This window comes from Ruditapes philippinarum, unplaced genomic scaffold (genome assembly GCF_026571515.1).
Source record: "Ruditapes philippinarum isolate M1 unplaced genomic scaffold, ASM2657151v2 ctg4211_1_1_1_1, whole genome shotgun sequence".
NCBI lineage: Eukaryota > Metazoa > Mollusca > Bivalvia > Venerida > Veneridae > Ruditapes > Ruditapes philippinarum.
This window is the reverse complement of record NW_026866931.1, coordinates 140,030-212,118: the sequence shown is the minus strand read 5'-3', so window position 1 is coordinate 212,118 and position 72,089 is coordinate 140,030. Positions and strand designations below refer to the sequence as shown.

Sequence of the window (72,089 nt, the reverse complement as noted above, 5' to 3'; positions counted from 1 at the left end):
ATGCACACGGTATTTTTAATGTATGTCATATATCATTGAATAATGCTTTGCAACTGGTTATCTGCCTGTGTTAAGATTTTGAAATATTTGGAATTGTGTTTTTGGCCACACCGAACTTCGAAATTGCTTATTTTAGGCCACCTGTCCCCATAGGGAAATTTTCATATCTATAATTGTGTTGGAATTGACAAAACTATGCCCATATACTTTCATGCTGTATTTTTAGTAACTGGTAGGATTTACTTAGTTGTAATTGCGTTAATCAAATTCACTGGGTGTATTATTATATCCACTGACATAATTGGATTTTTATTTTCAAATCTAAGACTAAAATGACCATACAGCTTAGACGATTAACTACGCGTTTGCATAAAATAATTGTTGCATTTTGTTCTTTATGGTATATTTCTCGATTCAAATCTTACTACTTCACAATAATACTTAAAAGATACACATTAATAGTAAGAATATTGATAACTTTTTACGCAGCGTTTGTGTAGCCATTGAACGTATGACGTCATCTGTTAAGTACGTCGTTTTTGCACTTTAGGCTGATCATGAAATAAACAATTTTTGACAAAATTATCCGTTGAATTTGGTGTGATTTCATCGGTGAGACGTCATATGGACTTCGGCTACAGTTCAAGGCTTCAATTTTTATGCCTTTACAATAAAATAAACAACAATGTTACTAAATTTGTATTTTATTTGTTTAATACAACAGGGAAAGCGTCTTTTTCCTAAATCGCAGAAACATCAAGTCGAATGTTCGTCTAAGCCTGTATCTTTAATCATTTAATCTGTACCTGTTACTTCTTTAGCGAGTGTTTCTTTTTTGCTTACTTAACTGTTTTCTAACAAGAATCCTTTGAATTGTAAATACTTATTCCACAATGTCTGCTGCATAATTTAGCAAAGGATAATTTTTTTGACCACCGTGTTATAAATTCATATACTACAGAGATCTTTGATATGTTTTTTTGTTATGATTTCAAGAATATGATACCTTACAAAATGAATGAAATGCACTTATTTAGCATTGGACTGTACAAAATAAATGCTAATCTATTCTCAATGGCGTTTAACTACTTAAATTAATTAATTTATTTTCATACAATGTAGGATTTCGGCTGTAGTACACATTTGGCAGTCTAGGCGACATCAATGATTCATTTTCCAAACCTTTTACGGGAGCAAACGGTCTTCTTTGACTCATATACACTTTTTATTATTGCTAAATCAATTTTTAAATTGACCTTGTTAAAACATATATTAAAAATTCCAATAATGGCAAAAGAATTGTGAATATTTATTTTTCTTCGCATTTCTGTTATGCTTATTTAACTTTTGATTTGTTTGACAAAAATATTCGATAAAGATTTAAATAAAATGTATCTTTGTTGGTAAGAAAATAAAATCAACGATAAAACGGTATCATTTTCATACTATTTATGATTATATTGAACATATAAATGATATTTAATATGTTTTAAAATATCACAGACGGATGCACAGTTGATTGCCTTACACGAACAATTATTTTGTTGAAGAGATGATCACATCAACTGTATATGGCTATTACTGTTGTTTATTAAGCAATAGTTCAAGGCTTCACAATAAAATAATTGATCATGTTGTATGTATTAACAAGAATAATATATGCTTACAGATCATTTGTATTTTCATATACTGGTATAATATGTCACTCATTAAATTTATATATAATAAACATGTCTTATAATGTACTTGATCATTAAGTAAATGCGCGGGTTTCTTTGTTATATCTTAAAAGATAATCATTAGATTTTTGTACGTAGAAACTTAATTGCTATTTATTAGAAAAGGGCATTTCTATTTAGTAAAGGCGATATTGGAATTGAGTAATCAGTTAGATTTTGACCTTGTATGCCATATTTGACATATGACTGAATCATACACCATTCATAGTGTACAGTTCTCTAACAGAACTAACATTCTCTTCGGATTCAAATATAATAGAAACACTCTCAAATATTTTGATTAAAGTCATAATGTCGCGGATTCTGAATTCTATGTTATAACCTCAAAAGTGCACAATTCCTGACTCATTGTCCAATGTAAGATGGCGAAACTTTCTTTTCTATTTTAGGTTTTAACAGTAAATAAAATTCACTGATAACAAAAATTTATGTCTGTTTCATTATAATATTGAATTTTTATTTCTTATATAACATAATTTTTACAGACTGTCACATCGTAATTTAAAATCATTAAGCATATCATGAATAATCTCAAATAGTCTTTTGAGAGAAAGGCAAGCATTACTTATTATCACATGTTTAGTATATTTCAAAATCGATAAGTCAGTTGATATTGTCACATAGTCACATAATATTTTGTTTTGTAAGGTTAATTATAATTTGAAAAAAAAACAACAACAAAAAAAACCCCTCCAACACGGGGTGATTCCCAAGTTTAGTTTAGGATACCTGGATTTCTATTTTTTTGTTTATTATGACACCAGTTCACGTACTGGTGAGTTCTACGAAGCGATTTCAAGAGGGTTAAATAAGTTAAGGCTCATATTACAATCAATTTGAAAATAAATTTTAAAAATAACTTTTATAATAAATTATAACCGATGAACTAAACCATTCTTCCCAGTAAAAGAAAATCATGTATAAAAACAATATGTTTTGGGATTAGACTGATTAATTGATTATCAATTGTTAGACTGATTAATTGATTGATCAATTGAGTATTGGGTTTATTTTATGTTTATGGCATTCAAAATGTCAGATAGAATAAGGTATTACGTAATTTTCTTTAAGGTGGATATTCTGACTTATTCGGATACATAGAAGTCATAATTATAAGGGCTCAATCAAATCAATCGGGCAGAAATCTAAGTCGTATCTGATTTATATTTCCTATGAATGACTGGAAATTTGCCAAAAGAATGACAACTATTAGATTCAGATGTCTTATGAGAATTAAAATCTAATGAATCAATTTAAGTTCTTGTCATTTAGCGATGTCTCAATGGAAAACTCACAAAAAACTTTTAAATTCATTTGCAAAAAGTCCTGAAAATGTATTTCTTACGAAATAGTTCAGATTGAATCTTATAATTGTACTGTTCACTTCATTTGATTCTCTGAATACAAAGATAGATTAAGAGAAATATTGTGATTCAAGCGAAATCAAAAAGGCATTTAATGATAATCACATTTGATGAAATGAAAAATAAATCTCAAGTAACACGGTAACGACAGGCATGATTTATCATAAAATATCAGCGTACGATATAAAATGTTCTAAGCTTTGGTATTTCAATGCAATCCATAAAATTCCAAAGAATGGCCAAAATCCAAAATAATTTCTTTAATCGCAAGTAATACATTTTCTTCTTTGTATTAATGAAAATGCAATTTCAAAGAATTACAAGTTAATCTTGCATTGTAAATGGTCTTTAAACAAATGCCAGCTGTTTTTCAAGGTGATAACATAAACTCCAATCTCCAAATTTAAGCATATTGTTGTCGTAATATTAAGTAAATTTAAGTTATCATGTGTTTCATTGTCTATTTATTAATTAATTGTATTTGGATTTCTAAATACTTTTCCTCATTAACAAGATGTTTTAAGTTTACGTATACCTGACTATCAAGTTTCATAACTGAAACTTGTTACAAAAGGTTTACAAGAAAAGCATTGATGCAAAGCATCAAAGGGCGTCCAAGCAAGAAATGCAGCAAGTGCAGATGAACTAGTAGATATATGATGACAAGATATTCTTATAAACTTTTCAATGGTTCATTGGTTTTTACCAGAATTGTATATCACTTATGAATGAACGGACGAAAGACATTGTTCATTATTTATAACTTTGATTGGCATGCTAGAAATTAGAATATTACTTGTTATTTCTTTATGATCGTGGTTATTAATAGCAACGGATATACATGTATACAATCATTTATAATCCATATGTGTAACGCATGATCAACACCACACTGTCCCTTATTATGTAATCGCTATTAGCGAAGACCCCCTCTTAAGGTATCTGTTCACACTTAGTAACAATATGACACTTGTTATATTACCATGTTGATCATGTTGAGCATAATTGTTTATTATACAATAATTGTAATATCTATTTTAATAAAAAAAAATACAGATTTTATAATTATTGTTTTCTTTTCTTTTTTTTTGTGTTTTATGCGCTATTTTAATACTGAGTTTTTACGTTTACTACTATTTTAAGAATTCAATTGTCATATTGACCGACGATTATAAGTCAAAACTTAACTGGAAAAAAGTAAATTATGGTTAATCTTTCAATATATAATAGTGTTTATTCTTAAACCATATACATGCACATTTGTATTTTTCTTTATCTTTCAATATATAATAGTGTTTATTCTTAAACCATATACATGCACATTTGTATTTTTCTTTATAATTTTTTAAATTATCAATCAATTGAATAATTCATAAAATCTGATTTGTCACTTTGAATAATTCCTCGGCATCTTTATTAAACACGAATAACAAATTAAATAAAAGGTTTCAAAGTTGATAGTGTCATATTAATGCCATAAAAATGTACATTTTTTCTCAATTATTGTACATATTTATTGTTTTTATCTCATATAGATAAAATAAAACATGCGATTTGTGTTGTTGGTTTTTTTTCGAATTGTATGTTTATGTATAATAATAATCAATAAATTTGAGAGTTGATCTGTGTTTCTTAAGTATTGTAACCAAACTAAGTGACAAACATTCATTTTGAAAAAAAAAGCTTATTTATCTGTAAAATATTTGTTCTGTTCTGTAACGATATCAAACATCTACTCTAAAACCGGGAGAGACCGGACAATAAACGTGTGGTACTATTCGCCGGTCACTAGTAAATCCCGGTCAAAATAGACCAGGAGAGATCGGGAATTACCGATATGAGTACATCCCTCTATAAATAAATTTTTGGAATATTTAGGTCATCAACTCATCATTCTATTTACAGCTTTCGGAATAACATACCATGATAACCCACTGTGTACTATAAAATGATAAATAAAACTACCCGAACAGCGCGATTTATTGACGGAAAAGGTTATTTCATTTGAAAATATTTGCATTGCGAAATTCTCCATTTCGCTATTCATTGTACATATCGCGACTAATTAATAATCAAGCACCCTCATACCGATCGGAATGATCGGCTTTTATTATGAACAACTATAAAAGGCTCGAGAAGTTGCTGTCGCCCTTTCTCATTCCAACAAGTGCGGTATTCATGTTTCAATATGTCAATCCTAATCGAAAACACTGACTTTAACGATCATTAATTTAGATAGATAAGATGTTAGTAATATTTATGATAAAGTAATGTTTTTAAATAAAAACTATCGGTTTAAATCATCAACGCAAATTTGATAATTACTCCTATTAACATACAAGCATTATTACAGCAAGAATGGTGTCCGACAATCACTGATTGGTTATGTGCGTTTTGTTTACAAATACAACATCAATGATTGATTTATATGCGAGTAGGCAAAGAATGGCAATATTACGCCATTTGCAAAAGCAATATATTGATATCAATATTTGTTTAGCCAAAATAAATAAGATCTTTGTCATTTTTATGAGACGTTATGAGACAAAATCAGACATTTAGATAAGAATGTTTGTATGAAATATGCTGATTTTGTCACCTCAATCTATGAAAGTTTAACATCGCAATGATAGTAAATATAGTGTATATCTAAACAAAATGTCTTTTGGTCTCTTCTATCCATCAGAAATTATTAAAAAAGAAAGAAAACAGAAATATATTTTATTACTTTCTATAAACACACATATGATTATCATATAGCATGACAACTATTTCATTAGTATGGTTTGAATTTCGACGTACACTGGATGATCATTCAAACAACACCTATTCAAAGTCTCAAAACGCACATAAATTCAAATAGATTGCATATCTGTCAACTTAATTCAATAAACTTACTACATTTATCTGAAAATCAAATATATCTGTTCAAAGTTAAGACTTTTATATCTTTACATAAATTATTACACTTTCAAAGACAATTTTAAAAAGGGGTCTAATATTTAATTTCATCAGAAGTGCGAAAAATACTTTTTAGAAACATTCTTACTAATTTGTTTAGTGAAAAAGAATATGAAGCGTTAATAAGTTGCTCGACAAACAACAGTACAAGCTAAAATTCTTTTATATTAACTTTTCAATAAAATATATTTTGTTTCGTATGGAATGCCGTCTATTGTTCATCAATCTGTCTTGTAAGTAACAAATAAAGTATGAATCTTACAAAATTTTGGCAGTTATTCCATTTTTATGTCAACATAGATATCTTACATTTAAAACGTGCCCTGTTGGTCTCATGTCCGTTGGTCGGCCTTGTGTTGCTGATTTTTAAGGAAAGAGGTGCTTTCTTAGAATGCCGCTTTCCTCGTCTCGTTGTTCTTTGTTTTCCAAATTTATTGCTTCTTTGTGTTTAATTATCTATAAGTTAGAGTTATCTCTCGAATAAGTGTGAAGTAGAAACAATATAAGATTCTCTATTCCTTGTGCATTATTGGAATTATACATCTTAATGAGTTTCATTCAAAAGTTAATTTAGCAATTTGAAAAAAGGTGTATTCCAATAAAAAAGCCGTTAGTCCCAGTGGAAGATTTTGAAAATGAATCGTGAATGTCGCTTGGTCTGGCACACGTACTTTTGCCGCAATTCTAAGCCATATCAAATTAAATTGATTGATTTAAATAGTTAAGCACCCTTGAGAATTTATTATCATATATCTCATTCGGTCCAATGCTGAATTAAAATATCTCATTAATTCTTTCAAGATATGTTTTGAGAAATCTTGACGAAAACAAATCAAAGATCTCTTTAGCACGTGACTTTATACAAAGTGGCCAAAAACAGAAACTTATGTTTAGATTATGCAGCAGTCATGTTTGCATAAATATTTATAATTCTAGAAAAGGTAAACCAAAACAGCAACATTCACAGATCAAAAAGCAATATTTGGAGGTAATGCAATACATCAATATAATATTTACACACGTTATTCGTTATGTACACGTTATATACACGTATATCGACAACTATTGTAACTAAAAATAAGAATACAAAATAAGAATACTCTTGAATTAATTGCCTTGATGAATCTACATTCATGAGTTTGATATGCATTATATTTAGCATGACGTTTAACAAATTGATCTATAAAGTCATTAAAATTTTTGCGCATATATCATTAAACAAATAATTTAATACATTAGTGGCGGAATCAACGTGAAGGCTAATTGATAAATGGTAGTAACATTCAACACTTAAGATTCGCATTCACTTGGCCCAAACCCGAATAAAATAATTGCTAAATGTTAAGTGTTTTTATATCTATACATGTATATGTTTTCCTTTTTCCTAATGTGGTAAGGTCTATTTATCTGTTTATAAACTGTGCATTTTGTATAATATTGCGTACGTTTAAGAACCCAAGTGTGTTGTCCAGAGTTTATAAGCACCTTATAATTCTATTTAATTTTTGCTACAGATTAATGTCGATAACAATTTTTCTCAATTTCTCATTCAAAATGATTTAACACTTCCTTTTGTAGAAATATACAACGTCTATTTCTGTGAACACTTCCCTTTCCAGAAATACAAAAAAACTAAGTATTTCTGTGATATCTTTGAACAGTTTTTCTTGCCTCCAGATGTTCAGTATTATCGCAGTGTGATAATGTATTGCATATTTTATGGCGTTTCAATATCTATTACATTTTTGTCGCTCAGCCTTAATGTTTCTTAAAACAATGTACTGTTAAATAACATATATATATATACATTAACAGCGACACATTTTGATTGATTATACAGCCTTGAAAAGTAATGCAAATGAAATTGGAATATCATACTAAATGAAAACCTTATAAAGCATCTTATTTGGTAAGTTAAGTTAGCCTATACAGCCTTCTCAATATAAAGTTTTGCAGAATTGTGTTTTGTTTTTCGGACTGCTGACAAGACAGTCAACATATGAAACATTTGTATACATTTTCATACTTTGTTCTATTAAAGCCTGTATGTCGGTTGTGATCATTCAATATTTGAACAATAACAGACGCAATACCTACAAAATACTGATAATTTCCTTTTCAAATATCCAATGGATTATAACGGTATTAATCTTAAGAATTAGTTCTATAAAGATACATCGCATATAACATGAACATTGGTGCCATACATATGTTCAGCTAATGTCTTCTTTTATGCAGATTAAAAAGCTGAATAATGTTTGCAAATAGAAACGGGGAATGGCATTTATACTTCACATATATATTACAAATATCAAACACTTCAAAATAGGCTATTTATTACATAAGCAATAAATATAATGGTTTCAAACAAATATGATACATTTTTAATAATAATCAGTCCTGATCAGATGTAAAGATACAATGAGTGCACAGTACAAAATATCGTATATCATCATTGTTTGAACTGCATAAAAGCAGTTGAATTTACTCTTGATTTTGCTTCTGAACTCGTAGATGGCAATACGTACATAATTGAATTTTGCAAATGCTATGATAAATGACGCTTCAGAAAATGTGTCTTAAAAACTAATTTCTTAGAACTCTAATTTCTGTTTTGAAATATAAAATGCTGACCTTAGATATTCGGGCTACCTGTGATATAGAATTGTCTACACACATTGAATAATGTATGTTATTTATAGCAGAAATATTGCACTAATTATTATTATCATGTCTAGGTAGAAATGTTAATTTTCACCCATTTTCAGACTTGTGTTCATCAAAGTTAAGAAAATGGTCAAATGAATCAATAATTGTTACATGAAACTTTATAATAGACAAAATTTAACACCCTCCGGTGTACATGTGTGTTTTGTTAGTCAATTTTACAATTATATAATTTTTCGCTTCGGTTTGAGATATATTTCATACTCACGAAAAACTACACCTTTTATTTTCTACAAACAACAACAACAACATTTTTAAAACTGACTGTTTAAAAGAGTACAGAAAACCAAGGTAATTCTTATGTTATTGCCAAATCAAGGTAACTGACTATTTGGTTTCGTTAGTTAAACATTGTTTTATAAAAGGCATATTATGTGCGCATACAATGCTTACAGGCTGAATGATTATTACTGACTTTAAATGATTAACTGCAAGAATATTACAATAAACATATTTTGTCTAGATTAGACTCGTTTGTGTAACAGTTAATCCGAGATTTCATATTTGGTGTCCATTTGTAAATTTTGATAGCAAATTTGTCATTCAGCTTTGTTTCTTACGTTTTCATTGTCCATGTCTCCTCTTGACTATGAGTTCAAGGTGCTTCACTTTGTCCTATATAGTGATTGAAAGTAATTTCTTTTTTCAATTAATATAACCATGCCCTTTTCGTAAGTTTTAATTTCATTAACAAATTGTGTAAATTCGTTCGAAAACAAATCAAATTTATAGGTACAGTCCACAAATACAAATGCTAATTCAAATATATTGGTTTGTTCATAGAAGATGCATGCCATTTAATTTTTCACCTGTCCGTCCGTCTGTCTCTCTGTATGTCCAGAGCAATTTGCATCCTGTCATAACTCAGAAAGTACAAAAGGTATGCCAATGACACTTCGTATGGATATAGGCCTTTATATTTCAATTTTTCATCCGTCTGACCGTTTGTATGCCATTCAGGATCCTGCCAATGTGGATAGAGAACAATATAGATTAGATTATGCATGCCATTTTCACAAATATTAGTGTTGTATGCAGGGAATCAGGCGACATTATACCAGTATGGGACAGTCTTTTTTTGCTTCAAAAATATCTTTAGAATAATTTTACATATATATACTTTATGTAAATAAATTTTTAATGTAAAATATGAATAGATACCTTTCATAGAAACGTTCTCATTATTTTATAAGGGAAATGTGTAACATTTTTTCTAATTGGTGCACAGACGCCTTTAAATCCAAACAAATTATATATTTGTCAATTCTAGCACATAACAGCACACATATTGATCATATACATGTATAAAACCGCAATATACGCCGTTTGAAAAAAGAAACAAAATCATATTTTGACGTATATATCACAAGTTAAAAAAGGTATATTCCAACATTTTCACACAATCCTTTTACCATCGACGCAGTACATATAACTAGTATTCTTTATGCTCATTGTCAATTTTGTGCTTCCTCATAATATGCGAGAAAAAAAGTATATTAATTTAAAGTGATATATTAGCCGCAAAGAAACCACTGCTGATTTTTATAATAAAGCTTAAATCATATTATATATTATTTCAAAAATAAAAGTTATCATTTAAGTTTCATTTTCGGACAAATTATATTTTTGCAGTCTAAAACAACAGTTGATGACTATTGACAAATATGTATAAACATAGACAAAACTTCAGCATATTGTATCCAGAACTAGTTTCAATATTGAACTAGGTAATGTGTTTTGTAGAATATTTTCAAATTAAAAAGAGCTATCAATTGCACAATATTGATTCATTGGATTTTGAATTCTCACAAGACATCCCATATTTCAAATGATATCAAAAATCTGACATGTTTGATGAATTAAATATTTTTGTAGTGAGAAAAGGGACATCAGTATAATAGGGCCTAAAATACAGTAATTTTATCTCTTTTAATAAGTCACTCATTATTGTAAATGTATTGGAAGATATATCTCATTAAAGCACTTTTTTACTTTTTATGATAGTGTATTTTTAAGTTTTCTTGTGGTTAAGATGACTGCAAGGTAATAAAAATATTAGTTTTTAAAGTGCAAGCAAAATTACAATACAATTTTCGAGAATTACTTATACTTGAATAGAAATAAAACATCATTATTTTTCAAACTTTCTGACACTGCAAAACACTCCAATACAGCACACTGCAATATCAAATTGAAAAAAAGAGCTATTCTAATAAGTTTGATTAGAAAAAACATGTTTCTGTGATATTTGTTCATCTTTTTTATATTGAATCACTTAAAAGGTTTCCATAAGGTAATTTTTCAATGTGCAATTGGATAAAAAGAGGTTATTTCTTATTCACTTAGGCAAACGGAAACTATAGTAAATGATTCCAGACAGGTTTAAGTAGAACTTAATTATCTGATTTTCTTTGATCTTAAATTGAAAACCTCATCTATATGTTTTGCAAACAGTGCTCTCTTTTATAGATATATATCAATTAAGATCAAAGGGGTTAACGCCTAACGATTATCCAATGTCCCTGTATTACAATTAATTACAAATATTAAATACTTTGAAACTGAAATATGACTTAAGTGATGGTCGCCAAATAACTGTAACGTTACGAATTATAATTCTCCATGCCAACGCCTGTCCACACAACTGGGACGTAACTCAATACCTGACACAAAACAGAATGATAACAATCCAACATCTTGTCTACAGACTTGTTTGAATAATTTCTTTTTCAATAGTAACTCCGTGTTTTTGTTTAAAAATAAAAGATTTCATTATATAAATAATGAAATTTATTACAAAAAAAAATACTGACGTTCGTAAACTCTTCTTCCCTTAATATATTTTTGTTTCAAATATTTAATTGAATTGGAATCAATCTCAGACTGTCGAGTAAAACAAATAGTTGTTAATTAACAATATATTTTATGATAATAAAATGTGGTGTCATAACGAAAACATTCAAATTATTGTATTTTTATTTACATTTAACAAGCCATGTTGTCTTGATCTGTTTCAATATATTGTTTTAAGTTTACTTATAAATGGTATCAATACATAATTCATAAATATATACAAAAAGTAGTTCCATGTAACACTAGAATACATTAGGTAGACATATCCAAATTATGGAAATTAATAGACTATTTTGCACAGCTTTCTCAATTGTGATGCTTTATGGTTATTGAAATTTCCATCTGCACTCTTCCCATTACTTAACATATCATTTTTAATCACCGCACTATAGGCTATCATTCAAAGTTATATGGTCATTTTTGGTCCAGACAAACTGTTCATATTAACTTGATGTAATATGTCATTGTCTTATCATAATGGAAAAATTATTTCAATTGCCCAAGGGTGTATTTTGATTGTTTGCACTAGTGGTGAATCATCTTGTTAAAGAATGGATTGTCTAGGAACAGTGCCTAAATGGCACTATTACCCTATTACACATCTAGTATCTAATCAAAGCACAGAAGGCGCTGAATTTGTTTGGGTCTCAGAATGTAAGAAAGGTACAGGTTGTGAGATTATATGTATAGTGCCACCAATGCTTTCCAGCGTTTTAACTGTAGTAAATTGGCTATAAGACTAATTGCAACACTGATATTCAATCCAATGCTTATTTGACTTAAACAATTTGAAAAAAAAATGAGTTGCCTTTACTGGGATTTGAATTCCAGACCTCTCGCTTCCTAAGCGAGCGCGAAAACCCTTCAGCCACGGTGAATTTATATGTGAACGGCCTGAAGAAAACCATATTATTCTAAATTAGGGCTTGTAACAACTTTAACTGTTGTTTAACACAAATGTAAATAATCCTGGAGCTTACTATAAGCATGTTTATTTATAAAGAATCAAAGGGCTGCAAGTTCTGTGGAATTTTCTGATCTTTGCAATCGAAATCGTACTGTATATCTGTATGTATTTTCCTGTATAAGTTTATTTTTATGTATTATAATTCATTTTGCAAGGCACCAGAGTTTGATACAAGTATATACGGAATTCTGCATAACTAGAGTTGCGTCAAAAAATCATTTATGTTCATTTTTTACGACAGCCACACTTTATCCTTGCATATCATGGCTACTTCCTTAACAAAGACACTTAAAAAAGAATTTAAAAAAAACAGTTTCCTCGACTGGGATTTGAACTCCAGACCTCTCACTCACTAAGCAAGCGCGTTGTTACCCCTGCACCATGGAGAAGTTATCCACACAATGTCTGAATTACATCAAGTCATTCTAAATTTAGAACTTCCATTGCATTTCGGGTTGGTAATCCTTATTAATTTCGAGGTATTTTGTTCAGGATAAACCTGTTGTTTAAAATTGAAGTAAATGATTTAGCAAAAATCTTCTCGCCCAAACAGTCCGACATGTAGAATCTATATATTCCACTACTCGGTTTGTGTAGTATTCGGTAATCGACATCGCTAAAAATAGTATTTTCATTGATGAAATCATATTCATCCGCGTAATTTGTAATTGTGCATTTATTGACAATTCTATAAGCCAACGCTATTTTTAAACTTTGAATGCGTTGTAATTTGTTGGATACTTGTAACAAAATAAAAATATTTCTTTCTTTTAAATCGCTAGTTTTAAGCTGTTTTGAGAACTACTTGTTGTTAGGTTTGTCGTAAACTTCTGTGTCAGAGATTGAATGTCCGCTTTGTATTTACTTATTTTCGATCAGAAAATACAATAAAACAATATTAGAAATCTTCGACCATTCGGGAATTATTTTGCTTGAAAATAAATGAGCCTGTCTTTGACCATCTTTACGCAGTGATCTCCCCTGAATTTTTCGGCGTTAGTGTACATAGAAAGGGAAGTAACCGCTTCAAAAATGTGGAGTACTTTCGGCATTTGCAATTAACAGCATTAAACTCTGAAATTTCGCTACCATTATTTGTTTGGTCTGACGACCCGAACAAATAAAAACGTTTATACGGCTTGAGAGAAGAGACATTGATGGGTAATAAAATGTAAAACATTTCAAGAAACTTGAAAGCAATTCAATTTTATACATAAATTTCAAATAAAAGATTAAACCCCTTCAGGGGAAGTCCTTTTTTTCTTCAGCAAGAAATTTTACACTCATGGCTCAGTACTAGTTGGTTCCAGGAACGAATCGAAATTGTAGATATAAGCTTAAAGCTTCCTACACAATCAAACTAAAACTGTTTCTAAAACCAACAATCAGGTATAAGAATGACCATAAGTACTCGTAGTCTAAGTAGTTACTTTAATGTCAGTATCAAATGTACAAACAGATTTAATATGATATTCCCAAAGATAAATTATAAATTGGAATATAGAATCTTGTTCCATTTTAACTGACAGCAAATGTATGATGGTTATTGAATAATTTATTGTCAATTAAAAGAAAATATAACTGTGATATTTCAATAAAATACTTTCATAAGAACATCTGATTTTGTGCAAAAAAAGTTCAGAGATATTCAGGTATTTCATTGTCGTCACTTGATCTTTCCAAAATTAAAGCATTCGATACACTGCATTAAGTATTGATAACATAAAGCTACGATACAGAGTTGAGATCCTGTCCATATTAGTTTTGTTCATGTGATAGACCAAACATATATTAATGGGTTTTTGGGTGGCCGAAATTGAACAAAGGCGTCGCAAGTGTCAAATGTCAAATAAAAGGATAGAGCATTACATTACTTAACATTGCAATCTTTTAATGAATTATTCATGTTTGTTTGACAGAATAATATGTCCACGTACTCTAACACACTGTTTAAGGAATCTAAACTTAATAATTATACTCTATTGATCTAAAAATCTGCAAACGTGTAAATAATCTGAAAGGATATGGTTATACAATCTTTTAATAAATGAAATACGAGAAGTATTCAAATATGAAACCAAGTAAAGTCGCCGTTGGGCTCCATCATCCTATGTATTTGCCTGACCTATCTCTTTGTGAGTTCGTTTTGTTTCCAAACTAAAGACATACCTTTCAGGCCGAACATTTGCCAAGCGCAAACATCTCGGATCTGCAATATTCCAGTGTCTTCATAGTATACATAAAAACCTTCAAAGATTGAAGCTTTGTATATCTGTAACAGATGAATTCTCTGAAGGAACAATATAAAAATGATGTGAAACCTATGAAGAATAAAATTTTAAGTGCTTAGATGCTTTCATATTTGAACACTCCACGTAACTGACATTATTGGTGGGTATCTGATTTGATATCTTAACAAAGTGCTAAAGGCTTTATATTTCCTTTTTCTTTTGTTAATGGTCAGTTATTATTTAACTTTTGTTGTACAACCGTACTCATACAATTTATTTCTTATGTTTTCTTTTGCATTACATTTTTATTTTGGTTTTCTTGGTTATAAACAGTCTAAATTTACAAAACGTTTTCTTCTTGATTAGTATTAATTACTTTTATTTAAACATGAAACATGTTATCTTTATGCGTATATCTTATGTTTGACTTAGTAACGAATCTTCTTCATTTTTGTAATCAATTACTTTTTACCTAAACTTCAATATTTCAAACATTTTCAAAACCCGTCATATTTATAGTAACTAATCTTATGTCAGGAAAAGGCCTTTATAAGCATTTTATGCTTTCGGATCTGATCCTTTTTCAGCATTGTATTGTATTATTTCACCATTGTATGTAAATGTTGTATGTGTAAAATGTTCAAATAAAATATGTTTAAACTAAACATGTTATCTTAAAGTAAATATAAGCGTTAAAGCTGGAGACTATTGTCGAGCGTAGTTCTTCACTACAAAAAGACATTTCACAAAACATGTTGTATAATTTTTCAATACAAAATAATATACTGTTTGATGATCCCATTTTAGTTTGTTTATGTCCTTCGTTTCATACAATTTAATTTTAGGATTATACGCTTCTCTTCATGGAATGACAAAAACGTTCGAATTGAAATTTTCATGTTAAGAATTGTATGCACACCTTTGCCGATTTGTGTTAATTAAATAGTTCACTATGTTTACTTTTACATTTAAATTCCGTATTTGCCATTGATAGAGGACCGTACCATCATTTAACTACAATCGTTTATAAACAATCACACTGAGTCGGCAACGGTTTCAATCTTTCATTAAGGTTTACATTTTTCTATTTTTAAACCTTTCTTAAGATTTTCTTCTTTAGATAGCATTTATCAATTATAATAATATAATTTATCATTTATAAAGTTTCTTTTTAGAAAGCGAATTGATATCAGTTTCCGCTGTATAGATTTGCAAAGAAATTTCGAAATATAAGTTTTTCTCTAAAATTCTTGCTTTTTATATAACATAACTAATCATGCACCGCATTTATCATCATTGCTTACCAAGATATATATCCAATGCGACAAAAAGAAATGACGTATTATTTGATAGGCAAATGCGTTAATTCTGTACATACATTTTGCATATTTCTCATTTGGACTATTAGCTTATTTGTTTGCACTAAAGAAGCAATCCAAACAGTTTTTACTGATTGAAATATCAGCAATCTTGGGGTTGCAATTTTCCTGTCACAAACAGAGAAATCATTCAAAGAAATTCTTATGGTAAATGTTGGGAGTTAAAGGTCAGAGGGAGATTATTGATATATGTATGGTAAATATCATGCGTGCTGCATCATTCTTAAATATTTAATGAGGGAAGAAAAATGTATGCTTTTCTAATATATTTGATATATGTAAGAAAATACTAATTGAAATATTTAACAATTTCAAATTGCAATGAAGGAATTTACATGTAGGTCTTTAGACAAACACCTAATGTCGTGTTAAAGAATGTTTAAAAAGACACCCCACCCCTTAAAAAGATAAACGAAAGTGATGTACATGAAAATTGAACAATGAATTAAATAAACATAATTTTCTTATTTTAATGATGTATTTTCGAAGAAACATTTATCATTGAATAGATAAAACGTGTTTGTATCTTGAATGCAATGATTATTCTGACAACGTATACATATTAACCTTGCTTTTTGAAAAAGATTACATAAAAAGACTGAAGACGTTACTAAAAATTACGCAATAATATTTTCTGTTAAGTAGATAAACGCAATGACGTTTTTAATTAATTTTAGAAAATATGATTCTGTTGTCAGAGGTCAACCGTTTTGCAACATGATTCTGTTTCTGATTAATAATGCATGTATTTCTTTTATACGAGTTTGCTTAGTATTCATCTCGCAGACATAAGCGAATATGTTTAGGGACCAGGATTCAACAGGAAAAATTATACCACTAAGATGATACATTAAATGTAAATGGAATAAGACACTTATTATAATATCATGGTAGTGTTTATATTTACTTGTCAAGAATTGTTTCTAGCTGATGATAAACAGGTTCAGTCATGTTTCTTCCAGCTATTTTTTGTTTTTTATCAAACCCCTCAATTTGGGAAACACTGATGTTTAAAATCATAAATCATACACTGACATTATAACAAGAATATAGATATAATTGCATGTATGATAAATAACACTTAACGGACATGCAATGCGACTCTTTCAATAAATATTTAGAAGTAATCTTCAGTTTTTAAAGTAACATTACGTCTTATTGCTGATTGCTTTTTACCCTGTCATAGCCATATTTATATACATGGGATAAAAATGTATTTCCTTTACAGAATCGATCATGGTTTTGGATTGAATTTAGGCAAAAAGTAAAATTTAATGTTGTTTTGTGTATAACATAGGTAAAAAACAAAAATACTGTTTCATGTTTTCATAATTTCATTGGTATCTACCTTACTTTAAATTCACTCAACAACGACGTAATTGACATTTATGTGGTAAAAGATTGCCTTCCGAGCGATGTGTTGAATCTTTACAGAATTTTTTATTATGTCGAATCGAGCTTAACTTAAACTCCATAAAAAAATCAAAGTTGATTCTAGTTATTTCTATATTCATTACAATTTGTATGTTATAAAAAGGCTGAAGTACACAAATGTTATACAATTATGTAAAATTACACAAATTTACTTTTAGTGAAAAAAAAAACGTAACATTATTCAATGTAAATCCAGGAACAAGTATAAATAAACGACAAAGGTTTATGTTGTTATTGTACTACATGACAGTTTCATGATTATTACTTTCAACTTTTACTTTTATGTAGATACTTCAGAAACGTATCTGTTATACATATATGTCTGCTTTATTATATATCATTTCCCCAATACGTGATGCAAAACATTTAAACTAACATAAATATACCCTCATGTGCCACGTTAGAAGTAAATTTGGAAAATGCACTTTGCACAATTTGTAGGAAAATCGATCAATTCTGGTGTAAGGTGTTTTTAATAATTCTGGCAGACTTAACAGTAACAAATAAACATACATGAACAGCATGTCGTTTCTATAATATGATTATCATAATTGCTAGAAAATGTTAGGTGTCATATGATAAATATTAAAGTAAACTTAGAGGTAAAGTAAATAATATTAAACTTAAAAGTCATCGCTAGACATAACTAAAACTTCTGGAAAAGAGTGATACTGCGGGAAAACAGACCTTATCGCATTTCGTGTTTATACAATTAACACCAGAACTACACCAGTTGCTCTGTATATTATTTAAATTTTCTTTACATTGACATCATCTACGGAATACTTGATATTTTACTGTGTAAAATTTGAATACCTGATGGCATAACAGACCGATATAATTCATAATGAATAGATAAAAATATGACTTACTATGAATAATTGACCATAATTTTAAATTTGACCTTATTCTTGCCATGATTCAATTTTTTTCAAAGTTCTAAATTCAAAGAATATTGATGTCAGATTCAAATGTTTGCAAAACATTTATTCATACTTCTAGACAGATATTTATATTTATTTTAAAATCTTTTTATAAATAACCCTCTGGAATCGGAAATAGCGCTGCTCATGGATAGAGACTTATATGTACGTTATACTTTTCATAGAAACAAAGACGCATAATTATTGTATAATTAGCATAATGAAATGTCTAGTAGTTATCTTCAACTATAATAAAAAGATTTCTCTTGAATTGCCAATGATTCCACTGTATGGTTACATCTTGAAATAAAGTTAAAAAGAAAAAATGATGTTTTTAAAAGTTGGCTTTGTAGCATTGTACATTTTGCCTTTACACATCAATATCCTTCTGTCTTAATTATTCCTTGTGGTATCTTTTAGAACAAAAAGTTGAATTTGGAAAACATCTTGAATCCATTTAACTTTTTAAACTAGGAAAGCCTGGGAAAAAATGTTGGTAAAATGAATCGTCTAGAGGACTGTTTAAAGTTATAGAAACTTCAGTTCAGGGTATAAATCCCTCGTTGTAAAGATTTTTTTTTCTGTTTCATTCGCTTAAATGAGCGATACGTCCCATGTGAGCCTTATGCCTATCATAATAAGTTCGTTATCATACGTAATAATAATGTTTGTTTGTTTGTTTTTTGGGTTTTACGTCGCACCGACACAGTATAGGTCATTTGGCGACGTTTCAGCTTTACTGGTGAAGGAAGACCTCAGGTGCCCTTCCTTGCATTATTTCAGGCATGAACGGGCACCTGGGTAGAACCACCGACGTTCCGTAAGCTAGCTGGATAGCTTCCTCACATGAAAGAATCCAAAGTCCCTGTCGGGATTCGAACCCACAGCGATGAGGGGCAAATGGTTTGAAGTCAAAGACCTTAACCACTCGGCCACGGACGCCCCATAATAATATTGTAATAATATCATAATAACAAGTGATACTTTAACTGTACACATTTTAATATTACCGTCTACAGTAACTGTGATTGAACTTATTTCGTTGTATGCTTATTTTTTTATTCTAGTGTGTACTTATTCTACGATACATAATCATATGCTTATGACTTGTATAGTATTTTACAAAAATGCTAATATGTTCATAAATTAATGTATATAAGGAGTAATGTTGTCTTAATACTGAAATAATTTTATTAAAATAGGTTTGTAAGTTATTAAATAGTTTCAAAAGTTTAGTCATAATTCATCTTTTATTTCTATAAGGTGAGTTAAAATTGACATTATACCCATTCTAGTGTCAGTAAACTGGTTAAAATCAAAATTACTTGACAATTTACCATTATTGTATTCAATACTACATGACCAAAGGAAATTTCTATAAATATCGTTTAAATGTATCGGTAAAGTTCAATAAAAAAAGAGACGGTCGGTCTTTTTAATTGTATAGGGTGTTTTTATGTTGTAATAAACAGGTTTTATTTTCAATTATTAGTCATAATAGTCAATCCAGTCATAATAGTCAATCTTTTGCACCTTATTACTAATTCTACTTGACACGACAACGAAATAAATAAGCCTACTATCACTTTAAAAATTGTTGCGATTGTTATTGTTATAGAAAATAGTTCGTTTTTGTATATAGCATTTGGAGCCAAAATGAAATTATAAACATCACAATGATCATTTGATACATTACTTGGTAATGTACTGAGACAAGAAATATGATTCTTTGCTAATATCTGTTTATTCATGAGTTGTTTCCTGCATTGTATTCTGGTATTGTCCAGACTTCATTCCCAAGGACGCATATGTAAAATGCAGCTTATTTTCCTGTATAATCGTCCGATTATTAAACAACTTGTCTGCCTGATGATGAAGCTATACATTCTATGGTAAAGATACAAAAAGTTATCAATGGTGTTAAACTAAAGCACTCTTTCAAGATATACCTCTCTCAGTTATGAATGAAATTTACATATATTTTTGTATTATTTGCTTTTGGTTAAATATTTATCAGGAACGTGGCCAAGAACGGCCATTGTTTAACACTGCTAAAGTTTTTTTTTTTAAAGTCCACAATCAAATTACATGAAGAAAGGTTATCTGTTCTGGTCATTTGGCGGAAAATTATCTGAAAAAGCAGAACTAAAACACGGACATCTTCCTTTCTTTGCTCTCTTATTTCCTTTCCTCTCTCACTCATTGTTTCTGATAGTTTATGTTTATTGCCATTTAATATGTATATTTAACACACTTCTTCCAACCAACTACATACTCATATGTTTGTATAATTTTTTTTGATTAAAATATACTCATCGTACAAACATGTCCATGCACATACATGCATTATCACACCGCCGATATTTAGCAAATAAATACTAGGATAAGACCGATTTAAACATCAGAGTTTGATTCTGATCCTTTTTCATACTTTTTATGTGTTTAAAGTTTTATTTGTACAATTAAAATATGTAATTGTGTTTGAACAAAGGACAAAACAGTAAAATTTTTAAATAGATTAATCTCTTTTATTTGTTTTGTATAACAAGAAGGAAATTAAAATCGCACTTTCACATTCCTTTTGTCCGTAACGTAATACTGAACCATCTTACAAGATTGTACAAGTTTTGTTTGTTTCATTTTACGCCTTTTCCCAACAGTATTTCAGTTATATAGACGGGTAATTTCCTAATTAACGTTACACCAGTACTAGACTACCTTTCTCCGCGCTAAACTACCAAAGTATCTCCCGGGGATCGAACCAATGCCAGAGAGGTAACTGGTTTGGAAGTCACCGACTCTAACCCCTCGACCACGGAGGCGGTTAGATTGTACAAGAAATTCATTTCTGCTGAAACCGATTATTTGGAAAAATATCAACCAAAACAACATTAAAGTAATTTAATAATCCGTCACGTAGAAATGCCCATTTGGCTGGCTAAAGCGGAAATAGATAATCTATGATTTCCTTCAGAAGTTTATTTAATTGGCTGTCGTAATTGGTCGCTATTGATTGCAATAAAGCAATTTTAGAGCAAAGATGTAATGATGATCAATATTTAACCCGGCTTGGAGAATGATTTTGTGTCGATAAAGCATATCTTTGAGGATTTTATAAATAAATGGTTGACAAAAGCGGTTACGAACAAAATATTCAACGGCTCCATAATCAAAGTGACTGTTATGTTATATGCGATTGCCGAGAATACTCGCAAAAAATCAGAAATCATTAAATTTGATAACATAGAACTAATTAAAAGTTAAACTAGTAAGGAAATGTGACCCATGATCCGGCGTCATATTTAACGTTATAAGATGTTATTTTAATAGTTTTCTTTTTTAATATATTCACTTCCATTTAGGATACACTTGATATCTTGTCATCCACTTAAAACCAATGGTGTACCAGTTAATCCTGTATCTTTTCGTATATGTTTTCCAAAGCCTAAAATTTCTGCGATGCTTGAACTGTTTGAAGTCAGTCTTCATTTACAACGAATTTGTAATATCTTTATTAAATGCTTTATGATTTATTGACTGTGTTCGTCTCGTGTTTTTGCAACTTTCTTTTCAATTTATACTTTACATGAAGTTATTCGTGTTAGGTATTTAATGTGAATAAATTCTTATCCGGTTGACTTTACACGTGGTTTTGGTATCATTTAAAAGCAGATGCTTTGAAGTATAGTATAGTTTACACAAACACAAGAATCACGAGCTAAATAAAAAAATACTTCATATTACATTTTAAATTGACCCATCTTCGTAATGCATTTCTATTTTGTGTTCCATGTGTAAAACTAATAGAAATTATTACAACATCTTTACACATATAAAGTTATGTCATTTAGAATTAATAACAAAACTAACCTTGTAACTCTCATTGCAATTTTGCAGGCTTTTCAATGCTTAATTTCAGGCAATCAACTAGGTTATCATAATGAAAGCCATATTGGTTTAAGGTTTGAAATAACGCTGTAATCCGAAAAGCAATTAATTCCTCATTTAACTCACCGTGAATCTACAAAAGAAACTGAAGCCATGTTTTTTTCTATGACAGCCGTTACAAATTGAATCATTGTTGTTACGCAAAGAACATTCCCGAAGGAATAAATTTTTCTAACAACTTAATACTTTTGCAAGTGTTAAACTCCATACCGGTACAAGAGTTCATCAAACAAAATGAAATGTTTAAAACCCACGGGAAATTTCTGTATTAAACTCTTTACCAATATATGTATGTAAAATCCATCAAATGATAGGCGTCTCCCTATTACAGTGATTGTGAAAAAAGTTTTAAATTCATCCTTGCATAATTAACAATGTATTGATAATCACCATTAAAGGAAATAAACATGTAATATAATTAAAAATGCAGTTACTTCTTTTATAAAATTGTACAAATTCTGGCCAAAATTATAGTTGTCGGCGCAGTATGACCATATGTATCCGTTTTACCCCTTGTAAATGGATGGTAGTAAAGGATTTGAGAATAAAGGTCAACAAGGAGAACAACGTTTACGAAACACAGTCGCCACGATGTCACTTTAAAGTCACCTGTACCAATTTTCCAACACCTCTATGTTTAGTAACGTTTACAGACTTTTCTATCCGCTATTTTGCAGTAAAAAACATTTAAAAAAACCGATAACATGCAACAAAAATATATGATTTGATACAAAGAATTTAACATTTTTTTATTTTGAAATATTTAATTTCACATCTTAAAAATCTTTCAAATGAAAGTATGATGACCCTCTAAAATAGCAATTTGGTTTAACAAATTGTTTAAACCCAATTGCTATTTTGTATTGCGATAATGTTATGCGAGACACATCAATGTTTTGGCATACATATGCATAAGTTAGGCTAACGTAACTGTTAATAAATCTCCCTTTTCACCTTTCTTTATAAAATGTACATTTTATGGAAAATATCTGACATAAACAATATCAGGACAGCTTCATAAGGCTTAAAACATGATATTGAACAAACAGCAAATCAATCGTATTTTGTTTTGAGTATAAAATAGAAAAAAACAGAATCCCTGAAGAAAGCCCAACACGACAAAATTGAAAATGTTGCAGGCTCGGTTTGATTGAGCCTGTTCATGGACGGTACTTGAAATTGCAAGTTACCGTCCACGCCCCCTAGCACCGGCTTAAGCAGAATTCAACATTTAAATATGAAATAGTAAAATTTTGAATTTAGAATCATCCGCAGATGTGTTCATACGGCAGTTATCAAGGAAAATTCAATGTGACACTTCCGTGCCATTCCATGAAAAGCGGCGTATGGTCCTCAAGTAATAAAAAGCGTGTGCCCTAAACGAGAAAACAATGGGTGGAACTAATTAAAATTGAATTTTGAAAGGAGATCAGAGGTTATGAAGCCTGCATATCACAGATAAGAAGGCAAAAGACAAATTTAAAAAGCAGGCAACATATCCTAAAGGTGATTCAACATTATTCAAGTAGGAATATTGGAACCCCCCAACTAGAAAATGCCGAAAAATTTAAACTAAAAATACCACTAGCACAACAATAATGTCGTGCTGGAAATCTTCAAGGATCGAAAATATAACATCATTGATTAAATGTATGGGGAGACATTTTACAGCCGCCACACGGCACAACTAACACGGATGTGACCATAAAATAGATAAAAACAGAATCCCTAAAGAAAGCCCAACACGACAAAATTGAAAATGTTGCAGGCTCGGTATGATTGAGCCTGTTCATGGACGGTACTGAAAAGTGCAAGTTACCGTCCACGCCCCATAGCACCGGCTTAAGCAGAATTCAACATTTAAACATGAAATAGTAAAATTTTGAATTTAGAAACATCCGCAGTTGTGTTCATACGGCGATTATCATAGAACCTTCAATGTGACACTTCCGTGCCATTCCATGAAAAGCGGCGTATGGTCCTCAAGTAATAAAAAGCGTGTGACCTAAACGAGAAAACAATGGGCGGAACTAATAAAAATTGAATTTTGAAAGGAGATCAGAGGTTATGAAGCCTGCATATCACAGATAAGACGTCAAAAGACAAATTTAAAAAGCAGGCAACATATCCTAAGGGTGATTTTACATTTTTCAAGTAGGAATATTGGAACAACCCAACTAGAAAATGCCAAAAAATTAAACTAAAAATACCACTAGCACAACAATAATGTCGTGATGGACGATCTTAAAGGATTGAAAATATAACATCATTGATTAAATGTATGTATAAAGTTAACAGTTTGTTGTAAGTCTCACTATTAAATGAAAATTCAGTTAAATACTTTTATTTTTTCTCTAAAATCACATTTCCTAGTATATTAACTTTCAAAACTCCAAAATTATGAGTCCTTTAAAGTATCTTATTTTATTCCAAACACTAACATCAGCAGAAAATCTTGATATATGTTTGTGATAAAATATCAAAATTTCCATAAAGTTACATTCTGAAAACAACGTATAAGGAATATCAAATGCGAAAGAATATAAAATTGAGAACATTTAAGTTAATTTGAGTCTGAGCTGACCACCCACTATTTACACTTTGATGGGCATAGTATTCTTTCAATATCAATTAACATAATTTTTTTTTATAATTCCCTATTTTTCTTAAAAGAAATTTGTAAATGGTTATCATTATTATTTCAATGATATATTTATACGTATTTTGTTATCATGTTTACGTTAAGGACACACGCTTTCTATTTTTGGGGACGTCGCCTTTCATAGAATGGCACGGAAGTGTCACATTGAATGTTCCTCGATAACCGCCGTATGAACACATCTGCGGATGTTTCTAAATTCAAAATTCTGCCATTTCATGTTTAAATGTTGAATTCTTCTTTAGCTAGTGCTAAGGGGCGTGGACGGTAGTTTACACTTGACAGTACCGTCTATGAACAAGCTCAATCAACTCGCCGTCTGCAACATTTTTAATTTTGATGTTTTGGACTTTCCTTAGGGATTCTATTTGCCATACATTTTCTGTTTGTTCTTTCTGTAATATTGTAAATTGGAATTTTTACAACAAGAATATGCCTTGATTAAAAATGTTCACTAGTCACTAAAAATCTACAAAAGGTTTCTATGATTTTCTGTTAGAATTAAGTAAACATCTATCGCGCATTATTTTAAGACAAAAGATCTATGGCAGATCTTGGAGTATTTCGGTTCATCTCTTATGGTTCCCTTGTTGTAACTGGAGGGTGTATATTTTCAGATGATATCTCCCACGAACAATACAAAATGACAATTGTGGTTTATTCCAAGATTGAGTGAATGCAATCTCAAACGGAAAAAAACTAAGAAGCGTTTTGTTCTTTTTGTTTTCTTCTCTTCTTATGCACTCTATAAAAGGATAAAAGCTTATGATTCAAAAATACTTTCGTATTTTTTTTTGGAAATTCACCAAGCTTCAAAGATTCAAATTTTGAATCAATATTTATGAACAATACATGGCTTAAAGACTGTCGAGGAAAATCTATTGATACGAGTATATACATGTTAATTGGTCGAAATGTAACAAGTATCATGTCAATCTGTCGATTTATCGTTTTAATGCAAACAAATTAGGTGAAATAGTGTTTAAACGTAGCTAGATTTTAGAAAAAAAAACCGTTGCTTTCAAATTTATTGTATATCTAATGTCTTTAGATATCCCAAATATCGCACGCTTCTTAAAAATCTATTTATACGTCTATATTTCTATTTCACGTATTATTGATAAAACAAATACATCCTCCTGAATGCCGACTTTAATTGTTGATCTTTGTTTTCGTATTTTATTAATTTTAAGCAAAACAAAATATAAGTAATCATATCATTTAACATATATTGCAATTCATCTTATCATCGACAAAATTAATAATTGAATATTCATAATTGTATAAGGTTAGTTAATGACACGTGTAAATAGCTACATAGCGATTAACAAAAAGTAACTGTTCTACTTATTATATTATATTTAAATATATTTCTAATGAGATATATCTTGTAATCCATTTTCTCATTTATGTCTCATTAATGTCGAACAGTATGCTAAACCAAAGGAAGATGATATATATGAATCTGTTTAAAAAGCTCAAATAAAATATATGTGGTCTAATGATTCAGGACCGATGGGTGATAGGCTGAATTGTACCTCCATGTAAAAATGCAATGTTAATCAAAACAGCAGAAGCACAGAATACGTAATTTTGATATATACCAATAACTTTTTTTAATTGAAGTAAATTAGTTGTAGTAAATTTGCAGCAATCACCGATTTGGATAATTTTGTTGAAGATTTAGGTATGATGTATTTGATAATGTGTGAGATACCTCACAGTTTTTTTTAAGTCTTACCCATTTATGCAAATTGGGCATGAAACCTATCGTTGAGGTATGATAGAGTGAAATGTTCAAAGCTTTGAAAAACAGGTGTTGTATTATTATCGATTTAGTTGATATTTAGATATTTTTGTTCCATTCGAAAAATGTTAAAAATTACAATGTCCTTTACAAAATGTTGAAATCGAATAGAACTACAGATATTTCAAAGTTTGTGCGCGCTTTACATAAATATACACAAACGTTAAAGTTATACCTACGTATCATATAAGTGATACATACATATAATGTAAAATATACATCATATAATCAGTAAGAGGATGTATAAATGACTAAACGCATTCAAATTTGTATTGTCATTGAAAAGCATGTAAACACTTGACATGCAATCATTTCATGTTCTGTGAACATTAACTGTAGGCCAAATAGTAATTATCTCCTTAAATGACAGGACCATTATTGATAAATAAAACACAATATAACATATTTCTCCTTCAAGACAGACGCATTACATTAGTTATTGTAATCTAATCAGTGTTGGAAAAGATTCGAGAAACAGGTATCCGCTCTGTAAATGGTGTCAATTATGGCCACTCAAACATAAAGTGTATCCGAAACATATTATATTGTCAGAGAGCTGTGATTTATAGTAAATAATTAAGACCTTAAAACGGAGTAACTAGTAATTGCAGTAATTTTACTTTGTCTGTTTAATAATTAAGAACATGCACCATTCAAATTAATATAATGTTTGTTAACAAACGTGATATTGATGATTGAAAGACACAATCGATAAAGTTTTTATAGAATATATATATACATGTAAATGCAACTTTTTTTTACCCCAATATCTTATCTCGTGCAAATTGAAAGAAATATTTAATAAGGTTTTAACTTGTCGCATTCAATTACATTATTCGGTGATGAAATTTAAAACAATACTAACTGACTGAATGACACTAATCGTAATAATGATGCTCTTTGCTGTCGTTATGCAAAAGTGAAAGTCATTTGAAATTTCATAATTTTTTCTAGTTTTTCTTTTAATTACCATATTTGGTTTTTTAATATTTCTACCGACAGCCGTGTATTTGTTTTACATATGTCTAAGCCTTCAGGAAGCATAAAGTTTGACATTAAAATTCATTACAAATAAAACTATATGTACATACTAATATGGAAAGTATATTATTAGTTTCTAAATTAATTTATATTCAAGACAACATAGACCAGGTTGTTTGTAAAAAAGAAACATTTTGGGATACACGGTTACTTAAATGAACAAAAATAACTAAAGTTTTTTAATGCTAATTAGATATAAATGGTATTGACAATTCCCAGTTTATGTCTGTCTTCTTATCATTAATACGTTTAACAAAAACCAATATCAGATATTGCATGTTACATTCACATCTATCCTTTTAACAGTTTTTATGTTTTATCTTAAGGAAACATATCTAATTGTATTAAATATCTGTTAGCATGATCTGTTTTTTAAATACATTAATTCTAGAAGTATACATTTTGAGCTAAGGGAAATCCACAAAATACCACCGTCACAATAGCCACCGTCACCACCACCACCAATAGCAACAGCAAAATATTGATAATGGTAAAATAATAATATTAATACCCACGCCCTACCCTCCACCCCCGTCTCCCTAAAAAATAAATAAACCAAAATAAATAAATAAACAACAAAAACAAAACTATTATTATCATCATCAACAACAAAAAAACAACAGCAGCCACAAAACAACAATAACAAATAAACTTTACAAAACAAAACAGTTTGCACTGACCCTTACTGTGTGTGTTTTTTTTAAATGTAACACATACAGAATTACAAGTGTTTTGGTGTACCCGCACTCTGATTTAATTTGTTATAACATGTACCACATTGGAAAATGATATATTCACATGCAATGATTTATGGTGCTACAAAAACTTTGACTTTTTCACAAAATCATTTCGCCGAGATAATTTCAAAATTCCGTTAGTGGTGCAAAAGGACTTATATTCAGACAATCAGGCAACATTTATTCAAAACATGAAGCAAAAAATATCTACAAATTATAAATAATGCATTTTGTTGCTTACAAAGTGAAAATATAATGCGTTATCGTGACAAGTAGCTATAAATTATTCTTTTCATGTCTACGTGGAAAAGGCTTTTTGTCTAATTTTAAATTTGCGTGCATTTGATTATAAAATGACTTTAATGGAAATATTAATTTATTTTGTATCTTGGTTATAAGAAATTCAGAATTTTTTTCTATCTAAAAATTTTCAGCCTTTCATCGTTCAATGACTGCCCGACTTTAAAAATTTCTCTAAAACGCTGTAATTTTATTATTATTTTACGAGTGTGTTTTGCAGTCAATCTGGTAATTTCTTTTATTCCCTTCAAATCTAAACACAAATGAATTGAGAGAAATATATAATTTCTTTAAATATACGGTTGCATTTCTCAACCCAGAATTTTTATGTCTGACATTTTGCAAACTCGTCACTTGAAATAAATCTACGATTAAGTTTCGTTCCATCACAAATATACTTATAAAAATCATTGGAGGGTCTGTTGCAGAGTGGTTTGTTGCTGAATTCAAATCTCGCCAAGGACTTTTAAAAAACTTCAAGGAAAGATGCTAAATTCAGCAAGTTTTCATAAGCATGAGTGGTATTGTGCACGAGGGGCATCTGAGTCTTCCCTAAATAAAGGTCAATTTAGTCGCTATATGATTGCAGTGTCGTTCATAAGAATATTTCATAAAACAGCGCAAAAATACTACCCCTGTGTGCTTTATATCAGAATAATTTATTCATCTAATACAGAAAGACAAAAGGTCAAAATAATATATATATATATATATATATATATATATTATATATATATATATATATATATTTAATATTTGCAATATAGATAAGTCATCAAGATAACGTTTTGCAGAAATGTGTCTTTGGATTTATTGAGAATGCCAATCGAAATATGAATAAATTTTCATACATTGTTACAACATAGCCTATATGGTCTTACTTGCGAGCATTCAATTTTTGAACAAAATCAGACCAGAATTCCTAGAAGATACTTGAAAAATTATTTCAAAAAAGTCAAATAGATCGGTATCACCATTTAATCCAGTTTAAAAAAGTATTATATAAGGATTTCCACAAATAAATCACCTGACAATGATGCTTTACAAATTTGTTGCTCTAGCACGGCTTTATTCTCCATTTCATCTGCTTACCAAAGCTGGAAAATTAATCCGCAAAACAAGTTGGAAAATGAAACAAAGAAAAAAACATTTAAAGTTTTAAAAACATTTTATCTCATTGGCAACAATTTTTTCAAAGGCAACTTGATATTTATAATTTCCAAAATCACTAAATATTTCAAATAAGATTCAACAAGAAAAAGCAAACTTGCAAGGGAAAACACTAATCTAAACATTTAGTTATTCAGTATAAGGAAACAAGAAACAGAAACAGAAACAAGTTCTCTGATTTCTGGATTTAACAACTTAACTGAGTTCTTCACCCTCTAGAAAAGCTGGAAAGTCACCATATGACCTATATTGTGTAAGTGCGACGAAAGAAAAAGTGATAAGTATCCTATTGATGAAAGCTTTGTAGATTAATCAGGAACAAATCATTGAAATAACTTAAATCGAAAGGTACATTATATAAACATATATGCATGCCAAGATATTATTTGGATAACCGATGAAATGTACTCTCTTAAGACCCAGTTGCATTTGTTTAACCAAAAATTTTCCGGTATTCTCGAAGCCAGATTAAATGAGGTTGAACACTATAAGACCGAAAACGATTTCACCAAGTGATCTATTTATATTATATATATTCATGATTGAGGTAGTTTTGCAAATGTTTTCGTTTTTTCCGTTATTCTATATTTTAACTAACGATGGAATATTTTATACTGATGATACATAACGATGGAATATTTTATACTGATGATACATGATATTATGCGTGGTCATCTATTAACATGTAAGGTTAAATAAAAACTCATTATACAATGTCCTGTCACTTATGATAACGCGTTCATTATTATAAACTTAAATACAAATCACAAAACAAATCTACATAGAAAAATAATTTATTGTACATATCATTGAACAACAGAGAGAAATAATCCTATAACTGTTATTGATAATGCACTTTGAAAGTTTTCATGTCTAACACAATATGATGCCCAGTAAATAAGTTTTGATAAACAGTGTTTTTTCCCCTTTTGTTTTTTTGAAAAAAAATTCCAATTTTTTCCCATCTATTGGAAATTACAGTATCTTTTAAAAGGGTTTTGGGGTTTTTATTTTTAACTTTTGTAAAAATTTCAGTGCAAAAACCTATAAAAAATTTAAAACTTTTTGGCTTTTTTTAAAGGACCGACACATTTTAAAAATTTTAGGTTTTTGGGCCCATTTAAATGTGAAATGTTCATCCAGATATTATAGAGATTGTGTTTAATAATATGGAACGCATATTAACAGAATTGTACTGGATTTATATGTTAAACACTTGATCTCCTAATCGAATGAATGCAAAACTTTGTATCAGTTATAATTTGTTATCTTTTTATGCATACGCATACAATTTTTTTTCTCTCATAGTAAGGATTTTTTTAATTATAATTGATTATGAGAAATTTTCTATCACATATATTGTTTTATGTAGAAATGTACATCTTTTGTTAACATTATCTTTTATTTGACAAAGCTTTTATTTCCGATTTCAAGTCATTTTCTGATATAACGGTGGAAGGTCATTCGCTAATGTTTTAAGAACGTCCGCCCAACCATTTTGCTATTTATTATTCCAAAAACTTGTTGTTTTGTATTTTTTAAATGTACATTTTAGCAGTAAAATAAATATGATAAGATTAAAATCATTTTATGAAGAAAACTCAATGTCGAAAGCTTAGAAATGTGTTTGTTTTAATTGAACAAGTATCTTTCCTTTTGCCCCTAGTTTTTAAAAATTTTGCCCCTCCCTTCCCCGGATCTGGTATCCCATTCCCCTGTGCCCCTTTACTTTGTCGACCTTTTAATCAATCAATTATTTCTTTTCTTTGATTTCCCTGTATGTAACTATTAATCCTTTTTCAGCATTACACTTTTTCCAGATTGTTTTTTTTTTCTTTTAATTGATTAGCCTGTTCGTGCTCTGCCTTGCGGCCTGTCCTGTTTTTGTCTGGGGTCCTCCGGTGCTCCTTGCCACTGGTTCTTGTTGCTGGGTCGTGTTGGGGTTGCGTTCATTGAACGCTGCATTTTCTTGTTGATCTTGTTTATCATATCATACCAAACACCAAATATAGTGATTATATTCACGCAAAAATATGGAGTAGAATTATCTACATATAATAAATTTTGTTCAAAAGAAACTGCAAAAATATTCATGTAATGCCTTCTCGTGAAACATAACTATAAATGATGGTTTTTAAGTCTATGTAGATATTTTTGTTTAGCCTTGTGAAATTCCCTGTGTGGATTGATTTAAAATTTATTTAAAATGAATTATCAAAATCCCAAAATGTGCATTTAGTTTTTTTTTATAAGAAATATTTAAATTGTTTATCAAAAACAGACATGACCTTCCAATATTTTTTCATTATCACCGGAATTTTATCTACCGTAGACATGTTTTTTATTCCTGAGACATAGTGATTATATCGCTCGGCGAAACACATTTGCTGTCTAGTTTTATCTACAAAGTGGAAATTCTTTAGGAAAATTATACATCTATATAATTCTGTCAAATAATTTCAAAAGAAGGAGAAATGACATGAATATAAATTATAAAGAAAAAGAAAAACAAAAACAAATCAAATCAGTGAATTTCAATACCGAAAAATGCATATTTATTTAAACCTATCTTATGAATTTTCAACGAAGTGTATTCTGTTATAATTAAGTATTGTGTAATTTTCTAAAGACGTACACATGCCAATAATAACAATTATTATCAAAATATTAGTTTACTTTGAGGATGCATACCTTTGGAAGAAACAAAATTATAGATATACATTATAATCTTTAACGGCGTTCATGCCATCCATTGTTCGATAAGTGAGAAAAATATAAATATTATATAAAGCTATACAATCCGTTTATTTCGTTGTAGTAGTCCAAACTGACATCTTAACTCATATTTTAAATCTGTCTTAGTATATTTGTGCCTTGGCAAAATAATAATGATTGTGTTAATAATTTGTTTTGTTTGGTCAATATGCCATCTGCCGCTGTATATCACAACATATTCAATGGCTCGCTGGTCAATAATTGTATATTATTATATGATATAAAGATAGCTGCAATCTCATTGGTCTAAACAGTAGTCAACAGAACAAATTATAAAATTATTTTCACTGAATGTAGTATCGTATTCAATGACTGAATTGAATTTTCCCAATCTAAAAATTGAATCATGCTCTTAACTAGTGAGCATAAGGGGTTAGGGGATATCTACGAACTTTGACTCCGGTTAAATTTATAAATAAATAACACAAATATGGTGTTTTGAAGTTACTAAAACTTCTGATGTTTCTACGTCACTGTTATTCTTTGTTGTTTGTCAGTATGCCATGATCCGTATTTTTCAGTATTTAAAAACCTGAGCTAAACATTTTGGTAGTTTTTCTATGTATATGTGACTGACTCTTCGAATGGATGTTAAACTTCAAAATCAAGTATTGACAGTTGGCGCCAAACAAACAAGATACTTTGGATTAATTTTGTGAAAAGTCTAAACATATTACTGACAGTAAATTGTGAATTTTTGAACTCGCCATTGTCACTGTGTATTAGTAATATTTTAAAAAAGAATCGGGGAAATTCTGGAGTATCCTGCACCTTCATGAAGATGTCCCTTATTAGTATATTTCTGGTGTGATTTTTGATTGGTGGGGAAAATTTGAATTGCTGCCAGTCTTTATTTTTTTAAGCAATGCATGCACACGGTATATTTTAATGTATGTCATATATCATTCAATAATGCTGTGCAACTGGTTATCTGCCTGTGTTAAGATTTTGAAATATTTGGAATTGTGTTTTTGGCCACACCGAACTTCGAAATTGCTTATTTTAGGTCACTTGTCCTCATAGGGAAATTTTCATATCTATAATTGTATTGGAATTGACAAAACTATGCCCATATACTTTCATGCTGTATTTTAAGTAACTGGTAGGATTTACTTAGTTGTCATTGCGTTAATCAAATTCACTGGGTGTATTATTATATCCACTGACATAATTGGATTTTTATTTTCAAATCTAAGACTAAAATGACCATATAGCTGAGACTATTAACTACGCGTGTGCATAAAATAATTGTTGCATTTTGTTCTTTATGGTATATTTCTCGATTCAAATCTTCCTACTTCACAATAATACTTAAAAGATACACATTAATAGTAAGAATATTGATAATTTTTTACGCAGCGTTTGTGTAGCCATTGAACGTATGACGTCATCTGTTAAGTACGTCGTTTTTGCACTTTAGGCTGATCATGAAATAAACAATTTTTGACAAAATTATCCGTTAAATTTGGTGCGATTTCATCGGTGAGACGTCATATGGACTTCGGCTACAGTTCAAGGCTTCAATTTTTATGCCTTTACAATAAAATAAACAACAATGTTACTAAATTTGTATTTTATTTGTTTAATACAACAGGGAAAGCGTCTTTTTCCTAAATCGCAGAAACATCAAGTCGAATGTTCGTCTCAGCCTGTATCTTTAATCATTTAATCTGTACCTGTTACTTCTTTAGCGAGTGTTTCTTTTTTGCTTACTTAACTGTTTTCTAACAAGAATCCTTTGAATTGTAAATACTTATTCCACAATGTCTGCTGCATAATTTAGCAAAGGTTAATTTTTTGACCACCGTGTTATAAATTCATATACTACAGAGATCTTTGATATGTTTTTTTGTTATGATTTCAAGAATATGATACCTTACAAAATGAATGAAATGCACTTATTTAGCATTGGACTGTACAAAATAAATGTTAATCTATTCTCAAGGGCGTTTAACTACTTAAATTAATTAATTTATTTTCATACAATGTAGGATTTCGGCTGTAGTACACATTTGGCAGTCTAGGCGACATCAATGATTCATTTTCCAAACCTTTTACGGGAGCAAACGGTCTTCTTTGACTCATATACACTTTTTATAATTGCTAAATCAATTTTTAAATTGACCTTGTTAAAACATATATTAAAAATTCCAATAATGGCAAAAGAATTGTGAATATTTTTTTTCTTCACATTTCTGTTATGCTTATTTAACTTTTGATTTATTTGACAAAAATATTTGATAAAGATTTAAATAAAATGTATCTTTGTTGGTAAGAAAATAAAATCAACGATAAAACGGTATCATTTTCATACTATTTATTGATTATATTGAACATAGTTGAACACAGTTGATTGCCTTACACGAACGATTATTTTGTTGAAGAGATGATCACATCAACTGTATATGGCTATTACTGTTGTTTATTAAGCAATAGTTCAAGGCTTCAATTTTTGTGCCTTCACAATAAAATAATTGATCATGTTGTATGTATTAACAAGAATAATATATGCTTACAGATCATTTGTATTTTCATATACTGGTATAATATGTCACTCATTAAATTTATATATAATAAACATGTCTTATAATGTACTTGATCATTAAGTAAATGCGCGGGTTTCTTTGTTATTTCTTAAAAGATAATCATTAGATGTTTGTACGAAGAAACTTAATTGCTATTTATTAGAATAGGGCGATATTGGAATTGAGTAATCAGTCAGATTTTGACCTTTTATGCCATATTTGACAGATGACCGAATCATACACCATTCATAGTGTGCAGTTCTCTAACATCGAAAGTTTGTTATCTTCGGAATTTCAAATATAATAGAAACACTCTCAAATATTTGGATTAAAGTCATAATGTCGCGGATTCTGAATTCCATGATATAACCTCAAAAGTGCACAATTCCTGACTCACTGTCCGATGTAAGATGGCGAAACTTTTTCTATTTTAAGTTTTAACAGTAAATACAATTAACTAATGACAAAATTTATGTCTGTTTTATTATAATATTGAATATTTATTCCATATAAAACATAATGTTTACAGACTGTCACATCTTAGTTTAAATCATTAAGCATATCATGAATAATATCAAATAGTTTTTGAAAGAAAGGCAAGCATTACTTATTATCACATGTTTAGTGTATTTCAAAATCGATTAGTCAGTTGATATTTGCACTAATTTTAATCTACACTATCTGAACTGACTAAAGTTAGAGCTTTTCTAGTTATTTGTGCTTTAGAAGATGATTTTTAAAGATTTTTCCCTATATATCCCTATGTAAAAATTTGTCAACCCCCCCCCCCCCAAATGTGACCCCACCCTACCCCTGGGGATCATGATTTGAACAAACTTGAATCTTCCCTATCTGAGGATGCTTCCACCAAGTTGCAGCTTTTCTGCATGATCGGTTTCTAAGAAGATTTTTAAAGATTTTTCTCTATATATTCAAATGTGAAAATTCAACCCCTCCACCCCTCTCACTGAGGCCCCACCCTACCCATAAGGATCATAATTTTATCAAACTTGAATCTACCCTAACTGAGGATGCTTTCACACAAGTTACAGCATTTCTGGCCGATTGGTTTCTGAGAAGATTTTTAAAGATTTTTCTCTTTATATTACTATGTAAAAATTCGACCCCCCATTGTGGCCCCATCCTACCCCTGGGGATCATGATTTGAACAAACTTGAATCTACACTACCTGAGGACGCTTCCACGCAAGTAATAACATTTCTGACCAATCAGTTTCTGAGAAGAAGAGTTTTAAAGATTTTTCCTTATATATTCCTATATAAAAACTCGCACCCCCCCACCCCATTGTGGCCCCACCCTACCCCTGGGGATCATGATTTGAACAAACTTGAATCTACACTACCTGAGGATGCTTCCACACAAGTTACAGCTTTTCTGCACAATCGGTTTTTGAGAAGAAGATTTTTAAAGATTTACTCTATATATTCCTATGTAAAAATTTGACCTCCATTGTGGCCCCACCCTACCCATGGGGATCATGATTTGAACAAACTTGAATCTACACTTCCTGAGGATGCTTCCACACAAGTTTCAGCTTTCCTGGCTGATCAGTTTCAGAGAAGAAGATTTTTAAAGATTTACTCTATATATTCCTATGTAAAAATTTGACCCCCCCCCCATTATGGCCCCACCCTACCCCTGGGGATCATGATTTGAACAAACTTGAATCTACACTTCCTGAGGATGCTTTCACACAAGTTTAAGCTTTTCTGGCCAAATGGTTTTTGAGAAGAAGATTTTTAAAGATTAACTCTATATTTTCCTATGTAAAAATTCGACCCCCCCCCATTGTGGCCCCACCCTACCCCCGGGGAACATGATTTGAACAAACTTGAATCTACACTACCTGAGGATGCTTCCACACAAGTTTCAGCTTTTCTGGCCAAATGGTTTTGGTTTTTGAGAAGAAGAGTTTTAAAGATTTACTCTACATCTTCCTATGTAAAAATTTGACCTCCATTGTGGCCCCACCCTACCCATGGGGATCATGATTTGAACAAACTTGAATCTATACTAACTGAGGATGCTTCCACACAAGTTTCAGCTTTCCTGGCTGATCAGTTTCAGAGAAGAAGATTTTTAAAGATTTACTCTATATATTCCTATGTAAAAATTTGACCCCCCCCCCATTATGGCCCCACCCTACCCCTGGGGATCATGATTTGAACAAACTTGAATCTACACTTCCTGAGGATGCTTCCACACAAGTTTCAGCTTTCCTGGCTGATCAGTTTCAGGGAAGAAGATTTTTAAAGATTTACTCTATATATTCCTATGTAAAAATTTGACCCCCCCCCCCCATTATGGCCCCACCCTACCCCTGGGGATCATGATTTGAACAAACTTGAATCTAGACTTCCTGAGGATGCTTTCACACAAGTTTTAGCTTTTCTGGCCAAATGGTTTTTGAGAAGAAGATTTTTGAAAAATACCAACAAATTTTCAATGATTTTTTATTATCTCCCCTTGAAAGAGGGCGTGGCCCTTCATTTTAACAAACTTAAATCCCCTTTACCTAAGGATGCTTTGTGCCAAGTTTGGTTGAAATCGGCCCAGTGGTTCTGGAGAAGAAGTCGAAAATGTAAAAAGTTTACGGACGGACAGACAGACAGACGGATGGACAGACTGACGCCGGACAAAAAGTGATCAGAAAAGCTCACTTGAGCTTTCAGCTCAGGTGAGCTAAAAACACACAACATATGTAAGTTTTCAGAAGTTTAACTCTAAAAATGTATTGACTGTTGTCACTACTACTTTAATTGTAGATAACTTGCGAGTCCCATGTTCAAGCAACTGTTTTCACAAAAGGAAAACTTTTCCTTTGATGTGTTATGTGTGTAATGGAAATCCACTTTAATGCGTACCACGTCATCAGTTTCAGAGAGTGGCGATACGGAATCGGAAACCGACAGAGTGGTGATCCGGAAAATCGGATCACACTCTGTAAAATTGTCAGTATCAAGAAGGGAAAATTGATGGGTATATAATAAAACATCATATCATATGGTATTATACATTAAAAGATACAATATCATATTATATTCTACAACATCATATAATATGATAAAATATATCATATCATAGGAATAGGAATCATGATAATATATATCATATATATCAACAATCACATCTATCAATTAAGCAAGTTTGAGTGATTTAGGACAATGTTTCCTTAGCATCCTTGATAATGGAGATCAGGCCCTGTATCTGAAGCTAGCCTCATATCCAAAGTTAAATGAACCATGAAAGTTAGTCAGGACAATTTTTTTTAACAATCGAACCTGTATTTAACGACTTGAAAAACTTGCACTTCCTCAAGCTTCAAGATAATCGAGATCAAGCTCTGCATCTGAAGCTACCTCTATTTACACACCCATAGTTAATTAAGTGTTTAAGTCTAAGTATGAATAGAATTTACTTCAAATTGTAACCATCTCCAAGACCCTAACACAACTTTAGTTGTTATAAAATGTTAAACCTGCCCAAGTATCTACAAAATCAAGATCACTTTCTGTATTTGAAGCTTCCTCCGTAATTCATTTACATAGTTAAATCAACCATGCAAGTTTGAATAAGTACTATTATTTACATAAACATGTGACAGCTCCAAAACATTAGCCTCATCCAGCATCAAAACCTATGGGTCAGATTCAGCATTCAAGCCTGTCAAGTGCATCAGTATCAAAACACATGCCATCCAAGCAAGTATGGCCAGATTTGGACCTGTAGTAACTAAGATGTGGTCATCAAAGGGCACCTGCTCCAAAAACTTTAACCAGCTCCAAAAACCTTAACCTCATCCAGCATCCAAAACTTATGGCTCAGATTCAGCAATCAAGTCTGTCAAGTGCATAGTATCATAAGACACACCATCCATGCAAGCATGGTTAAGAAATACCAGCAGTAGCTTAGATATAGCCATCAAAGGGCACCTGCTCCAAACATTTTCACCTGATAATTATTCAAAACAACCAAAGTAATTTCGCATGGCAAGTAGTTTCTCTGTGTTTGAATTTTCACATACATTTTTAGCTCACGAAACAAAGTCAGGGGGAGTTTATGCTATACCTTGGTGTCCTAACCTGGTTAAAGTTTTTGGTGCAGGATATGTATCTAAGTAATTACTTGTCCTATCTTCACCAACTTGCATGGATGATGCATCTGGACCTACTTATGGACTTGAAAGACTTGGATGCTGAATCTGGGCCATGAATTTCAGATGCTGGAGGAGGTTAAGGTTTTTGGAATGTTCTCAGTAAAAAAAATTCGTTATGTATGAAAAAAAAAAAGTCTTTAAACATACTGCTTACTAGCTTTACTATTTATGTAATATAAAATACACTGGCATGTCTAAACACACATTATTTCCATACAAACTATTACAACATTTATTGTAAAATTTATATTTGCATTCTTTAAATACTTCTTCGTTTTATTTTGCTTCCTGTTTTGCCAAAATAAGGGTATTCCTACGCTTTAAGTGAATGGTATGATTAGATGGGAAACACCTTTTTAAAAGCTTATAATGTCAGTACAACTTAAATTTGCTTCAAAAGAAATTAGACAGGTAAAATTGAAATACAATTATACAAAACAAGTAACTTGCTATCACATTAATTTCCACAACTTGCTATCACATTAATTTCCACAATTGTCTAAAAATTATCTTCCACATTTTCTTTATAGGCACTTTTCCAAACAGTCAAAATAGGTTTATCATTTTAACTTAATTTTCTTTCCTAGGACTGGTCCTTCATTTGAAAACATAAAAGCCTTTCACAAAAAAACCTTTGTTCAAAATTTGGTTGATTACTAGTAACTACACCAGTTGTTCCATAGAGAAGTTGCCAATACATTAGGGTATGCAAACAGATGGACACAAGAAGAAAAGGTGATCCGAAAAGCTCACTAGAGCATTCAGCTAAGGTGAGCTAAAATACAAAAGTGCATTGTATAAACAGCAGTATGTACAAATAATTATGCTTAATATTAGTGGAGGGGGGGGGGGGAGACTGGGAAAATGCTAAAAAATAAGTGTGCATATTTGAAATAAAAGCAATACATATTTATACATTGTATGTGCATATCATATTTTTTCTCAAATAAGTAACAGCAAGTATTTCAACTGCTTTCACATGACTTCATTGATGATATTAAAGAGAATCAAATGAACAAGGGCCCAAGGGCCACATCGCTCACCTGTGCAACAATAGGCGTGATCAAATCAGCTTATTGGAGTCATAATACAAAATATCTAGAGAATGTGGTATAATACATGTAGATCCTGTATATTTAAAAATCTATCCCCCCCCCGATTATAATCAAGTCCCTTTTCTAACAGGATGATTTTATAGTAATATCACATGTTGAGCATTGCAGTTCTAAAAAAGATCCTAAATAATTGTTAATATGTGGGATATAAACCTACATCAAACTCTGAGTCTAAACAATTTTAAGGAATGAGCAATATGTCAAAATGCTTGCATATTAGAAAAACCATATCTGATAACATTTCAGTATTTGTGAATAATTAAAATGTTTTCCTTTGTACAATTGGACCCAAAATGTGACCCTGACCTACTTCTCAAGATTTTGATTCTAACCAATTTGAATCTACACTATCTGAAGTTGCTTTCACTAAAGTTACAGCTTTTCTAAAAAGAAGATTTTTAAAGATTTTTCTCTATATATTCCAATGTAAAAACTTGTCCCCCCCCCCCTTGTGACCCCGTCCTACCCCCAGGGATCATGATTTGAATACACTTGAATTTACACTACCTGAGGATGCTTCCACACAAGTTTTTGCTTTTCTGGCCAATTGGTTTCTGATGATAAGATTTTTAAAGACATTTCTCTATTTATTCCTATGTAAAAATTCGACCCCCCAGTGTGGCCCCACCCTACCCCGAGTCATGATTTTCACAACTTTGAATCTACACTACCTTAGGATGCTTGCACATAAGTTTCAGCTTTGCTGGCTGATTGGTTTTTGAGAAGAAGATTTTTAAAGATTTACTCTATATATTCCTATGTAAAATTTTGACCCCCCCCCCCAATTGTGGCCCCAACCTATTCCCGGGGGTCATGATTTTCACAACTTTAAATCTACACTACCTGAGGATGCTTCCACATACCTTTCAGCTTTCCTGGCCAAATGGTTCTTGAGAAGAAGATTTATGAAAATTTCTCAATTTTTTTTTTCAATAATTCCTAATTATCTCCTCTTGTAAAAGGGTGTGGTCCTTAATTTTCACAACATTGAATCACCTTTGCCTAAGGGTGCTTTGTGCCAAGTTTGGTTGAAATTGGCCCAGTGGTTCTGGAGAAGATGTTGAAAATGTGAAAAGTTTACAGACGGACAGACAGACAGACAGACGACAGAAAAAATGTGATCAGAAAAGCTCACTTGAGCTAAAAAAAAATATAACAATCTTTTTCTACCTTTAAAATTTTTTAACAATTATCTGTTTTGACAGATTGAACGTTAAAAATTTTCATGCATAAAGTACATGTACTCTGTATTTGATTCTTGTTAAGGTGGTATGGGACATCTGTCAATATTAATGTGAATAAAAGTTACATTATAATCAAAAATACTTTCACCAATTTTCAAATTTTACAATAATTGACCAAAAAATATATTTAAACTAGACAACATTGAGATGGTGACCATTTAGGGCCCCCTTAAATAACAGCCAATAAAATGTAAAGTATTTCGGAGAATTTTGCTTTGACCTTGACCTATAACTTAGAAATTTTCCTGCTGACATTCAATCTAATTACCCCTTACATATGTACATACACACAGGCTTTTTTGTTCAGTCTGAGCAAGATTAAGCAAATGGGGGTTAAAACTACAGTCTAAAACTGATCTCTGATATGACCTTCACAATGCCTTGGATCAAAGTCAGGGCTATGTGGAGAGTATAAACATGTATGCTCTTGAAAAAGGATTTTTGTGTGATCCCAATATGACCTTGACACTTGACCTACAAACATCATTAATCTTAGACATGGTTCAAAGTCACTGCATATCCTTTTACTCAAAGACAATCTCTGGTATGAGCCAGATTGGGCCAAGGGGAGAGAAGTTATTCTCAGGAGAAGAGATCTCGGATAAACGGACGGATGGACACAGATTGATCACTATTGGGCGCCCGAAGAGAGAGGCCCTAAGACTTTTGTAAAGGTAAATAATTTACAATCCTATATGGGGTTCGAACTCATGACTTACAGATTTGTAGTGAACGCTCTAACCTATTGCGTTACGCTGTTCGATGACAATTTTGGAAAAGAAAATATTTACCGGTAGAAAATTACACTCAATTTCATTGTTTATTTTGATAAATAGTACCAAAATAAATAGTACGTCACAATATGGAAGTGTCCCATACCACCTTAAAAAGTCAAATAACGTTTCCCATTTAGGCACTCTAGAACAGCTACATCAGTGCATCTCATCTTGATAAATTTTAAACATCTAAAAGATATTCACAATACCTCTCATATGAAAGAAAAAATCACAAACTGTTCAGAAGATATCTGATCAGAAAGAAGAGTCTTGTATTGTGTTCAATTGTTGATAAAAGATGACAAAAAAGCAAACCAAGTTGGTGGAATACGATGGACTCTATTTTCGAACTTCTGAATTCCCTCCCAAAAATTATCATCATCAGCTAATGAGCTACTTTGATAAGTTCCAAGTAAAACTGATGCAGGAGGCTGTTGTGCTGTAGAAGCATTTTTTCAGTTCCATCTAAGTTCAGCACAGAAATCCTTTCAAATGCACACTTTGTCAATGTAAAGGATTCTTTGTTCTTACTTGCAACAATAACAACAGCATGAACTGCAACATTTTCATTCACAAAAATTTGTTTCACCACATTCAAAGCTTGACCAATTGTATCACCTCGATGCATAGCACCAGTTGCCACTTGAACAAGGTACAATGTTTTTTCCTGAACTTTGACCCTTTTAGGTGACGAACACCCTTCCTTTTCTTCACCAGAGTCAGTATAATAGACAAAGTAATCTATTCCCATAAAATTTGGCACTTGTGGATATACCAAAAATCTATCAACTGACCCTGCATAGTGTTTAATAAAAAGAGAAAATAAGGCAATATTTCTTTCATGACCTTTCAGATCGTCCGGTACATCTTGATGGTGCAAAGACAGGTCTTTTGCGTCACATTCAAAGAAGTTTTTAGCAGGAATAAGTTTCATTTTCAAAGATGATTGTGACACTTCTTGTTTTGTCTGTGATGGCTGATACAACGTATTACCACCATTTTCCGGCAGAAGTACTACTTCCTGCTGTTTTTGAGACTCAACAAACAATTTTTCAAACTCCTTTCTAGCTCCACCATTCTGAAACATAATCTGCAAAATTTTATCAGAACTAATTTTTGCATTGTGAATCATCTCTTCCAAATGATACGGAAACCTTTCTCGCCAACAGTTTGCCAAGTTTGGAATTAAATGTCGAATTTTTACACAAACATCACCAACATCCAAATCCATCCTTGCATACTCAAGGTTACCTTGTACATCCTCAGCTTGGATTTTGTAATGCTGAACTTCAAATATGTTGATCCCTATCCTAAATTCCTGTGCCTCTTCCCATTTCATGATGATTTCACTTTTGTTTGCAATAAAATTGAGAAGAACAGCAGTATGAAGCTGAAACTTGGAATACTCACGACTTTCACAACTTTTACAATTTATGATTTTATGTTGTTTTTCTTTTGTGTACTGTGCAAAAGCATCTTCAACTGTTCCATCTGTTCTTGTGTACATATCCTCTAACACGCTGTTCAATAATCTGGGAGTCATTATGTATTCCTTTGAAAACTCATTATACACTTCCTTTCCTTTTTCCTTTAGACTAAGTCTATGCTCATAACTCTTATCCTCCCTATCTTTTTTCGATATCAAATATTCCAAGGACCCCTTCCAAATGTTTACAAAAGAGTCCTCATCAAGCTGAAATTTTCTTCCAAATTCAGTAAATTTATGTGCACTTGCAGTGAAGCCTGTTTCAATGAGAATAAACTTTGGGTTTTTAACTTGTCGTTCCACAATCTTTTTCATCTTGTTTAGATAATGTGTATTATAGAGAGTTAAATGATCAACAATAATACAGTCATTTTTTTTTAACTTTTTTGAATAAGCGATGAAAAATTCCAAATCTTCATCTCGCTTTTCAATTTCCTTTACATCAACATAATGAACAGAGAGGTCATCATTTTCTCGACACTTTAAAACATAGTAAATCGCTGATGATGTCTTCCCCAAACCTTCAATTCCATTCAAATAGATCCAGGTAGTCTTTTTTGCTCTGTTATCCTTTATTGCCTCCACAAACTTCTCATGAAACTCTGTCTTTATAAAGTATCTTCCCTCCTCGAAGTCAATTACATTGGCTAAAAAGATTTCTTCTTCATCGTCAAATACATGTCTTACAACATTTGCTTCAAATTCCTGAGCCTGAAAAATAAATTGAGTAAGCATGTATATCATACTGATAACTCCTGATTGATATTAAGAAAATTCTGTAGTACTTGGCCTTATGCTATGTAGATTCGTCATGTGGAGTTTTATACCTATAACTGTAATAATTAAATGTAAGATGTTGATGCCAAGGCCCTGGTCATGATATACAGTCCCTGAAACATTTTACTTGCCTCATGGACAGGGAGTGAACGGTAAGCGAACGCAGAGTGCACGGTGAGCAAACGCTGAATGGAATTGAGTAAGCGGCTGTGAACGGTGAGCTCACGCAGAATGTGGAGTGCAAACGGGAGCGAAATGTGAATGGAAGATGTATGATTGGTTCAAACAACTCGGGTTTATCCTCCGTCTCTTACTTCAACAAGAATACATATTAAAATATATAGTATTGTTTTGTTATAAACTTTTGCAAGAACAGGTGCTTTCAATTTCATGTATTAAAATTTGGTCAAGCATTGAAACAAAATTAAAACTAAAATTATCATTAAGATGAAAGAACTGTTAACGTAATCTTTACTCATTTTACTGATGATTGATAATTTAATGAATTCCTAAAGTAGTAATTTATAGCAAGTAGGGAGAACGTTTTAAACTTGCCAAATAAAATGGAAAAAAATCAACACATGTAAATATAAAATGAAGATTTCTAATTTTTCCAATTTGTGTTTACAAATTTGTAGGGACATGCTATCATAGTTGACATAGGTATTCCCAGATTACAAAGCTTACCGAGACTAGGCATCATCTTTTTGAGACCACCTTTATCATATTATATGAAAATCATAGTTAATCATGTTAATGATCTTGGATATTCATGGATACTGTTTTGACACAATATCGTATATCATATGTAAATAATAGTTTGAAAATCATATGTTCATTTAATACTGTATTGTAAGATAAAATGTTTATCAATACAATAATATAAAATACCATATTGCATCCTATGATACTATACAATATATATCATATAAAACATTATTATGCCTCCTGTCAATTTATCTCTATAAATTCAATACTCATCTATTTTCGCATAGTATACAAAGGGTTTATATAGCGTAAACATACTATGCCGAAATAGAGCACAGCAAATATTTTCCTCAAGCTCCTGCACTATGTATCAAACCCTGACTAATATTTAGGCATAGTACATGCACAACACAACACTATTATATAAATATAATACTGTAATATATAACGACACAATATGATATTGTAACATACGATATGACATTGTATCAAGATATGATATTGTATCATATAATATGACATGGTATTGCATCTTGTAAAACATTGTACTTGATCACATAATACAATATCATAATATATAATATATGATACAATATAGTATCATATGATAAAATATCATATCACATAATAAATCACAAAATTGTAACATATGATATTATATTGTATGATACAGTATGATATTGTATTGTATGCCATTGTATCATATATGATACATAATATGATATGTATCATAAGATACAATATATTTGATACAACATTGTATTACAGGTGAATCTCGATAACTCGAACTTCAGGGGACCATGATTAAACTTCGAGAGATCAAGAGTTTGAGAGATCGAAAGTTTAAAAAATTCCGGAAATTTTTGTTCCGGTCATTTTGGTTCTAAAATTATAGTAGCTGGAAGTTTATATTTATAACATGGAACGATAGTCTAACATGATCTTATTCGTATTTTCTGTTACATTACTTCAATTTAAACAATACATAACTTAGTTGTGTGGTTATTAAGTGGGTTTTTTCACGTTAAAAAACTTTTAAGCATATTTTGTTTTCTTAATCATAGAATATATTAAGTAAAGAGCTGTTTAATATATCGTAATTTTCACAAATTGTTGAAATTAATAGATCAGTTACAAATGACCTATCTACCCTTTGAAAGAAGCGAGGGGTAGTGTCAATTACGTAATCAACCAATTAACACTACCACGCTAGCCCCCAGGCGTTCACTCGACCATCCAGGTAAGGTCCACGCGGAGCTATAATTATACGCTTGATCGGCCGCATGTGTACACAGCAACCACTTCGAGTTATCAAGTATGAAAAACAATGAAATATGTATAACGGGACCCAGGTTTTACTTCGAGAGATCAAGGACTTCGAGAGATCGGAGTTCGAGAGATCAAGAGTTAATTTGCTTAGTTATATAGAGAAAAAAAATCAGGACCGTGATTTCACTTCGAGAGAGAACTTTGAGAGATCGAAGTTCGAGCTATCAAGTGTCACCTGTATATCATACAATATCATGTGATATAATAAAATATCATACAATATCATTTCATAATTATGATATTACATATTACAATTTGATTCAACATCATATTGTATCATGTAATTTTTTACAATATAATATATTATGTAATATTGTATCATATAAAACAAAAGTGTTTCATATCATACAATACTACATCATTGGAATCATGTTATATCATTTCACAACAAACACATCTATCAAACAAGTTTGTGTGAGGTAGGAGGGTTTTTTTTAGCATCCTTGATAATGGGGATCAGGCTCTGCATCTGAAGATACCTCTGCGATTCATTTATATTATAGTTAAATCAACTATGTAAGTTTGAAATAGTTCTATTATCTATTAAACATGTGACCTGTTCCAAAAAAACTAAACCTCATCCAGCATCCGAAACCTATGGCTCAGATTTAGCATTCAAGCCCGTCAGGTGCATCAGTATCATAAGACACACCATCCATGCAAGTTTGGTGAAGTTAGGACCATTAGTAGAGAGAGAGAGAGAGAGAGAGAGAGAGAGGGGGGGGGGGACGTTGGAAACAGAAAAAATTGATAAAGAGGGTCAGCGCCGTATTTTATTTATTTAAATTTAAATTAGATGTACACAATCCTTTTTTAACGTTTATTTCCATTTTTTGATTTGCTTCCGACGTCCAAATGAAATATCATTAGTGGAAATATCATGGAGGTATTTGTAAGCATGCATATACTTCTGCTATGTATACAGAGTTACACAACAGCGTCATAGTATAAATATTGTATGTGAAAGTATTACATATGTACATGTATTATAGGAAAGCTTGCATTTGTGCAATAATGATTTAAAAAAAAAAAAAAGCGTGTGCAGAGAAATTGCCGAGTAGATCTATATTCTATATTATATTTACATTCAGTGAATATTTCCCCTTATGTTTGCATTGGAAATCTGTGACGTTCAATTTCCTATGAATTCATAATTCATGCGCCATGAGCACAAATATAAACGTCACCACGTGTTTTGAGTATATCTATTTAAGATTAAATGAAACTTTCAACCTTACATAACCAATTTGATATGTACTTTTGAAAAAATAATCATTAAATTATATCTACTCCCTAATTAACAAGATTTTTCTCTACAAAGTTAATGGCAGTTATATTTTTAGCCGTGGAAGCGTACTAAATAACATGTTAATATGTCTGTTCCATGTATGTTTCATATTCCTGATTGAGAGCGTATATAATGGCTTTACAGCGATGGTACACATATATTTCATACAAAACAACATCAGTATGAATATAAATATAAGCATTGAATGACAAATGCTTATATATTATCATACCGCGCTAATGCGCGGTATTCGATTTGTCTGCACCGCATTGGTGTGTCAAAGGACCGACGACATCCAAAAATGAGCATTCAATGCTTAAATAAAAACATTATAAAAACATCCCATAAATGAAAATTGTACTTTTCCAATATCTACGAGGACAATATGTGTGATATTTTATTGATCTCTGAATCTCTGAACTCTGAATATAAAATAAGGTTCTGAAAAATTGCGTCACAGCGGCTTGAAAACTCTCCACTTGCACACTTAAAATACACCGCTTAGCTGGAGGTGAAACACATGTGCGTATCATGGATATTCAAACTTCGAAGTCCAATTTCTCTTGCAGCAAATTGATTATGCTTTGAAAATTTTTACAACTTTCGAAAGTTTGCCCCGACAAATGGAACACTCCTGTATAATCTTTCGGCACATCCTGAGCAGCAGTATAAATGACCACAATCCAGTATAATACAGTCCATTTCATTGTCTAAACAAATTGTACACCATCCAAACCGCACTTCCAAGTCATCTGTAAATACAAAAAATAAATAAATAATTATAATAAAAATTATTTTAATTAAAGACTCAATAAAGAGGTTATTCTTTTTCTATATGTATTGTATTTCATAGTCTAACAACAACAAACTCTAAATTTATGAGCAGGGAAAAATTCCTTTGCAACAAACATTTTTGTTAAATTTGGTCAGGTCTCAGATGTGAAAATTCAAATAACTATATATACATTAAATTAAGTACTTTTTCATTGTTTCAATTAGGGCTTTGAACATTTCAATTCTGTCACTGTGCATTTGTTCTCTCAGCTCAATCTCCTTTCTGTGTCTTTCCTCTTGTTTCTGTTCACATGTGGTTAAAAACTCAACCATCTCTGATGACCGAGTTTTTCTTCTCTTTATCTTCTTCTGACTTCCCGAACTTCTCTCTTCCTCTGAATCAGATTCATGCATTCTCTTAATATTTCCTGGGGGAGGGGGTGGGATTTCTTCACTTGAGACACTTGAATGACGCGATATAAGACACTTTGGGGAAACAGCATGATCTTTTCCAAGGATGTCCTCCATTTTAGAGTAAAATAGAAAGTCTTTCTTGTCATTTCCAAAAAAAAAAAAAGAAACAAAAACTGTTAGTTCTATGATTAAACATAGGTAATCACAGATTACAAAGCTCACTGAGACGAGGCATCACCATTATGAGGCATCACCTTTATGAGACCACCTCTATCATATTATATAGAAATCATAGTTAATCTTGGATATTCATGGATACTGTTTTGACACAATATCATATATTAAAAATTGTATGATAATCATATGTTCATTTCATACAGTATTATAAGATACAATGTTAATCAAAAAAATAATATAAAATACGATATTGCATCCTATAATACTTACAATATATATCATATAATACAATAAAATACTGTATAAATACTGATGCAATATGATATTGTAACATATGATATGACATTGTATCGTTTTATACATTATTGTATTTGATCACATAATACAATATCATTAAAAACTATATGAAATAATATAGTATTATATGATACAATATCATATCACAAAATACATCACAAATATTGTAACATATGATATTATATTGTATAATATAGTATGACATTGTATTGTATTATATTGTATAACATTTAATACGTCATATGATATTGTATCATATAATACAATATAATTTGATACAAGATTGTATCATATCATTTGATACAATATATTGTAATATAGTAATATATCATAAAATACAATGTCATATTATAAAATATTGTATCATATGATACAATATTATATATTACAATATCAATGATATATCAACATGTGATATAAAAACATATTATAGAAACCAATATCATATTATAAAATATTGTATTATATGATGAGATATTATATATTATACAATATCATATCATACGATACATGATTATATATTGCAATATCATATGAAACTATATCATGTGATAAAATAATATATAATACAATATCATATTATACAATATTGTATCATAATATACAATACTATACATAACAATATCGTAATACAATATCATAATATACAAAAAATGATACAATATCATATCATATAATTTTTTTTACAATATTATATATGATATAATATTGTATCATATGAAACAATAGTGTATCATATCATACAATACTAAATAATAGAAATTATGTTCTATCATTTTACAACAAACACATCTATTAGGCTAGTTTGAATGACATAGGATTTCTTTTAGCATCCTTGGTAATGGAGATCAGGCTCTGCATCTGAAGATACCTCTGCGATTCATTTATATCATAGTCAAATCAACTATGCAAGTTTGAAATAGCACTATTATCTATTTAACATGTGACCTGTTTCATAAAACTAAACTTCATCCAACATCCAAAACCTATGGCTCACATTCAGCATTCAAGCTTGTTGGGTGCATCAGTATCATAAGATGCACCATTCATGCAAGTTTGGTGAAGTTAGGACCAGTAGTAACTAAGATATAATCATCAGAGGGCACCTGCTCCAAAATCTTTAACCAGCTCTAAAAACATTAACTCATCCAGCATCCGAAACCTTTGGCTCAGATTCAGCATACAAGCTTGTCGGGTGCATCAGTATCATAAGACGCACCATCCAAGCAAGTTTGTTGAAGATAGGACCAGTAGTAACTAAGATATAATCATCAGAGGGCACCTGCTCCAAAAACTTTAACCAGCTCTAAAATCTTAACCTCATCTAGCATCCGAAACCTATGGCTCAGATTCAGCATTCAAGCTTGTCGGGTGCATCAGTATCATAAGATGCACCATTCATGCAAGTTTGGTGAAGTTAGGACCAGTATACCTACCTAAGATATAATCATCAGAGGGCACCTGCTCCAAAAACTTTAACCAGCTCTCAAAACATTAACCTCATCCAGCATCCGAAACCTATGGCTTAGACTCAGCATACAAGCTTGTCGGGTGCATCAGTATCATAAGACGCACCATCCATGCAAGTTTGTTGAAGTTAGGACTAGTAGTAACTTAGAAATAGCTATCAAAGGGCACCTGCAACAAAAACTTTAACCTGCTCCAAAAACTTTAACTTTCTCCAGCATCTGAAATTCATGGCCCAGATTAAGCATCCAAGTCTCTCAAGTCCATGAGTAGGTCCAGATGCATCATCCATGCAAGTTTGGTGAAGATAGGACAAGTAATAAGTTAAATACAGGACCTGCAACAAAAACTTTAACCAGGTGGGACCAAGGGTATAGCATACGCTCCCCCCGACTTCGTCTCGGTGAGCTAAAAATTGTTGAAAAAGTTAAAAATTTTACAATTCCTATCTGTAGCATCAGCTTATTTTTGTCAACAATGCAACTTTTCTAAGTCTGCCTGATTCAAGTGTTGTTTTATGATTTTTATATTCACTCACCAGCTAACTAACAGCAGAAGTGTTGGGGCTTTTGACCATAAACCATTCCCCTCTCCATTCTCTGTAGTGGTGCTTGTGGTTGGTAAGTCAGGTAAGTCATCTTCTGCATCAGCAGTAGCAGAGATTCCTGATCCAGAAGGATCTATAAATGGGCCACATCGCTCAACTGAGGAAAATAGGTATGATAAAATCAGCTTAACTGAGTCATAATACAAACTATCTGGACAATGTAGTATAAAACATGTAGATCCTGTATAAATAAAAAACCATTTTCCCCCCCTGAATATTCTTATGTTTATTATCATTAGTCCCTTTTCTAACAGGATGATTTTATAGTCATATCACATGTTGAGCATTGCAGTTCTCAAAAAGATCCTAAACAATTGTTTATATATAGGATATAAACCTACATCAAACTCTGAACCCCTTGTGAGGCCCAAGAATCGTCCAGGGGCCAAAGTCTAAACAATTTTAAAGAATCACCTGGCTGATAAGTTTCTGAGAAGAAGATTTTTAAAGATTTTTAAAAGATTTACTCTATATATTCCTATTTAAAATTTCGACCCCCCATTGTGGCCCCATCCTACCCCAGGGTCATAATTTTCACAACTTTAAATCTACAGTACCTGAAGAATGCTTCCACACAAGTTTCAACTTTCCTGGCTGATTAGTTTCTGAGAAGAAGATTTTCAAAAATTTACTCTATATATTCCTATGTAAAATTTTGACCCCCCCATTGTGGCCCCACCCTACCCCCGGGGGTCATGATTTTCACAACTTTGAATTTATACTACCTGAGAATGCTTCCACACAAGTTTCAGCTTTCCTGGCTGATTGGTTTCTGAGAAAAAGATTATTAAAGATTTACTCTATATATTCCTATGTAGAAATTCAACCCCCCCCCCCATTGTGGCCCCACCCTACCCCAAGGGTTCATGATTTTCACTACTTTAAATCTACAGTACCTGAGAATGCTTCCACACAAGTTTCAACTTTCCTGGCTGATTAGATTCGGAAAAGAAGATTTTTAAAGATTTACTCTACATATTCCTATGTAAAATTTCGAACCCCCCCCCCCCCATTGTGGCCCCACCCTACCCCAGGGGGTCATGATTTTCACAACTTTGAATCTATACTACCTGAGGATGCTTCCACACAAGTTTCAGCTTTCCTGGCTGATTAGTTTCTGAGAAGAAGATTTTTAAAGATTTATTCTATATACTCCTGAAACAAACTTGAATCTTCACTATCCACAATTTCCAAATAACCTTGACCTTTGACCTTTATATCTGAGAATGCTTCCACTCCAATTTGAGCTTTTCTGGCCTAATAGCTTTTGAGAAGAAGATTTTTTAAGATTTTCTCTATATATTCCTATGTAAAAATTCATCCCCCCATTGTGGCCCCACCCTAACTCCGGGGACCATGATTTGAACAAACTTGAATCTACACTACCTGAGGATGCTTCCATACAAGTTACAGCTTTCCTGGCCTAATAGTTTTCGAGAAGAAGAAGATTTTTGAAAAATACCTACAATTTTTTAATAATTCTAAATTATCTCCCCTTTAAAGAGGGCGTGACCCTTCATTTGAACAAACTTGAATCCCCTTCACCCAGTTATGCTTTGTGCCAAGTTTGGTTGAAATCTGCCCAGTGGTTCTGGTGAAGATGAAAATGTGAAAAGTTTACAACGCCAACGCCGACGCCAACGCCAACAACGACAGACAACGGACAAATTTTCATCAGAAAAGCTCACTTGAGCTTTCAGCTCAGGTGAGCTAAAAATCTAACTTCGTATTTTAGCATGTTTATCCCCCCCCCTAAACCAAACAAAAAAGGGGAGGTTACCCTCCATCTTTAAAAAATTAGGTCAGATTATATTAATGCTTACATAACCTGCATTTCTTACCGGTATTTTGATTCACATGAATTCAGAATATATATATATATATATGTGTGTGTGTATTCATAAACATTCGAGCATAGTTTTTTTTTTTGGCATTAAAATTGCTTATTTTGAGTCAAATTCTAATGCATATCTCTTGTTCGAGAATTGTCTTACCTCTTTGGGCACATTTGTGCATATTAAAACTGTCTAATGATGGAAATGTCATTGAACACATGGAACAACCGTGTAGTGAATGTTGTCTTTCCGCCATTCTAATTCTGTCTGCACCACCTATCTGGCGGGAACAGTTTCGACAGTTCCAGAGCAGCAATTCCGATTTGTTCGTTTGGGATTCCGTTCATTCTCCCTGTCGGAACTGCCAATTGAGTATGCCCAGGGAGATAACTCACAGATTTTCATTGTTACATACTGGTAATATCCACTTCCCTTCATTTCAGATATGACTTCAAAATTTATAAGACTTAATAACTGATTTCAGTTTTTTTTTTCGCAGGGTTTTGTAGATTATAATGAAAAAGGAACAAGACACAAGCATTTTATCAATTTCCAAAACACGAAGTCCGCATCAAATGGTTTTAAATAGTGATTTAGAAACACCAGATGACACATAATGATATACTAGGGTAAGTTTTTCCTGAAATCGGTGGACTTGGAAAGGTTTCCAATAAGATATTTTTGCTTACATTATATTAGTACAAATATTTGACTTTTGTTGCATGTTATTCTAATTTTAAATAAATCATTAGAAATTAAGAGAAATGAATTATGATATAAATAGTGACATTGTTTTCAAACATTTTAAGCATAAATAACCGCCATAAAAGTCACACATAAAATGTACAAATTTTCACAAAATTATTTACATTTCATCAACATGACAGTTTGAAATCATGAACTTTGACCTTTTTAATTATAAAACGTCTCCGGCAAAATCATTTGCATTTTATAAAATAAAAGACTTCAGTATAGTGAACAAAATGCTTTTAAATTTTCGTACAAATCCTAAAAATTGCAAGCCGCAAACCTGATCTAAACCTGAACAGTGAACGAACGCTAAATGTTCTGTGAACTGTGAGCGCACGGTGAACGCTTTGTAAACGGTGAGCGCCAACGGAGAGCGCAAAACTGTGAATGGTGAACACACAGTGAGCACACAGTGAGCAAACGCAAAAATGGGAAAGTAGAATGTTTCAGGGACTGTATAAGCAGAAAGCTTTACATCATCTTTAAGTATACAAGTAGTTTGGTTTTAGAGTACTTGGGGGAATTCAGGTTCTCTTATCCTTGGTCAAAAGTGTTGTTATCAATCATCTTAAAGCTGCTTTGTTTGATTTTTTGGTCATTACAGTATCAAATAATTTTCAATACAAACCAATTAGCTTAGGAAGTTAGACTTAACTTTTCACCTATTTACACCAGCAGAATTAGTATCCTTTCAAATATAGAAATGTTCAAAGTAAATAAAAATAATTTCACCATGGGAACACAAAAAATGCATCATGGGTGTGTATAGAAAAGGGAACCATTTGAATTGTCCCCAAATCGATTGGTCTTATTCAACCTGCATATTATGCACTCAGATTGTAAACAAAACAAACTTCATAACTAAGTTAAAAGGACAAAATGTACACAGGTTAATTTTTGATTTTCAAACACATTTTTGAAATATTCATAGCAAAATTCAAACTCATAACACAATCATACGTAAGTCTGCTTTGACGTCAGTGGAAAATCTTATTAAGGGGCGAATAAATGTAATACCCTTATATGTATATCATTTTTCTATTGAAATATGGCTTATTTGCACAGTAAATGTACTGCAAAGCCTATTATTATACACATACTAACCAAACCTATCGTTTAAAAGTGTACATAAGAAACATCGTGTAGAATTGCACATAAGGGGGCCGTGATCGGTGTAGGGCGGGGCCGTGATTTTGAAAAGGGTGAAAGTAGGTCATCAAGTATTCAAAGACTTATTATGTTTCATTAAAATCAATTTTGATAACCAAAAGTATTGCACGGAAGACAGTGATTATTGAGAAACTACCTCTAGTAACATGGGATTTAAGATATCTTTGGAAAAGCTCGAACACTTTGACATAATGCAGGTGGGGTAGGCGCCACGTATTATTTTCAGAGTAATTTATTAAAAATTTTGAATCCTACTTTCACGTTTTTTCGTCTAAAATCATTCCATGTGAATAGAAAATCTAGTATATTTGTAAGAGAAAACCATCTCACATGTATGAATTGAGGAGTATTTGATCGAAAACTTGATGTGGCATAGGGGGCTGATGATCTTGTGGAAAAAGGGGGCTGTGACTATATTTCATTTAAGCAAATTTTCCCAACAAAATCCACATTTTAATATAGCGATGAACATGTGGGTATTGAATTCTAAATCTATTCAATGTATTGCTACTCCCATTTTTTTTATTTCACCCTTTTTTTGTAATTTATATATTCTTAAATTCATTTCAATATAAGAACCATGATATCATATGTAAATTATATTTTATAATCAAAGGCCGGAGCCGCCAAAGGCATCAAGCTGACAATTTTCTTTAATATAGATATCATTAATTTGAATTTCTGCACCAATAGTCATATACAGTGAAGTCGCCAATTCCGGGTCACGTCACACTGTTTCTTTGATATTTTACAAAGCTATTCTATTTAAATTTTATACTTTATATATATTGAAAGTACATTTTGTACTTTATTGTATTGTATTTTAATACAATAACTCATCATACTTACAAAAGTCGAAGAAATTTCGAAGTTCAGTTTCTGCTCTACCACCCATTTTTACAGAATGCTTGTGGTTTAACAATTTTATATGCATCAACAATAAATCAATCTTTTTTTCTGGATGGTATAAAAATGGAATAATGTTTTTAAAAGATATTATTAACAATGATGGCTCTTTCTTAACTTTAGATGAGTTTTATGAAAAATTTAAATTTAAACCCCCTTTTCTTCAATACAACAGCAGTCTATCCTAAAAGCACCGGACCGTCGGACAAAACAGGTGAAAATCTAATTGGTCCGATGCACTAACCGGTAAAATCTGTCCGTTTGTCCAAGGTTTGTTTGTTTGGGTTTCAAATTTTATATTTTCTTTTTGAATTTTGGACCGGTGAAAATTTGTTTGGGTCCTGTGAAATATTTTAAACTGTCTGTCCAAATGTCCTGTGATGATTTTTCTTTTTCGCGAAGACTTCAACAGTCTCCTTTCCTCTATCCCAAATAATTGGAAAAAACATGTCAAAGACAAAACACATCCTCCCCATAGCTAAGGAAATATAACGCACTCCTTGTCTGTTCAAGGAAAACTTCAACCATTAAGTGAATTAAAATGTAAAGATGCATATTGGATTTTAATTAACAGTTGCAAGGAAATTACTCTCTGTATCCAATGGTCAGAAATATTTGAAGTAGAAATTCCAGTCTCTAATTATAAACATAGGTAATCACAGATTACAAAGCTCACCGAGACGAGACATCACCTTTATGAGGCATCACCTTTATGAGACCACCTTTATCATATGATATGAAAATCATAGTTAATGATCTTGGATATTCATGGAAACTGTTTTGACACAATATCCTATATCATATGTTAAAAAATTGTATGATAATCATATGCTCATTTCATATGGTCTTATAAGATACAATGTTTATCAATACAATAATATATAATACGATATTGCATCCTATGATACTTACAATATAGTATCATATAATACAATATAATACTGTAATAAATAATTATGCAATATAAAATTGTAACATATGATATGACATTGTATCGTGTCATACATTATTGTATTTGATCACATAATACAATATCATTATATAATATATGATACAATATAGTATTACATGATACAATATCATATCACATAATACATCACAATATTGTAACATGATATTATATTGTATAATATAGTATGATATTGTATTGTATGATATTGTATCATATTTGATACATAATATGATATTGTATCATATGATTTGATACAACATTGCATCATATCTTATGATAAAATATCTTGTGATATAGTAAGATATTATACAATACAATATCATATTATACAATATTGTATCATATGATACAATATTATATATTACAATATCATATAATACAATTCATGTGATATAATAATATATTATACAAACAAAATATCATATAATAAATATAATTATATATATAATACAATATCATATCATATGATACAATATTACATATTGCAATATCATATGAAACAATATCATGTGATAAAATATTAAATATATAATACAATATCATATTATACAATATTGTATCATAATATACAATACTATACATAACAAATACATGACACAATATCATATCATAATGTACAAAAAAATTGATACAATATCATATTATATCATATAACTTTTTACAATATGATATAATATTGTATCATATAAAACAATAGTGTATCATATCATATACATGTAATACTATATCATAGGAATCCTGTTATATCATTTAACAACAAACACATCTATCTAGTAGGTTTAAGTGAGGTAGGAGATTTTTTTAGCATCCTTGATAATGGAGATCAGGTTCTGCATCTGAAGCTACCTCTGCGATTCATTTATATTATAGTTAAATCAACTGTGCAAGTTTGAAATAGAACTAATATCTGTAAAACATGTGACCTATTCCAAAAAACTAAACCTCATCCAGCATCCGAAACCTATGGCTCAGATTCAGCACTCAAGCCTGTCAGGTGCATCAGTATCATAAGACACATCATCCATGCTAGTTTTGTGAAGTTAGGACCAATAATAACTAAGATATAATCATCAGGGGGCACCTGCTCCATAAACTTTAACCAGCTCTTTAAACCTTAACCTCCTCCAGCATCCGAAACCTATGGCTCAGATTCAGCATCAATGCCGGTCAGGTACATCAGTATCATAAGACGCACCATCCATGCAAGTTTGGTGAAGTTAGGACCAGTAATAAATAAGATATATTTTTTAGCATCCTTGATAATGGAGATCAGGCTCTGCATCTGAAGCTACCTCTGCGATTCATTTATATTAAAGTTAAATCAACTATGCAAGTTTGAAATAGTATTATTATCTATTAAACATGTGACCTGTTCCAAAAAACTAAACCTCATTCAGCATCCGAAACTAATGGCTCAGATTCAGCATCAGGTGAATCAGTATCATAAGACCGACCATCCAAGCAAGTTTGGTGAAGTTAGGACCAGTTATAACTAAGATATAATCATCAGAGGGCACCTGCTCCAAAAACTTTAACCAGCTCCAAAAACCTTAACCTCCTCCAGCATCTGAAACCTATGGCTCAGATTCAACATACAAGCCTGTCAGGTGCATCAGTATCATAAGATGCACCATCCATGCAAGTTTGGTGAAGTTAGGACTAGTAATAACTAAGATATAATCATCAAAGGGCACCTGCTCCAAAAACTTTAACCAGCTCTAAAAACTTTAACCTCCTCCAGCATCTGAAACCTATGGCTCAGATTCAGCATTCAAGCCTGTCTGGTGCATCAGTATCATAAGATGCACCATCCATGCAAGTTTGGTGAAGTTAGGACCAGTAGTAACTTAGAAATTGCTATCAAAGGGCACCTGCACCAAAAACTTTAACCTGCTCCAAAAACCTTAACCTCCTCCAGCATCTGAAACTCATAAGTCTTTCAAGTCCATAAGTAGGTCCAGATGCATCATCCATGCAAGTTTGGTGAAGATAGGACTAGTAATAACTTAGATACAGGACCTGCAACAAAAACTTTAACCAGGTCCGGACGCCGACGCCGACGCCGGGGGTATAGCATAAGCTCCCCCCGACTTCGTCTCTTCGTGAGCTAAAAAGATATTTTTAAAATTTACCTTTTCAGTGTTGCACACAAACTAACGCACAATCTTTTCAGCTCAAAATATTACACAGAATCATAGTACATAACAAGTCGCTTTTTAATATGAAATTGATTCCAAGTCCCATCTGTAACACAGGCAACTGTAATCAAATTGACACTATACATCATAGATATTTCCAGTGTAGATGCATACAAATTTTCTGGAAAGATCTAATATATTGGTGGCAACTTCGAACAGAGATAATTTTCTTTCGCATGAAGCTTATTTCTTAGAAATTTTTTAAAAGCAATGAACTCAATTTGTTTGTCAGGTGACTTTGAATGAATTAGATGGATAAAGCATTTTCCAAGTAAAATGCAATAATTTAGTGGAACATTTTTTACTTTGTAGATGCCAAATATGTCATCTCGCATGGTTAAGTGATTGACATTTTCTATCTCAGTATCTGCTCTAAACAGTCTTTGAACAATTTTCACAGGTTTATAATTTGAATACGAGGATACAACACATTAACAGCGTTTCCCTTGTTACAATAAAAGTTTAAACATACTTTCACCGCTTCAAAATCACGGCCCCGGGCTACACCGATCAGCCCTTATGTGCGATTCTATACACGGTGAGAAAGGACGCCATTTTGATTTTGTCTCTTTTGATGTTATCATTATGATTGTTGTTATTTATATTCTTTTAAATGAATATAATACATACATATATATATATATACATACATAAATATATATATATATAGTTAAGAAATACGCACCATTTCATCATTTACAGTCGCTATCAGTCGGACTTGGTAGTCTGACACCGACTCAGCTCGACCCCAAATGAACTCAAATGGACCCAAATGAACATGATGAACCCAAATGGACCCAAATGAACCCAAATGGCAATGCAAATGGAAAATAATCACAAATAAATCAATGTTATAACTAATTTATAATGAATTACATTATGAAATTATTTTGTAAATAATTCTATATGGGTACTGTGTACGTTATCAGGCACGTACAGTGGCGGATTCGGTGTCAGGAGAAAACGTACTCAGGAGAAAACGTACCCAGGAGAAAACGTACCCAATTTCTAGGGTACGTTTTCTCCAGGAGAAAACGTACCCTATGAAAATCATAGATATACTACTTAATAGTTTTTAATACTTTTAAATGCTATTTTACATAATAAATATACAGAAATGTATGAATTTTATAAATATATGAATTTAATACTTCATATTTTTAAAGGGTTTGGACATATTAAATATTCTTCAAATGCTACTTTAATGCATATTTCAATGCATAAATATATAAAGATTTATTTATTTTATAAATAATACCTTTATAATAATTGTAGCAACTTTTATTTTAGTACGAATTAATGACCTGTCATAAAGTGTAATCAATCTACCTCTTCTAAGTTTTCCATTCACCGTTAGCCTTACCTATATGAGTATCTCTATGTGAGATCCCCCTATCGACTTCTTGAGATACTCATCATTTAATTAGTTCTCCAAATTAGATTGCAATAAAAACTAATTATTTAACGGTTTCGTTATGATGAATTAATTGCCGACTAATAAAACTGCTCAGGCGATGTTCGTGTATGTGTATGTAACAAATTATTGTCTAATTAAACAAAATTACTGTCTTAAAAATTTATATACGTGACTATGTATTTAAAAACAACAGCAACAAATGATACAAACGTTTATTGTATATTTTATTTTGTGTCATCTAAGAATATTAATGAAAACTATTATTTATGATTTTCATAGGGTATGTTTTCTCTTGGAGAAAACGTACCCGTACCCGGGTACGTTTTCTCCTGGAGAAAACGTACCCTAGAAATTGGGTACGTTTTCTCCTGGGTACGTTTTCTCCTGGGTACGTTTTCTCCAGCATTCGCGGATTCAAGGGGGGGGGGGGGCGCACCCGGCACGCGCCCCCTAAAATTGTCAAAATATAAAGTTAAATCATCCTCCTCCTGGCAAAGAAAATGTACAAATTTCGAGTCTTAATTTTCAACTTTCGGAAACTCATGGGATTTCTCTACATATTGGACTAATTTCAACGGAGTAGTATGAAGAAAACCCGTGGGTTCAATGGTGTAACGTACATAGAAAGCCCAATTTAGTTAGGTAGCTGCCGGCCAATCAGTGTTACATAATACACATATACACGCTTTTATTGACAAACAAATCACTCACTACAATATCACAAAAGTCTAAATTTGAAGGCTTCATTTTTACCCTACAAAATCTCTAGAATCCAGGAGCATTGTTTTTGAAAGTGGGAGAGGAGACATTTAATTTCTATTTAATGCTATTTTGTTTAATAATTTTTACATCCTCCCAGAAAGTGTGTGTGTGTGGGGGGGGGGGTGTATAACGTTCACGTGGGAGAATTTGATCTCGGAATTTTCGAAAATCTGTTTAAAGAGAATGAGATTTTCGACTCCTGGAGATACATATTTATTATTCCTGAATTTTGTGAAATGGATGCTACATGTATAATTTACTGATTGCATTTATTATGGAGGTTCAAAATTATAGTTAGTTTTGACAGAGCCCCAGCGGGATTTGAATTCTCTACTTACAGACACGTAGTTAACCATTGCGCTTCACTGTGAGGTAACATTATTTTGGGGGGAAATATTGTATTTATACTTTTTGTTTATTTCAATAGGGAGTACATCACAATATGCAGGTGTCCTGTATACCACCTTAATTAAGACTGAAATGTGTGCTTTACATAGTTATTTACCTAATAAAATAGTGCAGCGGGTTTTGAAGAATAAAGTCATAAAAATACATGCATGTTACAAATAACTGATCTTTGTCTGAAGTTACGTACTTAACACAGGTCTGCAGGTCGCATTAGCGGATACTAGTTTTACCCAGCTCTGGGTTTCACGTGGTGTACATACCGGTATGTGTTTTCCATATGCAGAAAAGGATTAATTAACATGCATAAACGTTTCTTTTGTGATGATCAGCAAAAGGGATTCATATTGTGTTCTAATTGGATTATCATTATGATGTTGACCAATATAGGTAAGCATAAAACATGTAGTAGAACAATATTATGAGCCACCGTTATAGGTTTAAGTTTTACTTTCACTTTATAAATAAGCGATCTCCCTTTGCCAGCATACTGTATCATCATCTTTTAATATTTAAATAAGCTTATCATAATTACCTATCCTATCGCATTTGTACAGTTTCTGTCATTTTAATTGCAAAAGTTATTTTTTCATTTGTCAGACTTACATTTTGTATTAAATTTGTGTATTATATAATAAGTAAGTGTAGAGACTTATCATGTTTATATGAGTTAAAATTATAATAGGAAGGAAGGGGTCTTTTTTTTCTTAATGTATTATGATGCATCAAATATAATGTAGGCCATGACCCTATGGGATTGTTCTGACCCCATGGAACAGGAAAATACCAAATATCTTGAAAACTGTTGAGATCCCCACCACTAAACCATATATATATATATATACAGCTTACTCCACTTATATTGAAATCGCTTATTTTGAAATTCCGCTTATTTTGAAATGGAAATAAATCCCCAGTTTTTGCCTCTCATTTTCTTTGCATTATTTTAACGGATATAATGAAATCGGCTATTTTGAAATATCGCTTATATTGAAGCCACTGATCGGTCCCCATAGGTGATAATTAGTTGTTTTAATAACGGTTATATTGAAATACTCCCTGGCGGCTGTCGTCACGGTTGGTGACAGTAATTATGCCAGACTGACCGGTTGATATACAAAGGTGTAAATTGATGAGTTGATAAGTTCTCATTATGTGTGGTTTTATACTTCTTTTAAAAAGTAAAATTTATTCACTGAATAATTTTTTTTGTTTTTACGTATACGGATGTATTGAGGCTAGACGTAATATGGAAACCCCACGAAAAAGAAAAACCATATCTTCGGACACTTAATACGAACTAGTTATGGCTATTGATAAAAGAACAAAGCCTAAATTCGAAATAGCTAAGGATTTTGAGATTATCGCGAGTACAATTACGGTGATATACAAGCAGCGTTCAGCAGTATTTTAATCGTTTGAGTCTGGTGATTTTCCCGTAAAACGTAAAAGAATGCGATCGGAGATTATGATGAGGTTTAAGATAATAATTTAACAAAATGAAACTTACAAAACTTACGGATATAATTTTAATCAAACTTTGAAGGACTAATATTTCATGTAATCTGTTCACTGTTATAGATAAATGATGACCACATAATTTGTTCGGGTTTGGTTTTCTATGATTACATCTGGATTGAACTTTCAAAAATGGCGGCTTCACGTCAGTCAATTTCGCTTATATTGAAATACGGATATATTGAAATAATTTGCATGGTCCCTTGAATTTCAATATATCTGGAGTAGGCTGTATATATATATATATTCTTGTTTCTAATGTCATTATGATGCATCAAATGGTGTAAAGTACATGACCCCCAGGTGTTGTCCTTAACCCCCCCCCCCCGAAATAGGAAATGATGATATATTTTGATAACTTTTGAGATCCCCATCCCTAAACCATATTTATTCTTGCATGCTCTTAATTTGTGTGGAGACACCCTGACTTTCTAGAACTGAAAATAATAAAGTATTTTATCTTATTCATATGTAGTGTTTGACCCATGTGGGTAATTCCTAGCCTAATGATGAACCTGCTTTGTTTATGAGACTTTACAATTGCCCCAAATATATATAACAATTTGTTTATCTTAAAAATTAAAAAGCAATTTCCAAGATCTTAATGTGCATCTAGAGAAAAATACCTGAATCAAGAAATGATTTATAATTCGCTACTGTAAGAATGTAAGAAGACTCTGAATCTTTAGAACCTGAGGTTTGATTGGGGGGGGGGATGGGGTTGGATGTGGATGATAAACATTTAATTTTAATCATTTATTGTTATTAATTTTAACTTTAATATTAGTTATTGATCCCCTGGTAGAAAATAAGAATTCTGATCATATCAATAGATCATTTGACAATTATGCAAGGTGTAATGTGATTTCTTTAAATCCATTTTTTAACAGTTTATAAAATCTTTTAAGACCCCAAATTATATTTTGAATTTAATAGATCATTCGACAATTAAATCAAGTGTAAATGTAAGTTTTTTATTTAAAGCAAAAATAAATGCAAGGTTTTTTTATTTTAAGAAAAAAAAAGTCATTTTATTTACAGTGTAAGGAGGGATACATGCGCAGATCCAGAAAGTTTTTCCGGGGGCGGGGGGTTGACAGTTATTCGAGTTTGCTGAGGGGGTGGGAGAGGGGGGTGGTTTCAAGGCATATTTTTGGCAATTTTCTAATGTAATTTAAAGAAATTTGATTTTTGGAGGGGGGATCTGGACCCCCCCCCCCTTGACCCCAATTCTAGATCCGCACATGGGATAAATGTTAATTTTCTGTAAATTTAACTTTTCAAAACTTATTGCACATCTATAGCCATAGGACAGCCCCTATCATATCCCAAGATGTGACATGTCTATTCATTAAATCAATAGAGGAGTTCTGGGATCTAGGGTTTTTTTGGAGTGCTAAACATCAATTTTTTGCTATTATTTGACTCCCTGGATGAAATCTAAATTTTTAAAACCTTATTGCACATCTATAGGACAGCTCCTATCATATCCCAAGATGTGATGTGTCTATTCATTAAATCATAAGAGGATTTCTGGGATGTAGGTTTTTTTTGGAGTGATAAACGTCAATTTTTTGCTATTATTTGACTCCCTGTATGAAATTTAAATTTCCAAACCCTATTGCACATCTATAGGACAGCCCCTATCATAAGATATGATGTGTCTATTCATTAAATCATAAGAGGAGTTCTGGGATCTAGGTTTTTAGCTCACCTGAGCTGAAAGCTCAAGTGAGCTTTTCTGATCACAGTTTGTCCGTCGTCCATCTGTCCGTCCGTCTGTCTGTCCGTCTGTAAACTTTTTTCATTTTCGACTTCTTCTCCAGAACCACTGGGCCGATTTCAACCAAACTTTATACAAAGCATCCTTAGGTAAAGGGGATTTAAGTTTGTTAAAATGAAGGGCCACGCCCTCTTTCAAGGGGAGATAATAAAAAATCATTGAAAATTTGTTGGTATTTTTCAAAAATCTTCTCAAAAACATTCGGCCAGAAAAGCTGTAACTTGTGTGGAAGCATCCTCAGGTAGATAGGTTCAAGTTTGTTCAAATCATGATCCCCAGGGGTAGGGTGGGGCCACAATGGGGGGTCAAATTTTTACAAAGGAAGATATAGAGTAAATCTTTAAAAATCTTCTTCTCAGAAACTGATCATGCAGAAAAGCTGAAACTTGTGTGGAAGCATCCTCAGGTAGTGTAGATTCAAGTTTGTTCAAATGATGATCCCCATGGGAAGGGTGGGGCCACAATGGGGGATCAAATTTTTACATAGGAAGATATAGAGTAAATCTTTCAAAATCTTCTTCTCAGAAACTGATCATGCAGAAAAGCTGAAACTTGTGTGGAAGCATCCTCAGGTAGTGTAGATTCAAGTTTGTTCAAATGATGATCCCCATGGGTAGGGTGGGGCCACAATGGGGGATCAAAGTTTTACATAGGAAGATATAGAGTAAATCTTTAAAAATCTTCTTCTCTAAAACTGATCAACCAGAAAAGCTGTAACTTGTGTGGAAGCATCCTCAGGTAGTGTAGATTCAAGTTTGTTCAAATGATGATCCCCATGGGTAGGGTGGGGCCACAATTGGGGATCAAAGTTTTACATAGGAAGTTATAGAGTAAATCTTTAAAAATCTTCTTCTCAGAAACTGATCATGCAGAAAAGCTGAAACTTGTGTGGAAGCATCCTCAGGTAGTGTAGATTCAAGTTTGTTCAAATGATGATCCCCATGGGTAGGGTGGGGCCACAATGGGGGATCAAAGTTTTACATAGGAAGATATAGAGTAAATCTTTCAAAATCTTCTTCTCAGAAACTGATCATGCAGAAAAGCTGAAACTTGTGTGGAAGCATCCTCAGGTAGTGTAGATTCAAGTTTGTTCAAATGATGATCCCCATGGGTAGGGTGGGGCCACAATGGGGGATCAAAGTTTTACATAGGAAGATACAGAGTAAATCTTTAAAAATCTTCTTCTCAGAAACTGATCATGGAGAAAAGCTGAAACTTGTGTGGAAGCATCCTCAGGTAGTGTAGATTCAAGTTTGTTCAAATGATGATCCCCAGGGGTAGGGTGGGGCCACAATGGGGGGGTCAAATTTTTACAAAAGAAGATATAGAGTAAATCTTTAAAAATCTATTTCTCAGAAACTGATCATGCAGAAAAGCTGTAACTTGTGTGGAAGCATCCTCAGGTAGTGTAGATTCAAGTTTGTTCAAATGATGATCCCCATGGGTAGGGTGGAGCCACAATGCGGGGGTCAAATTTTTACATAGGAAGATATTGAGTAAATCTTTAAAAATCTTCTTCTCTAAAACTGATCAGCCAAGAAAGCTGAAACTTGTGTGGAAGCATCCTTAGGTAGTGTAGATTCAAGTTTGTTCAAATGATGATCCCCATGGGTAGGGTGGGGCCACAATGGGAGGTCAAAGTTTAACATTGGAATATATAGAGTAATCTTTAAAAATCTTCTTCTCAGAAACTAATCAGCCAGAAAAGCTGTAACTTGTGTGAAAGCATCCTCAGGTAGTGTAGATTCAAGTTTGTTCAAATCATGATCCCTGGGGTTAGGGTGGGGCCACAATGGGGTGGGGGAGGTCGAGTTTTATATAGGAATATATAAGGAAATCTTTAAAACTCTTCTTCTCAGAAATTGATTGGCCAGAAAAGTTACTACTTGTGTGGAAGCATCCTCAGGTAGTGTAGATTCAAGTTTGTTCAAATGATGATCCCCAGGGGTAGGATGGGGCCACAATGGGGGGTCGAATTTTTACATAGGAATATATAGAGAAAAATCTTTAAAAATCTTCTTCTCAGAAACCGATCGGCCAGAAAAGCTGTAACTTGTGTGAAAGCATCCTCCGTTAGGGTAGATTCAAGTTTGATAAAATTATGATTCTTATGGGTAGGATGGGGCCTCAGTGAGAGAGGGGGTTGAATTTTCACATTTGAATATATGAAGAAAAATCTTTAAAAATCTTCTTCTCAGAAACCGATCATGCAGAAAAGCTGCAACTTGTGTGGAAGCATCCTCAGGTAGGGAAGATTCAAGTTTGTTCAAATCATGATCCCCGGGGGAAGGGTGGGGCCACAATTGGGGGGTGTCAAATTTTTACGTAGGAAAATATAGGGAAAAATCTTTAAAAATCATCTTCTAAAACTCAAATTGTCTAGAAAAGCTCTAACTTCAGTCAGTTCAGATAGTGTAGATTAAAATTTGTCAAAATCATATTCTTCAGGAGTAGGGTTGGGCCACATGGGGGGGATTCCAATTTTACAAAGGAAAACATTTAAATTATTCACAAAAACTCAAATGTTATTATATATGGTTTTACTTATATGCAAACATTTTGACATATTGTTGATTCTTTAAAATTGTTTAGACTCTGGCCCCTGGACAATTCTTGGACCTCACAAGGGGTTCAAAATTTGATGTAGGTTTAAAATCCATATATAAATAGTTGTTTAAGTCTGATCATCTTCTTGAGAACTGCAATGCTCAATATGTGATATGACTGTAAAACCATCCTGTTACAAAGGGGCTCAATGATAAACATAAGAATATGCAGGGGAATTTTTTTTTTATACAGGATCTATTATACGGCATTGTTCAGATATTTTCTATATGACTCCATAAAGTTGATTTTATTATGTCTATTGCTGCTCAGGTGAGCGATGTGGCCCATGGGCCTCTTGTTTGTAATTTTCCCAATTTTGAATAGTTTAATTTTCCCAATTCTACGGACCCTGGACCCAGTTAAAAAACAGTAGGAAAACCCCTGATTTTGGAATTTTTACGCATCAAATCAAATATAGACTTCGGTAAATCAGACAGCTGATTGTTTAACTGCGCAAATGAGCAAAATTTGATGCACTAACAACATATAAAAATACTATTCATTCTATTGGTAGTTCGGTACGATCTCTACGTAATGGTTGATTAATGAATTGCGTTTTGTTAAGATGCTCAGAATTTTCTAAACTTTCAGTCTAAACGGAGATTGTTTACGCTGCTAGAAACATATAGGTGTATATATATGATGAAAAATAAATTGTGCTATTTCTTTGTTTTAGTGCATGTTTCTTCTGTTTTAATTGTTTACAATTTTCTATCTACTAACCATATTTGAGTGTCAAGCTTCAAATTATAAGCAAGATACAGAGCTTTGCTCACAATTCTCTGTTTGCTCACAGAGCTGAGGCCATGCTTTTGTTCATTTACATTTTAAATGCTGAATAGGAAATACCAAGTTTAAAAATCTTAAGAGCAAAAAAATTGACTCAAACCTAGCAGAATTGTGAGCTCTGTATCTTGCTTATAATTCTACGATTGACGCTGAAATTTTGATTGATAACTAGAAATGTCTCGCTAAATGTTTAAATACTTGTACAGAAAAATTAAAAGGATAATATGCTGTAACTACTTTCTGGGGCCCCCTCCTTATACGATGAATTATATGAAATCTAAACCAAAGTTGATGGTTTTTCAGACACAATTAAATAAAAATGACTTCTTTAAAACAGTTTCCATAGTTCTGACACATTACTGTTATGGGGATAAATGTATTGTTGCTATTCTTAAGAAAATATGTTTATATGTGCGTGACCCTTTGTTTGATATCAAGAAAAAGGGGCTGACCCCTCAAATTAGGGGCCAGGAGGGCTACAAAGTCTTTTTATAATAACTTTCTTTAAGCGATAATGTGTTATAATCTAAAATAACAAATCAGAGCTTATTAAGCTTTATTCAAACCTGAAATCCGTTTTAAAATCGGACGATGCATTACAGAGATATTAGGGTTTAAAAATTGATTTTTTCCAGAAATTTTGATTCCACAATCTTGGTTAAGAAAATAGTGTTATGTCCAAAGTTAAATTAACTCGTACCTTAAATAATTCGATAATTATTAAATCGTACTTAAACATATTCGGATTTCTTTTTGCTAAGTCGTTCTTGAAATCGATAAGGTTTATGTTAATTCGTACTTAGAATTATTCGGATTTTGTTAACTCGTACCAAGAATAATTCGATTTTTTTCATTTTGTTTTAGTTACTCATGTTTATTGGTTTAAGAACTCTGCTTCTTAGAGGAACTTCTAGCTTTACATTCGACATTAACGGAAGACCCACGACCCACGCTTTGCAACGAGCTTTGCTCTAGTTTTATATTATTATTTTTTCCTCTGACATTTTTCGAGCGCTATAACTCAAAAAGTATTTGGGTGATTTTCACCAAATTTACAGGACTGATAGAGCATTAAACGTGCTTGCTTATATAAAATTTAAAGCTGATGACATCTCTTCCGGTTTGAGATTTTTAAGATTTTTAAGAGGGCTTTCCTTTGATATCAAGAAAAAGGGGCTGGCCCCTCAAATTAGGGGCCAAGAGGGCTCTAAAGTCTTTTTGCAATAACCCTTTACTGAACAATAATTTGTTATCAATTATAGAAGCAAAAATGTTTGTTGTACAGCTGTTTATCTATACAGTACCACACCTTATTCATATGTTACGTAATTAGGGGTTTCAAGGGGCCAGAAGTCCAAAACTTTGATCATTAATATCTAGAAAAGGAGAAATATTTTAAAAAGCATTGTAGAACAAAAAATGCTGACAATAATGTTCTCAACAATATGCTACCTAAAAAAAATTTGTTGGTGGCCCCAGTAAGGAGTTTAAGGGTCGGCCCCTAAAACACATTAGTTCAGATATCTTTAAAACGGTCAACAATTCCTGAACACTTGTTGAACAAAATGTGTTTTTTATTACGAGACCTTTTATTTGATATCAAGAAAAAAGGGCTGGCCCCTTAAATAAGGGGCCAAGAGGGCTCTTAAGTCTATTTATAATAACTTTTTACTGAAAAATAATTTGTTATATATTATAGAAGCAAAAATATTCATTGAACAGCTATTTATCTATACAGTACCATACCTTAATCATATGTTACGTAATTAGGAGTTTCAAGAGGCCAGAAGTCCAAAACTTTGATCATTAATATCTAGAAAAAGAGAAATATTTTGAAAAGCATTGTAGAAGAAAAGTTGCTCAAACCTCAAAATAATGTTCTTAACAATATGATACCTAAAAAAAATTTGTTGGTGGCCCCGGTAAGGAGTTTAAGGGTCGGCCCCTAAAACGCAGTTGTTCAGATATGTTTAGAATGGTTAACAATTCATGAACACTTGTTGAATAAAATATGTTTATATTTGCAAGACCTTTCATTTGATATCAAGAAAAAGGGGTTGACCCCTCAAATTAGGGGCCAGGAGGGCTACAAAGTCTTTTAATAATAAAATTGTTTTGAGCGAAAATTTGTAATAAATCATAGAAGCAAAAATAAGAACTTATTAAGCTTAATTTAAATCTGAAATCCTTTTTAAAATCAGATGATGCATTACAGAGAAATGTGGGTTCAAAAATTGATTTTTCCGGAAAATTTAATTCCACAATCTTGGTTAAGAAAATAATGTTATGTTCAAGGCGAAATTAACTTGTACCTAAAATAATTCGATAATTGTTAAATCATACTTAAACACATTCGGATTTGTTTTAGTAAAGTCGTTCTTGAAATCAATAAGGTTTTTATTAATTCGTACTTAGAATCATTCGGATTTTGTTAACTCGTCCAAAGAAGTCCAAAACTTTGATCATTAATATCTAGAAAAGGAGAAGTATTTTGAAAAGCATTGCAGAACAAAAAATGCTTAGAATGATGTTCTTAACAATATACTACCTAAAACATTTCTGTTGGTGGCCCCAGTAAGGAGTTTAAGGGTCGGCCCCTAAAACACAGGTGTTCGGATATCTTTAAAACGGTCAACAATTCCTGACCACTTGTTGAACAAAATGTGTTTATATTTACAAGACCTTTAATTTGATATCAAGAAAAAGGGGCTGGCCCCTCAAATTAGGGGCCAAGAGGGCTCTAAAGTCTTTTTATAATAACTCTTTACTGAAAAATAATTTGTTATTAATTATAGAAGCAAAAATGTTCATTGTACAATCG

The 72,089-nt window shown here is 31.7% G+C and overlaps 1 protein-coding gene across 1 annotated transcript; it reads right to left on the bottom strand.

Moving 5' to 3' along the window:
* Positions 1 to 37,888: 37,888 nt before the first annotated feature.
* On the bottom strand, positions 37,889 to 60,745 carry LOC132734261 (uncharacterized). Its single transcript, XM_060720965.1, has 2 exons — positions 60,673 to 60,745; positions 37,889 to 45,049 (listed from the first exon to the last, which is right to left on the bottom strand). The coding sequence occupies exons 1-2, from the start codon at positions 60,673 to 60,675 to the stop codon at positions 43,238 to 43,240; spliced, it is 1,815 nt and encodes a 604-aa protein (XP_060576948.1). The 5' UTR covers positions 60,676 to 60,745; the 3' UTR covers positions 37,889 to 43,237.
* Between the last annotated feature and the right edge of the window lie 11,344 nt (positions 60,746 to 72,089).